The following is a 60,948-nucleotide window of genomic DNA, read 5'->3' as shown; positions in this document are numbered from 1 at the left end:
CCCAGCAGGTCCAAGCCCCAGCCTCCCCGTCTGCAGAACGGAAGTCATGACCAACGATGGCTGCTCCCAGCTGGGCGGGGAGTGGGCAGTGAGCCCTGGGCTGCGGGGGCCACCGTCACCCCAGAGGGGCCTGGCCCCCACCCCCACCCCAGGCCCAGCGTGGAGCGGCCATCAGCGGGGTCCCCATCTGGAAACAATTGCGCCCGTGGCCCTCAAAGATATAATTAAAATATATTGGGTTTTTCTGCTCCTTCCTTGGCTGGGGAGGAATCCAGGCTGGTTATGAAACCAGATTGCTCTGACGTGGGGCCGGGGCATCACACGCACGGATGGCAGCTCTGAGCCCGCTGGGTCGCGGCTGCCCGAGGCCAGAGGGGCCCTGTCCTCCCTGAGGAGGGTGGCCTGCTGAGCGGTGGACGTGAGGCCCCAACTTCATCCTCCCCAGGAGCACCCCTTCCCTTCTGCTTCTTCATCCTCCAGGCCTCATTCCCCCACCCCGGGGAGCCTCCCTGGCGGGATGGGGCCCTTCTTCCCCAAGTAGCCCACCTGGGAGGTTCTAGGGGCATCTTGGCCCCCAGGGAGGGTGTGTGGCCCAGGGTGGGTCTGGGGTGCATGGTGCCAGCCCCACCTGCAGCCCAGGTGCCTCCGCAAACCACAGGTTCCAGGCGTCCAGGGCCTGAGACCTGCCCAACGAAGCCCCCAGAGACGGCGGCCCCTGCTGGTGGAGCCCATGGGGCAGGTGTGCGCTGGGCAGGCCCTGGGGGCCCTTCCTTCTCCAAGGAGCCTCTCTGACCCTCCCTCTGCTGTTCCCCTCGGTGCTGCAAGGGAGCCACAGGCCCCTGCCCCCACTCCCCATCACAGCCCCTCAAGGAGGGGAAGGGGCAGCAGGCTGGCCCCCCAGACCCGACCCAGGACCCCAGCACAGGCCCCAGGCTGGGTGGGCCCCAGAGTGCACCACAGGCTTTGGCCCAAGGGGGCCCCTGCCTGCCCTCCCTGAGGCTGCTCTTCCGTCGGGAGGAGCCCTTGTCCCAGTGGGGCAGGCTGGATGCGGGCGGGACAGACGGTCTGTCCGGGTCTGGCGGGGCCGTGTCACCCCGCTCCTAACCCAGGGCCGTGGGGGTCAGGGGCCCCGGCCCCTCGTATCCACCTTGCGGCCGCCACCCCTCCCCGCCCGGCGCGGGCACCCGGGGCCTCCCCGCAGGGTCCCCGCAGCCCTGTCCTCATCTTGTGTGGCCCGGCCTGGGGGTCAGCGTCCTGACCAACACCTACTAAGGAGCCTCTGCTTGCCCCCACCCCGAGGCTCCCCAGAAAGTGCAGCTGTGGGGGCAGCACTCGGGGGCAGGCTCCCCTGAGAACCACAGCCCTGCGGCAGCGAGGCCTCTGAGCGCTGGGGTCCAGGTTTGAGGGGGTCCACGGCCTGCGTGGCGGAGGGGCCGGCTGGGGAAGCCCTGCCCTGGGCCCTGGCACCCTGCCCCCCGCTCCTGCCCCAGCGCAGCCCCAGCGTGGCCCCAGCTCGGCCCTAGCGCGGCCCCCAGCGTGTCCTGGCCCCAGGCCTCCCCCCGGTCTGGCTACCGGCAAGGCCCAAGACAGCTTCCTCCAGGAAGCTGCTTCCCCAGGCCATCCCTGGCCGGGGAGGGTGTGTCAGGCCTCCGGTGGGGCACCGGGGGGCCAGACAAGCCTGGGCCAGGGCGAGGGTGCATTCCTGCTCCTTGAGCCTGCGGGGAGGGGGTTCCCAGAAGCGCAGGGAGGCCTGGCCAGCAGCCTGCGGGGAGAGCCCCCGGCACTTCCTGCTTGGCAAGAGGGCGCAAGGCAGCAACAACTGTGTGTGCCCGCCCTCCTGGGCACCCCCCTCCTGGGCACCCCCCGACTCCCCGTCCTGGCTCCCCCTCCTGGCCTCCCTCCGCCCAGGCCCCGCGGCCTCCCCTCCGGGATGCAGACTGGACAAGACCGGTTCCCCGACTCGCCGGCCCTGGCACCACTGGGTGCCCCATCTCTGCTGCCCGCTATGTCCACCCTGGGCTCCCCCGTCGGGCCGGCCTGGTGGTCGCCGTCTGTGTGAGGACACGTGGGCTCGGAGCCCACCCACCAGGAAGCGGAGGAGGGCGTGTGACCAGCGCGGGTTGGGGCGTGACCGTGAGCGAGTCTCCTCGCCGTGGGGTGGGCCCTGTGCAGCCCGCCCTGCAGGGTGGGTGGGGGGGTGAGATCATGCTCCCTGCAGGCGGCTGCGCCAGCACCTGGAGTGGGGAGTGCGGTGGGCACGTTGGGACAGGTACCCGGCCTCACCCGCCCGGCCCCGCGGCCCTCGGGCTGGGCTTGGCTGCCCCAGGGCACGCCGAGACCCTCCTGGCAGGGGCAGGTGGGGCTTCAGGTGCCGCCTTCAGGCGAGAGGCCCCCTCCTGGCACACCCGCTCCTCTAGGAAGCCTGGACCCCCAGGCCGGCCCACGGCGGGGCCCTCACGGAGCGGAGGGGAGAGCAGCCCAAGGATTGGATGCAGGACATAGGAGCACGGGGACACTGAGTTGGCCAGACGTGTGTTTCTGGTTCCTTGATGCCTGCCCAGCGTGGAGCTCGTGTGAGAGGCGTGCCCTTCCTCGGGGCAGGAGGACCCACTTGGTGGTCCCGGCCCATGGCGTGGGGCTGGATTCTGGTGGGACGCTGTCTGCCAGGCTCAGAGGAGCCTGTGGGTCATTGGCCTGGGACCTCCCATGGCTGGGAGAGGCTGAGGGGCCTGCCTGTGCTTCAAGAAGGGGCAGAGCCTGGCCAGGGTATGGGGCACTAAGGACCCTCTACCCAGCAGGCCTGCATGGACAGTGGGCACCCCAGGCCAGGAAGCCTGGTGGGTGGGGAGCCAGCATGGTGTGCAGGGGTGGGCAGGGTGCTGGGAGGACGTGGCTGGACCTCGCTGGCTGGAGGGGCCCCGGGAGCCCCCACAGGCAGCTGCAGCCCTGCCTCCCTGCCCACCCCCTGCCGCAGTCACCCCCACCGACGAGCTCTGCGTTTGCCCATTCATTCCTTCATTCTCTGCTCCCCTACCTGACCCCCAGCCAGAAGGCTGACTCCACCAGGGCAGTGACGAGACGGGTCTGTCCCTGCTGAGCCCAGGGCCAGGAAGAGCGTGTGGCGCCGGGAAGGTGCTCGTGAACTGAAGAACCAACGGCTGAGCGTGTGGCGCCGTCACCGGACCTCAGGGTCGCCCGCCTGCTGACAGCTGGGGGCCACCGGCTGAGCGGCGGCGGGTGGGGGTCTGGACGGGGGTCTACCCAGAGTTCACGGCCCCACCACGGCCTCTGGCGCCACTGCTGCCCGCTGGAGCTGTCGGGGACCCAGCCCTGGGCCCTGGGAGGGGGCGGGCGCGGACAGACAGGAGCCCCGGGGCCCCACCCCGTCTGGGGATCACCCCCGGGCCAGGCACACGGGGAGGGGCACCCCGTCTGGGGGGACCCCTCGGGCCCACTCGCTGTGACTCGGGTGCTCTGGGGACCCTCCCCCTCCCCGCCCCTCCCACCCCCCAGCTTCTGCCCACACCGTGGCTCCTGCCAGGATGGGCCCTCACTGATGCCCTCTCTTGGCAAAGACCCAGCGGGCACACAGCATGTGAGGTCGGTGTCCCGCCCTGCGCTCATGGTGGCCAGTCTGCCAGGCCTGGCCGGGCTCTGGGTCTCAGGCTCCTGCTCCCTTCATGACCCAGCTGCCCTGCCCCCGTCCCAGCACTGCAGCCGGGGGCCTGCCAGTGGCCCCGCTCGGGAGTGGGCACATGGCGGGTAGACAGGCAGGAAGCAGGGCATGAGGAAGAAGGACAGGAGGGGGCACCCCCTGTGGGGACTGGGCCACCACACGGGGTGCAGCCTCACCCACCCACTCACGGAAACGGGAGAGGAGGGCCAGGCCACTGATCAGAAACAAATAGGTCCAAGATGGCAGAAAAGCGGACTCCCACTAGACCTGAGCCTCAGAATATCAGCAAGCTAAGTGTGACATGGCCGCAGGCGCCACGAAGGTCAAAAAGTGGGCAGTGGCCCAATTCCTGGAAATCCCCACCACTTCCCCAAACTGGCCGGAGTACTCCTCCCACTCATTAGCCTGTGAAACGCATGCGTGCATCCTCAGTGTGTCTGACTCTCTGCGACCCCACAGACTGTGGCCCGCCAGGCTCCGCTGTCCGTGGAATTCAGGTGCCTTTACCACTGCAGCGCCTGAAATAACCCACCCCTATAAACACTGATAGCTGAGGTGGTAAAGAATCCACCTGCGTTGCAGGAGACCCCGGTTTGATTCCTGGGTTGGGAAGATCCCCTGGAGAAGGGAAAGGCAGCCCACTCCAGCATTCTGGCCTGGAGAATTCGATGGACTGGATAGTCCATGGGGTCGCAAAGAGTCAGACGTGACTGAGCGACTTTCACCTTTACTATAAGCACGGACAAGCCCCGCACCCTAAGGCTGCTCTGCCCTCTGAGATGACTCGGAGGCTGCAGGGTTTGTTTCTCTCTGAATAAATCCACTTCTTAGTTGTCATCACTGTGGAGCTCACTGAATTCTTTCTGCCGTGACACATCCTGAGCTTCATTAAGGCCTGAGACCAGGTGTGTGATCTTAGTTAAAAGGGGGACTTCTCTGGGGTCTGGTGGCTAAGACTCCGAGCTCCTAATGCAGGGGCCCAGATTCGAACCCCGGTTGGCAAGCTCGATCCCACGTGCTATGGCAGACACTAGCTGAGGCGCCCCGCTGCACCAGCCCTGATCCATCCTGTTCTCTCCACCCGTTTTACCCGCAAATATTTGTCCTCCGACTTTCTTGCTTAACTGCACTCTGAAAAGGAGTGCCCTCTAGCTACACCTGGCGTTTACCCTTCTAAGACAATGCTCCCTAACTCTCCTTTCCTCTGCGAGCAGCCTTCGTCACAGAAAGAATGTCACAGGAATGGTGACCCCAAGGACCCACAAACCTGTCCTGGAATCACCCGATGCCAGCCCTAATGACCTCAGTGCTGCCTGGAGGAGGAGATGCATGACCACACCAGCAGTACTCCTTGTCTCCAGCCTGTTTGCCATCCTAAACCGTAAGACCTCCTCCAGCTTCCCAGGAACAGGGGCGTGGTCCTGGAAGCGTCAGCTTGCTGTGGTCCCCTCTGCCTGGCCAAGCAACAAAGGCACTCCTTTCTGTGAGGTCGATAAGTCGTGTCCCACTCTCTGCAATCCCGGGGACTGTAGCCCACCAGGCTCCCCTGTCCACAGGAGTCTCCAGGCAAGAACATTGGGGTGGGTTGCCATTTCCTCCTCTCTACTCCTCCAGATCTCAGTCTCCATATTTATATTTAGCATCAGAGAACAGAGGTCACTTTTTCAGCAACACACACACTAAAGCTAAGCGTTCCCATGCTGCACTAAAGATCCCATGTGCCACAGTGGAAATCAAGATCCCGCAGGTCGCAGCGAAGACGGCACCCAGCCAAGAGAGAGAACGGGCGGGGGGGCGAGGGGCACGCGGGGCGAGCCCCAGGCTGATCCTCGAGGCTCCACTCCTCCCCATCCCCGGACTCGCTCACTCGCTCACTCACTTTCATTCACTCGCGCTCTTATTCACCTGCTCACTCACTCGCTCACGCGGCAGGTCATCCAAGTCACTGTCCATAGGAGCCAGGACTCATTCTCTCTCCCTGCTCTGGATCCAGGTAGGCTGCAGGAGGTCTCTGGGTACCTGCCCACCCATCCATTTGTTCCCCCTATCAACACCCTTGAACTGTCCAGTTGGTGCCCAGCACCAGGTCTGGGACAAGGGCTGTATCTCCACCTAAGCCTGGCCCACTGCTGGGTCACTGGACGTGAGGGCCGTGAGTCTAGCACTTCCTGTGCCCATGTGTCGGGCTGGGGGGCAGCACCCACCCCACTGAGAGGGGGCTCAGAAAAGTCACTGGACAAGGATGGGGCTGGGGAGGAAGGCGGGGGGGTCCTGCTGCAGATGGGTCCCATGGCCCCGCCCCGGGCTTGCTCAGTGGTGATGGTGCCCGTCAGCTCCCCACCTGCCCTGGGCCTGGGCCTGCCAGCTGGCCCCTGTGTAGTGGGTGGGCCTGCCCTCCACAAACAAGGGGCTGGGCCAGTCACAGGGGTCTGAAGAACAGAGGGGAGTGTGGGAGGGCAGGACCATGCCCCAGACAGCTGGGCAGGGCACCAGGGAGGTGGCCCCTTGACTCCCTGTGGTGAGGGTCCCAGAGACCCCGGGGGGCAGGGGCCGGGCTGGACCCTGGATGCAGTGCGGACTGCCCACAGGGTCTCAGGCTGGCCCCACAGTGCCCCCTGCAGGTCGCCTGAGTCCCGACTCCCAAGTGGCCACAGCAACCCTGGCGGTGCATGGGCGGCTGGGCACCTGGGGGTCAGGAGAGCTGCGGCCAGAGGGGCACACGGGGGCCCCAGACCCGGGACCGGGTGCCAGGGCGAGGAAGGGCATGCCTGTCCCGACACGGAGGGCCCCGCGGGTGTGCCTTCTGCCTGCAGCCCCGGGACACACCCCCACACAGCCCCCGAAGACACACACCCACGCAGCACCGAGGACATGCCCCACACAGCCCCGGAGACACCCCATGCAGCCCTGGGGACACACCCCACAACCCCAGGCAGCCCCCAGACAAGCCCCCACTGAGTCAGGAGGGCCCTGCTCTGGCCCTGCCCAGGCGATGGCTCCGGCTGCTCCCCACCAGCTCCTGTCTCCCCGTGACCGGGGTGCCGCTGGGCCGTCCCCTCTGGGCCCCCCCACCCCAGACACAGGAACGCGAGCCCTGCGCCTGCGGCAGCCCAGGGCAGAGCGGGAACTCTGGGTGGCACACCTGAGTCACACGGGCACAGCAGATGCCCCAGAGGGTTCTCCCCGGGCCGGCGGCGTGGAGGGCTGGCCAGCCCCGGGGCGCGCGCCTGCCTGGCTGCGCAGCGCTCGCCACGTGCGTGGACTGTGAGGGGCTGAGGGAGTTCGGGCTTTGGCCTCGGCTGGGGGTCGCTATGCATGGAGGCAGCGCTTGACTTCTGGGGGAGCCCATGGCAGGAGAGCGCTGGGGGGAGCCCCGGGAGTGGGTGGCAGGGTGGGGACGCAGCGGCTCAGCGGGAGCCCTGTGGTCAGCCTATTCTGGCCAGCCCCCCAAGTTCCCGTCCCCCTCGAGGACTCAGCTGCATGGGTGGAGCCCAGTGAGAGGGCTGAGACTGCCTCGGGTGGCCCAGGCAGACCCTCTTGGGGGGCAGGGGCAGGCGATGATGCCCACAGACCTGGGCGTCTCCATGAGGCGGGCGCCAGCTCGGGGTGGGCGTGGCCACAGCTGCCCGGAGGACAGGCAGCAGCGGGGGGGTGGGGGTGGGGGCCTTGGGTGAGACAGCGCCCCGCGTGGTGGGGTCGTGAACTGCTCCGGCCTCCCCTGCAGTGGACACTGAGGCTGGAGGCTGGAGGGTCACGATCGGGTGGCCATCACTTGGCTTTGGGATGCGGGGCTGCACCCTGCCGGCCTGCAAATGCTGCCTTCTGGCCGCGTCCTCGAGGTGGAGGTGGAGAGGCCTCGACGTGAGGACGCCAGTACGTCCCATGACGGGAACCACCCCTCAGCTTCCCCCAGAGGGCCCACCACCTCCTGATTGCATCGCCTTGGCCTTCGGGCTCCTTAGGGCTCCCCCTGAATCTGAGGGGCACGAATGTCCACTCTCTATTGGGTTCCAGGTCCCGTCCCACCACTGGGAGGGGCTCACTGGCTACATCTGGAGGCGGCTGCCAGGGCTGGGCCCACGCGGCCTCCGTGGCCTCCTTGCTGGCCGACCGCTCCCGCCCAGCAGAGGCCCCCGGCCGTGGTGACGGCGTGCCAGGCGCAGGGATGCGGAAGCCGGGGCTGCGGCGGCGTGCCCAGCTCGGGTCATGTTTACCCTCAGGAGCCCGGTGCCAGGCCCCCGCCCGGCCTCTCGGCCCTGAGCTGACTCGGGCCCCAGGATAAACACCCATTCAGCTGCACAAGGCCCCTTTGTCCAGGGCGAGGCTGCCGGCCTAGGACGCTGTCCGGCGGCCCGTGTCCTCAGCGTGGCCAGCCGCCCCTCGTGGCCTTGTCTGGGCAGACGCTGGCTCAGAGGCCCCAGCTGGGGACAGGGCCCTGAGCGGCTCGTGGAGTGGCAAGCAGCAGGGGGCAAACATGCGGGCCCTCTCGGAGTGAGCCACGTCGCTGCAGCTTCGGACCCCCCGCCCTCGCCAGGCACGCGTGGGAGGCGTGGGGCGGGGGGTCCAGGTGCTGCAGGCGTCTCTTGCTCACCCTGACCCCTGCAGGTGGGCCCACAGACCTCTGGACAAGGCGCGGCCAGCGAGGGCAGGGCCTGGTGTCGGGAGGTCCCGCTTGGGCCTTGAGGGCTCAGTTTTGGGGCCGGCCACGGTGACTCTGGATGGAGCCCCAGGACCCCGCAGCCCTGCACCTGGCTGGGTTCGGATGCCGAGGACACCCCTCCAGGAGTTAAGCGGAAAGCAGCCGGCCTGGGCCAGGGTCCTGCAGGCCCAACCCAGCCGCTTGGCCCTGATGTGGGAGCCGAGACAGCTTCTTGAGCGCAGGAGGGCTGTGTGTGACTCAGGTCAGGAGAGGCCTGCTGGCAGTGTTAGTGAGGATGGGGGAATTGGGGGACCCACAGGGGTCCCTGCAGGCTGGACAGGAAGGACTCAGGTACAGGCCCCAGGGAGCCTGAGGCTGGAAGGAGCGGCCCCCCAGTCCCCGCCCCCGTTGCTCTGAGAGTGCTGAGAAGAGACATGCTGTGCAACTGTGGGGGCCACAGGGGTGCCCGGGGCGGTGGGGGGCACGGGCATCACCATGTTCCCATCCTCCTGCAGCGTGTGGCCAGCAGCGACCCCTGGTGGCGGCCAGCGTGCCACTGCGGGCCCCCCAGAGGCCTGCCCTCCTGAGGGTGTTGGGGGGCCTGCTGCCTCTCTGTGGGGACCCCTGCTCCCTGTGCTGGCGGCCCCGCCCTCAGGACAGCACCCTGGGCTCGGGGTGGACGTGCAGGCCCTGGGGGTGCGCGCTGGTGGTTCCCAGGTCATGTCATGAGGAGTAACCACTCCAGAGCTCGAGCTTCCATGACTGGTGTCCAGCCAGCGGTCCGCCTACCCCCTCCACGGTCCCGCTGTCCTGCAGGCTGGGCCTGCTCAGTTCAGAAGTCCCCCAGGGGCCGCCTGGCCCTCACCACCCCCAGGCCAGGGACCCCTGGCCCCGCCCCCGACCCATGGAAGGGGCCCAGGAGAAAGACGCACTCAGCCTCTCCTGGGGAGCAGGCCCCTGGCCCTGGGGGTGCAGACTTTGAACCCCCACTGAGACTTGACTTCTGAGCCTTTCATCTGTCAGGAGCGTCGGATGTCTGTCTGTCTGGCAGGGCTCTGCAGGGAGACCCCCTGCCCGTGTTTCCACCCACGGCGTCTTCCTGGGTCTCAGGAGACTGGGGGCTTCCAGCCAGGAAGGCAGCAGCTAGGAACTGCTGGTAACCCCCGTGAGCGTCCCACCGCGGGGCCTGCAGCCCTCCCCGGGACAAGAGCCAACCCCTGCCGCGGCTGCTGTGGTCTCCTTTCTTCCACGAAGGCGCTGGTCTGCGAGATCCGTGGTTGATGCAGATGGCGTCCACCCCAGCACCACATGGCTGACCAGGTGGACCGGGGGGACTGGGGCTCACTCAGCCGACTCCCAGGAGGTGCTGGTGGCCGGCCGGGCAGCTGCAAGGAGCGGGGCAGGGACAGGCTGAAGGCATCGAAGGGAACAGTGGCTGTGGTCAGATCAGCCAGAAACTGCCCTTTTAATGAAGACCAGGACAGGTCTACTGCTTAAATTTAAGAGAAACTTTATTTAATTTTTTCCTAAAGCAACCTAGTTTAAAAACAAATTGAAAAAAGATGTCAATAGAGAAGAAAAACCTAGACAGACAGACAGACAGACACACACACACACAGGGAAGACGGCAAGGCCAGGGCTGTCGCGTCAGATTCTCTTCATCTTGGAAATGAGGTCGTCACAGATCCTGGTCAGCTCATCATTCTCTTTAGTCTGAGGAGGAGAGCCACACCCCTGGATTTCTCACAGTGCTTAGAGCCTGGAGCCCCCGAGGCTTCCCGAGCTGCGAGGGCTGCCCGCCCCCGCCCCCCCCACCTCCGGCCTAGGGACCCTGCGCCCACCTTCTGCTCCACCACCTTCTCCAGGGAGTGGACACGCATCTGCTCCTTCCTCAGGACCGCCTGCAGCGCCAGAGCGTCCGTCTGGGCCTTGCTGCGGACCTGGGCGATCTCCTCGCTTGCCCTGGAGCAGCAGAGGGCCCGGCTGAGCCACGGGCGGGGCCAGACCCCCCCCAGGCTCCTGCCCCCCAAGCCCCGCCCCCATCCTGACCCCCCCCCCCCCCCCCCCCCCCGAGCCCCGCCTGCCCACGCACTGCCGGAGCTTCTCCTCCGCCTGGGCCTTCAGCGCCTGGTACTTCCGGGCCTCCTTCTCCGCCCTCTCTATGTGACCCTCGGCACACTTCTTCAGTGACTCTTCGTTCTGGGAGGAAGATGGACGCTGAGCCCCGAGCCGAGGCCCAGCTCCTTGGGGGTTCGTGGAGCAGCTCGCCTGTTTCCCTGCGGACAGCCCAGGCCTGCCCGCCCCTCAGGGCCCTGCCACGGGGGTTCTGTCCAGGCACTGTAGGGGAACCTAGGTCAGGCACCAGGCCCACGGAACAGCCTGTCCTGTTCCCTGAGCCCCGGGCTCTGGCGGCCGGGTGCCCTGCCGCCTGGCAGTGGGGAACAGCGCAGCGGCCAGCACAGACCCACAGTCTCCATGCAGGCCCACACGGACGCCTCGCGGGCACCCGCGTCCAGTTGCAGGTGACAAGCCAAGAGCCCAGGGTGCAGGCACAGGCAGGGCTGAGGCTGGCCCCACCTGCGGGCCTGCCTCTCCCTCTTGCCAGGCTCCATACCAGGGCTGTGCTCAGCCCCTCCTCCTGCAGGGCCCCCGCCCCTCCCCGGGCCCCAGGCTGGCCCAGCACCCACCGTGCGGTAGCCTTCGATCACCTCCTTCTGTTTCTCAAACCGCTTGAAGAGGTCGGAGAACGACTTTTCCATGGAGTGCAGGTCGGCCGTCAGCTGTGCTTTCTCCTTCAGGACCTTCTGCATTTCGGCCTTGGTGAGCTCCTTCTGTTTCTGAGACTCCTCTGGAGGAGAGACCAGCACCTCGGATCAGTGGGCGGCAGGGCGTCTGCCTCTCTCGGGACCTTCGAGGGCGGACCCTCGGGGCTCCAGACGCCCAGAAAACAGCTGTCTCCTCAATACCAGCTCCGCCCAGAAACCGAGGCAGCTGGCAGTAAGCCCAGACCTGTCCCATACTCGGGGCTTCCAGCCTGGACACGGCTAGTGCCCAACATCCACAGAGGCCGCCGGGGGACGCAGAGCCTCCAGGGCAGGGTGGACACTGCAGCATCAGGAAGGGACCCAACCTGCCCGCTGCCGGGGCGGGGACTGGCACTCACCCATCACCTGGTAGACAGTCCCCTCAAAGCTGTCCATGATCTTCCTGCGGGAGGAGAGCAGATGCATGAGCCGAGTGTCCTGCGCGCATGCGCGCACGGCGGGGCGGCTGCACTCACCCCATCTCCAGGAGCCTCTCCTGCAGCGCCGCGCACTTGCCCCGCAGCACCTCGTTCTCCTTCTGTGTGGCCTCCACCTGCATGGTCACACGCCTGCGTTGGCCCAGGGTCGCCCCCCGCGCTGACATCTCCCACCCCACTTGGTGGACGTCCAGCGCGGGGGACGCCTCCCAACATGGGCGGGGCAGCTTAAGGGGGGTGGGCGGTGCTGGGCACTGCAGGGTCCAGCCCAGGCCTCCACCCCCTTAGACATCGCCCCAGCCTCGTCCTCACCCAGTGAGGAGGCTGGGGGGCGCTCCTCGGGGACGGTGCAGACCCTCCCCCGTGGGTTCTGTGACACACGTGGGGGCGGGAACAGGACACCCGGCTGCCGGACGCCCGGGCACAGCAAGTGCAGCCTGTGATGCCGACCACCCCAGCCCCGCCTGCGCGCTCACCGCCGAGTCCAGGTCCTTCTGGCTGTACTGCAGCACGTCCACGATCCGCTCCACAGGCAGCGGTGCAGCCCCGGGCCCGAGGTCACACGGAGCCGGGCCAGGCATCTGCGGGAGAGACCGGCGGGGCCGTGAGCTCCCCCGCGTGGCCCTCCGCCCTACCGGCTCCTCACAGCACAGCCAGAGGCAGCGCCTCGGCCCCCACCCGCCCCGTGAAGCCTGCAGATCCGCAGCATGAGAAAGCCGGGCCCTGAGAACAAGCGCGTCTCTAAAGCAGAGGGGACGAAGCACTTACAGGAATGCCCGGGGCTCCAGGGAAGTCCAGGTCAAGCAGCTGGGCCTCCGGGGGGCTTCCAGAGGAAGGCCCGTCCACACTGCGAGCACGGAGACCGAGAGAGAAGCCACCTGCTGTCTGCATGAGCCTGGGGCTCTCCTCGGAGGCCAGAGGGCCCGCGCTCGGGACAGGTAGGCCCCGGGGCCTGCCGCTGCTGTGGGCACACAGGAGCATGCCCGCTCACTAACTGGGCCCCCAGGCGAGCCCAGCCCCCGCCCTCGCCCCTGCCGGTCCCTGCTGCCAGCCGGGCGTACCTGCTGGGTGCCAGCCCCCGGGGACTGTCCTGCAGGAGCGGGTCGAAGTTGAGGTACAGCGACTGCTTCCTCAGGGCTGACTCTTTAAACTGCGGGGGGGAGGGGGGGAGCAGGGTCAGCAGGGTCCACAGCGTGCCTGCCGCATCCCTCGGGGGAGCCCAGCCCGCAGGAGACGCCTCTGGGGCCTGAGCCAAGTGGTCTGGGGGCCGGGGGCAGGACTGCCCTGGGAAGAGTGGCTGCAGCAACGGGCCTGGGGTGACGCCGCCTCCAGGGACACAGAGCCTGCTCCCGGGCAGCGGGGCCCCGACAATGCTGGGTACTCACCGAGGACGCCCCGAACTGCTCCAGGTAGTCCAGCGCTGCCCCTGCGCCTAGGACTGAGAGGGGGTCAGCAGCCGCCCCTGCCCGCCACGGGCTGCCCGCCCCCCATGGCCTCAGGTGAGACAAGGCCAGGGCAGCCGTGTACCCCCCAGCCTGGCGCTTGGCTGTGCCCAGCACAGCGCCCCTCCCCAGGCTCCTGGACCAAGCGCTCTTTGCTGTAGAGCAGGGTTGCTCAGGGTGCCTGGGGCCAGAGGGTTCGGGGGTGTCACAGAAATGTTCCCTGGGGGCCAGGTCGCCCTGGATGAGAACCACCACGGAGAGAGTTCTTTACTATCTGATAATCTGAACTCTGCTTAAAAAAACCCAAAGGTGACTGATGCCACAAAAATTCTAAATTGACACCAAAAGCCCAAGAGCCATAGAACCAATTGGGTTTGAAAGTAGACATCTGTGCTTCTGAAGACAGCATCAAGGAAGTGAAAACAGTTTTTGCAAATCATGTGCCTGACGAGCAATTCTTATCTGGATTATATTAGAAATCGGTACAGTATAATAAAGAAAACAGTTCGAGTAAAACCAGGCAAAGAACCTGAGCAGATGAAGGTCAGGAGCGTGTGCGCTGCTTAACATCAGGGAGCAAACCCACCACGCGGCCACTCCCTGGACCTCAGACCCTGCGGAGCCAGGCTGGGCCCCCAGGAGCCTCCGCCCGGAGACAGACAGCAGTGCACGCGCTCCGGGCAGCCCGCTCCCGGCCAGAGCAGCCGTGGGAGGAGACGAGGCACCATCCATGGCAGGGACGCTGCTCAGCCAGGAGAGAAGCCCCGCCTCACCCTGACCCGAGGCAGAGCGCCGCGACACAAAGTGACCCGTGAGGCCAGGGCCCCTGGGGCAGAGGGAGGCTCCTCCCGGCTCCTAGCCCCACTGGCGCAGTGAGGACCCCACAGAGAGCCCCCCAGAGACCCTCGGCCCATGCCCTGCCTGCCTCAGGCCTGGGGTCTTCACGGGATGGAGACCCTCGAGCTCTCCTGGCCCTGAAAGGCCCCGGCCGCACTAGGGCAGCTCAGCCTGTGCCTCTGGGGGCGGGTGGCTCCTTTCCAGGGGCCTCGGTTCACACAGCCCCTCCCGGCTCGGCGGCCCGCTGCCTCCGGTGCCTGCCCTGAGGATGGACGACCACATACCCTCCGCGGGGTCCCGGAACTGCTCCCCATTCAGGTCCAGGGTGGGCTCCGGCCCCCTCTCGGTGGGGGGCGTGGGGTTGGTGGGTGCAGTCGGTGGCTCACTGCTTGGGCTGCTGAGGGGCGCCGACCCCCCCGAAGAGCCTGTGGTCCACCCCTGAAAGGGAGGTGGAGTCACTGCAGGGCTGGCCGAGACGAGGGGTGTGGGGGAGCAGGGGCAGCAGCGTGCCCTCCCCGCCAGCCTCCCTCTGCCCGTGGCGCCCGCAGGCGTGGTGGCTGTGCCCATACCTCGCCCGCCGCTCCCGGGGTCCTCGCTGGGGCCCTCATCCCGGGTGTGTCATCTGAGCACGCCTGCCTGAAGAGACGGGGTCAGCAGGGCCTGAGCCTACCCCCAGCTCCGAGCTGCCGGGGTCCTGCGACCCCTCCCCTAGAAGCCAGGTTCAGGGCCGCATCGGGGGCCCCACAAACCATCTGGCCCAACCTCGCCTGCACAAGAATCGCGCTCCTCAGGAGTGGGCAAAGCGCCCTGAGGTCGTTTCAACTCAAGTAAAAGCAAAAATAAGTGAATGCTATGGTTGCTAGGAAATGGCAACAGAGGCCAGCCCGGGAGGCTGGAGCCCCGCTCAGCACCGAGTGCACCCCGGGAGCGGGCAGCGGGAGGCAGACGAGGCGCCAGGGTATTCCTGGACCTTCCAGAGGCGCAGACGGCCCTCCTGGACTACACGAGCACCCCACCTGTCCCCAGGGCACCCCCGCAGCAGAGGGATGCTTCCCTGCTGGTCCCCAGGGCCCCCACCTGGGGGACACGTGGCACCTCTGGTCTCACGTCTGCCCTGGAGGACCACCAGCCCGTGCTCACCGGCTCAGAGACAAGGCCTCTGTGGCCTGGCCGCTCTGCGGGTGCTCCGGGGGCCGGGCCTCACCACTGTCTGCGGCCGGGTTACAGTCTGGGTTGTCTGGCTTGTCCCAGCTCGGGCCGTCGGACTCATGCAGAGCGAGCTCGCAACCCTTGCCCGCCTCCAGGGTGGCCTTTCCGGGCCTCGCCTCTGGTCTCCTCGAGGGGGGCTTGAGACCCAGGGCCTTCCCTCGCTTCTGCAGTGGGGGCGACCTTTTGCCGGTGGCATCAGAGAAGTCGAACTCCAGCCGGACAGGCCCGCTCCTCAGAGAGCCGGTGGCCTGGCCACAGGCCTCCTCCTCCTGAGCACCGGGGTGTGTGGCCCCTGCAGCCTCTCCAGGGCCGGTCAGGGCCGTGTCCTCGCGGCCGGTGGCATCCATGGAGCCTGCTAGGGCCGCTCCAGGCTGGTCCACGAGGGGTTTTTCTCCAGGGGGGGCACCACAGGGCGAGGCGGGCCTGGCGGGGGGACCAGGGACCCCCTCCGAGTCCCCTCCCGTAGCGCTGAGTGGGTCCTCTGCTGTGTCCTGGGACGCCACCCCAGGGGGCTGTTCTGGAGCTACGGGGCCGAGGGGCATGCTCTCCTCTGAGGGCCAAGGGTGGACATGCTCTTCCCGGGCGCGCTCAGGGCTGCCGGGCGCTGGTCCTCGGGAGGCCTCCGGGTTTTCAACACTCTCTGGTATCTGGGAAGAGCTTGAGGGACCCAGGCTGACCAGAGGAGCTGAGGGGGGCCCACCAGGAGGCTGGTCTTCAGAGACTGGTCTCATGTCCTCTGAGGGGGGCTCGGTGTTGACTGGTACTGGCTTCTGGAGAATTCCATGGGTTGTTTTGGTGTCCGTTTCCTTGGTGAACTGTTGACTTTTCAGAAAACAAACTTAGTTAACACTAAGGAACCAGTTAGGACTTTAGTTAGATTTTAGTCCATGTGAAAACATTAACTAAATACAAAAATAAGAAGCATTCTGTCAATGCTCTCCTTGGGACCAGCTTTCACAAGAATATTCCCACAAGTCAGTGTTGGTGGGCCCTGGAGACGCAGGTGACAAGAGCAGAAACCTCACTGACGACAGTCAGAGTTGAGCTTCCCCACACCAGCCCACTTCCCCCTTCCGGCTGGGGACCACCGCTACGTCATCAGGGAAAGTCAGGCTCCCCACTGGAGCGAGAAAGGCCAGGTGGAGGCCTCGGCCTTCAGGAGAAGCAGGACCCCACTCCCCGCAGCTAGAGTGGCTCAAAGCTGGCGTCTCAGCAGCCTGGCCTCCTTCTCTTTGGGCTCTGACAAAACAACAGTATTTGAGTGCCTCTAATCTCATTCAGCTGAATTTCAAACAGAAAAGTAAAAACCTGAAGCTGAAAAGCAGTGAGGAGACCTGGGTAGAGAGGAGTCAGGTGCGAGGAATTTCCACCCAAGGGGAGGTGGAAATGTGGCCCGGGGATGTCTTATTTGAGAGAGAAGTGAAGGGTATGCTAGAGATATTTTGCTTTTATACCTTTCTCTGCACATCTAAAATCTGTTTAAAAGAAAAAGCAAGCTTTAAACCATGTAAGTCAGCAAAAGTCAGAATGAGGCTGACTTTTATGCCAGCAAGGCCCCTCCCACTCTGGATTCAGTGGATCCCTCGGGGGCACTCGCTGGGTAAATTCAGCCTAATCTGGGGGGAAGAGCCGCCACCAGGTCTCCGTCTCTAGACAGAGGCAGGAAAGCCTGGGCGTTCACTGAGCTGACCGCCACACCCAGCCAAACACCTAATGCCAGGTGAGGCTGCAAAGACGCACCTCTGGTCAAAGTCAAGTGTTTCCAATCTGATTCGTCAAACTGGATCACACAACAGACAGCTCCTGTGCCTTCAGCAGCAAGGCCTGCCTGTAAGCCCTCTCCCAGGCTTGCTGCTGAGCGTAGGAGACTCCTGAAGTGCTAACACAGCAGCAAAGCCACAGAGCACCCCTCTTTGGCGATTCCGCCAGGGCACTTCATGAAGTCAGAGGAACAAAAACCAATGTCAATTTGCTGGCAAGAGCACAACAGAGAAGTAGAATGTAAAGTTTACACTTCCTCTGTTTCATTACTCACTTTTCCAGTAACAAATGGTTTCTGAGGTGCTTTGGGCCACGCAGGACACACTGCAGAGACCAGGAGAAGCCTAACCGGATGTGGCACTCTGCAAACAGCTTTTCTGCTGAGTCCCTGAGGCTACGGACGGCAGTGCATCAAACAATCCCACACTTACTTCTCTTTCTGGGTACAGACTTGATGGCAGTTTTCTAATTCAATGGGGTCACCCAGAACAAAACAGGCTTCGAGCTTGCTGCCCACGCTGGGACTTAAGATCCTGTATGTCTGTGGGTCCCGTAGAGGTGTCTGAAAAGTCACCTGTTGGGGAGAGAGGAGGGCACCTGCTCAATAATTCAAGTCTTTGACACCCCTCTGGCGGCACCATGCCCTGCCTGGGCAGCTCAGTAAGTTGCCAGGAAAGCAGGTGGCAGGGCGACCTCCGTGTGACACACGACAGAGCGAACACAGGGGCCTGACGTGCTTACCTTCACAGTTTTGGCTGTGCTCTTCGGTGGCACATTCTCTTTCTGTGACAGACGGAGAACGGACGATCTTCCGGTAAGTTCCGGTGGTGAAAACAGGAAGTCGCAATTTTCTGTACTTTTGTCACCAGTGACATTTTCGTCACTGAAGATATGCAGACTCATTCTGGAAAAGCAGACAGTTGGGTGTCAGGAGGAGGGCGGTGCCCTCTGCTGTCTGGACGCTCAGAGGCGACAGTGGCAGGGCTGGCCCCGCGGTGCTGCCGGGAGACGCCCCCTTCGGCACAGGCTCAGACTTCAGGCAGCGTGTCCTCTGCCAGGCAGTCCCCATCCTGCTCCGGGGGAGCTGCCACCTCCCTGGAGTAAGAGCCGGAGGAGCCTTCAGCTCACAGGGCAGGAGGGAACGCTCAGGTGATTAAAACAACTTGAACTTTGTCGGTAAAAGTTCAGAGACAGAGAAGGGCTGATCTGTGACGAAACTGAAGCAGCAGAGGAAGCCTGGGCCCCTCCATCAGGTGGAGCAGCTGCCAAGTTTGTGGAGAACAGAAACGCAATAGGGCCCAGCAGCATGGCCAAGGAGGAGCTGGAGAAGGTAACAAGCAGCAGGTGTCGAGTCACCTGTGGGGAGTTGAGTGTCTCCATCAGGGGCCTCCAGTCAGGCCCGGGGGTTCCAGGAGAGTCTCATTCCTCCTTCCCGAGGCCCTCATGATGGTCAGTGCCGTGGCATTCCCAATTTAGGAGTCACCAGAGAACTGGGCATTTGCCTCGTGGGGGCACTACAGGTATTCGCTGGCGGTGGGGACCCTGGGGACTGTGGTTGAGGATGCCAGGTGGCTGGGGCAGCAGGAGAAAGGGTGGTTTTAAAAAGAGGTGAGGTCAGGGTGACAAGCCACCTCAAAGGGCTTTGGGGGTAGGAGCTGCCTGTGGAGGACAAGAGGGGTGGGGTGGGGGGAGTCAGAGGCTCTGGCACTGGGCCAGGGGTGGCCTGGGCAGCCCCTCATGGCACCAGGCTCACACACTGCGTCGGGAGACCGGAACGATGAGCCCGAGCCGGCGGCCACTCACTGTGAGGTTTGGCCTGAACAACGGGGTAAACAGGGGAGGGGCTGGACGGCTGCAGGGCCCAGGACGGAGAGCAGACACAGAGGACGCCTTTCCGGCAGACCCCCTCCTTGCCCTGGGGACGGCGGGAGAACAAAGACGGCAGCCTTCCGGGGTTCGGCTTCTACTAATAATGAGGGCTTCTGCTTAAAAGGAGGGGTCTTTGAGGAGGGCTGGCCGGGGAGGCGGGGAGGGACTGGGGACCTAGGGTGAGCGGGGTCTGCGGAATCAGGTGCGGCAGGAGTCGGCGATGGGTCCGGGCGAGGCTGGACCCAGAGGGGCGGGGATTGGGAGGCCAGCGCTGGGCGCAGGGCAGCGAGCGCGCGTGTACTCAGGCTCGGAATCACCGGGCGTCTCGGGAGGCGGGGGCGGGAGCACATCTGCTCTGCTCCCGGTTGCGGCCGGCCGGGCGGCATGAGGGACGGCGGGAGAACGGCCCAGACCGCGAGGAGGGCGGAGTCGGAGGCGGTATAGGCCCCGGTCTGGGGGGGGGGGGGGGAGGGCCGCCAGCGCGGCAGGCAGACCCAGGCCGGCAAAGCCCCAAGCCCCGGTTACAGGCAGGACCGGAGCCCCGAGCCGGGACCCCGCCGCCGCCGTCGCCGTCGCCCCCTTACCTGTCGACCGCCGCGCGGAGCCCAGGGTGGGAGGTGCCGAGCTCGGGAGCCCCTCTGCCCGCCGCCGATTCAAATACCGACGGTTGGCGAGCGCGGCCAATCAGCGCGCGGCTGGGGCGGGGCGCGAGGCGCCGACAGCCAATGGGAGGCAGAACGCCAGCCCACGGCCACTAGGAGGTTTCGTTTCCGGGGCGAGGGCACGCTGGGCGCGGCGGACGCCGGATTCCTCAGTAAAACCTGCTCGCCTAACGCCCCTAGAGGAGAGGCCGCACGCGGGTGGACGGTGACTGCGGAGCCCGCCGTCGCCCAGGAATCCCGGGCTTTGCTGCGGACGCGCCTGAGCTGCGTGGAAATGAGGGCCCGAGAGCCTCTCCCCCGAGTCTCAGTTTCCCCAGCTGGGCAATGGGATCGAGTGCAGCGCCGCTCCCAAGCGGGTCGTGTGGAAGAGCCAAACCCTCGCGAGAACTGTAGGGGCGGCTCGCGAGGTGGGGCGGGGGGGGGGGGGGGGGGGGGGCGGGGGCGGTCGAACGAGGTGCCCGAGAACTTCATTTCCCAAAATACTCTGCGGGACTCCATTTCCCAGAGCGCCCCGCGAGGGCAGGGACTCCGTTTCCCAGAGCGCCCCGCGAGTGCCTCCAGGGCAGGGACTCAGTTTCCCAGAGCGCCCCGCGCCGCCGGGCGCCTACCGGACCTGGACTCTGTGGCCGGTTCGCTACGCTGGGTGGCAGGCCTCGCCGAGCTAGTTTCCCGGCGGCGACGGCGGCGCGATGGACAGTCCCGAGGTCACCTTCACGCTGGCCTACCTGGTGTTCGCCGTGTGCTTCGTGTTCACCCCCACCGAGTTCCACTCGGCCGGGCTCACGGTGCAGAACCTGCTGTCGGGCTGGCTGGGCAGCGAAGACGCCGCCTTCGTGCCGTATCACCTACGCCGCACGGCCGCCACGCTGCTGTGCCACTCGCTGCTGCCCCTCGGTGAGCCCAGGGCCGACCTCCGGGACTCGGAGTGGGAGGGACGGGGGGCGGGCTCCCGTGTTGGAGAGCCGAGGCTGCGGGCGCAGCGCCCGTGTGCTTGGGGAAGTGCTGCCCCTTGCAGGTACCCGGCGGAGAGGTGGGCTCAGAACCCTAGGGAAGGGGGTGCTCTGCTCAGTGGGGCAGGTGGTGAGCTGGCTCTCGGGGTACAGGTCCCTCGAGTCGAGGTATGAGTTAACTGATGCCCCTAGAGGTGGCCTGTCCCAATCTCCCTGGAAGGTGGGTGCGGGAAAGGCAGGCAGAGAGGGTTGACGGCAGTCGAGTGTCATTTCCGCCTCCAGGGAATCTTCCTGACCCAGGGATCGAACCCGCATCTCCTGCATTGGCAGGCTGGATCTTTGCCACTGAACACTAGGGAAGGCCCCCACCCCCACCCCCACCCTTTTTAAAAAATATAACTTTATTCATGGCTGTGCTGGGTCGTCCTTGTTGCGCGAGGTCTTTCTCTAGTTGTGCAGAATGGGAGATACTCTGTTGCAGGCCTTAAAGCACGCAGATTTCGGTAGTTGTGGCACACGGGCTTAGTTGCTCTGCAGCATGTGGAATCTTCCTGGACCAGAAATCAAATCCATGTCCTCTGCATTAGCAGGCAGATTCTTATCCACTGCACCACCTGGGAGGTCCTAGAGAAGCCCTTTTGAAACTTCAGAGAGGTGTTATTTATTGCCACATGAGTTACTTATTATGTATCAGTTTGATCAATAGCATTTATTACTATTTTTGCAACTTCAAACCTTTTCTGCAGGTCACTGTCTACTTTATTAATTTTGACATGCAAACTGGCCCCCATCTGGCCACCAGGGGCCTGGAGCTGGCTCCTGTGTCCCTGTGACATGCTCTTGTCACCTTTGTTGACTGGTCCACGACGTCCCAGTTCTGGGATGGGCCATACTCTGGTCTGCTTCCTCAGAGTAGGTGGGATCCAGAGGCTGAGATCCAGTCCCAATACGGCCTGTGGGCAGCTCTGCGTTGGGTGACACCAGATCCTTGTGCTTATTTTTGCTTTTCTAGGATTTTCTCATTTTATTTCTTCCACTCATATGTGGTTTGTGCAAAACTAAAGTAGTAAGATGAGAATGTTTTCTGCTCACTGGACAAGTACTCAGTTGAGTCAGCTATGGAGCTGGGCAAGGCCCACCTGCCCTGGGGTACCATGGCCTTGCCCTCGGAGCTGACCATGGCAGAGGGCCAGACCCAAGGCTGGGGATTAAAGGAAGGGGCCTCCCCCAACCCCACCAAGGGACAGGGACAGCACTGGGGAGGCTGGCAGCCTGGCAGTCCCAACCTCTGCTGAAGTTTGCCTGTCCCTTTTAGGCTACTATGTGGGCATGTGCTTCGCAGCCTCAGAAAAGCAGCTCTACTACCCCAGCCAGACCCCGGAGACCTGGCGGGCCTTCCTCCTGCTAGCACTGATGCTGCCCGCCATCGCCTGCACCCTGATCTACTACTGGTCCCGGGAACACTGGGCCCGCCACCCCCTGGCCCGCACCCTGGCCCTCTACGCCCTCCCACGGTCGGGCTGGCGGGCCGTGGCTTCCTCCGTGAACACGGAGTTCCGGCGGATTGACAAGTTTGCCACGGGGGTGCCGGGGGCCCGTGTGATCGTGACGGACACGTGGGTGATGAAGGTGACCACGTACCGCGTGCACGTGGCCCAGCAGCAGGACGTGCACCTGACCGTGATGGAGTCCCAGCAGCACGACCTCTCCCCAGACTCGCACCTGCCCGTGCAGCTCCTCACCATCCGCGTGGCCAGTGCCAACCCCGCCGTGCCGGCCTTCGACATCCGGTAGGCGGGCCTGCAGCTGGGGCCGCTGGGGTGGTGCGCCCGTGGTCTGCTCTTTGTGTGGCTCAGGGGGCGGGGTGGGTGGGAGCTGGTCCCTCCAGAGTGCCCCTCCCTCAGGTCCTCTGCGTTTCCCCTTTCTTCCCAGCCTGCTCTGAGCTGTCTTCCTGGCGTCTCGGGAGGAGCACACGGCGGGTGTTTGGGGGCCACTGTATAGGACGGAGGCTCGGTGGCTCCCTCAGCCCTGAGCCTGGGCCGGGGCCGAGGCTGTCCTGTCTAGTTCAGGCTGTGGCGGGCCTGCCCGCCCCTCCTGGACCCGTCTTGGGCCTGAACCTGCCGAGGGCCAGGCCCTCTGCCGCAGCTGCAGCTCTCCCACCCTCCGTGCCCCTCCGCACGTCCCAAGGAGAGGCCCGTGGGCAGCACTGGACCAATGGGCTCTGGCCCCACGGCCATCTCTAGTGGTCCCTGCCCAGCAGCACCCACCTCCACAGGCTGAACTCCACGGAGTATGGTGAGCTGTGTGAGAAGCTCCGGGCGCCCATCCGCAGCGCGGCCAACGTGGTCATCCACCAGAGCCTGGGCGACCTCTTCCTGGAGACCTTTGCCTCCCTGGTGGAGGTCAACCCGGCCTACTCGGTCCCCAGCAGCCAGGTAGGGGGCTGGGCAGGGGAGGTGGGTTCCCACAGCTGGGCCGCCGTGGACCGCCTCTTCTGGGGTAGGGCAGGACCCCCATCCCCAGGGCGGCCCTACTGGGCTTCCTCTGACCACCTGGCCTGCCTGCAGGACCTGGAGGCATGCATCGGCTGCATGCAGACTCGGGCCGGCGTGAAGCTGGTGAAGACCTGCCAGGCGGCAGCCGTGGGCGAGTGCCAGCAATGCCACTGCCGCCCCATGTGGTGCCTCACCTGCATGGGCAAGTGGTTCGCCAGCCGCCAGGACCCGCAGCGCCCCGACACCTGGCTGGCCAGCCGCGTGCCCTGCCCCACCTGCCGCGCGCGCTTCTGCATCCTGGACGTGTGCGCCGTGCGCTGAGCCCCCTGGGGGGACCCTGTGGCCACCTCCAGGGGAGACGGGCCTCTGGGCCTTCCTCGGTGCTGCTGTGGGCAGCTCTTCGGTGAGGCGGCTCACTGGTGCCCCGAGGCTGTGGAAGGGCCTGGCTGCGGTTTCGGCAGAACCTTCCTGCTGAAGTTCTGTCCCTGGCAGTGGGGTGGTCTTCAGCACCTCTGCCTCCTTCACTCTGTTCTTCCGACTAGGGGTCAGTGCTGGGCACGCAGAACGTGGTGTCGGGTCCATCTCCAGAGCATTCTGGGGCCCCCGAGCTGTGTTCTAGGCGACCCCTTGGTCTGCCCCAGATGACCCTAACCTAGCCATTTGCCTTAAGTGTATGGGGCACAAAAGTCATAACTGCCTCTCAGTTATACGACAGACCTGGATTTGTCTACGACTGCAGTCTGTCATGCTTCCGTTGCCAGGCTGGCCGCTGGCCCTGCAGCATGGCATGGATGCCCTCCCCATGAGGCCGCTCTGAGGACCCGGTGTAGAGCCTGGCGGTGGAGGGCACGAGCATTGCCCAGGGCCTCCTGGTGACCGTGGCCAGCCGAGGGTGCCCTCCTGGGTGGAGTGGCCCCCATCTGCCCCCTACCCAGGGACTCCTCGGGCTTTCCATCGGGTTGTTTTCACCTGCCTTTCCCTTAGCCGAGTGCATGTGGGGCTGCCCACCCCTTTGAGGGGCCTGTGACCACGTGCCTTTTGGTGCTCCCACAAGTCCAGGGAATGGGCTGTCTCAGACTTCTGGTTGCCCGGGAACATCTTGTGTCCAGACAGCAAGATTGTGGGGACCTAGCACGAGGCCCCCCACAGGCCCACCCGCTTCAGAAGGGAAGTGCCCAGCAGTCAAGGCGATGACAGCCGTCTTCCCCAATCTTGGTGGTGAGGTGGGGGGCAGGGAGGAAAGTGCTGGGCTCCTGGGTACAGCTCTGAATGTGGCTGTTAGAGGGGCCCTAAGCCTCCTAAACTTGGTCCTGCTAAGCAGGTTAGATGGAATCAACTCCACCAAGGCTGCACTGAGCCCAGGGATTTGGAAGTGAGCAAGCCCAGATTCGTGGTCTTCCTGGGTCACCCACAGGGGACAGCCATCAGAAGGGCAGCCAGGAGCCATGCCCGGCCTCAGCCTGAAATTTCAAACTCTGGCAAGGGAGAGCCAGGCCTGGGGTTGTCTTTTCTACAAGAGATGGTTACTTAGTTTTATAAAGATACACCTATTGTAGCAAAGTGGTATGCTATTGAATAAAATGTTAGTATGAAGTTATCAGTATTTTGTTTTTCCTGATATTCAAACAGTTGGGGCGAGTCCATCTTAGAAGTGGCCTCTTTAGTGCGCATGTTTTCTTCAGAATAAAGGGAGGCAGACTCTTCAGGAATCTTCCCCTGATATTCTAGCTGGGGTCTCAAAAAGCTCACTTCAGGGAACCTTTGTGGATGGGTCCTGGGGGCTGGGGGTAGGGGGTCAGCATACACGTGCTCCAGATGCAGGGGCCCACGTGAGGGACACTGGTGATCCAAGGTGGTGAGCCCTGCTGGGCGAGGCCTCCAGCCGTGTGCTTGCTGCTGGGTCCCACACGGAGCCTGCTGGCACAGCCACTTGGCTGGGAGAGCTCCTCAGCAGCACAAGCTCCCTGCTCCCTTATGCTGCTGCTGGACCCTGAACATGTTTATAAAGTACACGCAGCCCACTGAAAGCCAGTGGACTGGAATTTACTATATCTTGGAGATACTTGATTTTTTTTTTCACTATAGTCCTTCTCTGATAGTTTAGTCATAAGTCATGTCTGACTCTGTGACCTCATGTGTTACCGAGTCCAAGCTCGCTCTGCTCACTGCACGGTAGGCCAGTGAATCGGGGACAAGGTGTTGAGGCAAGGAATACTTTATTCTGAGGGCCCGCTGACAGAAGACGGCAAACTGTCTCAAAACAACCATGTCATTGGGGTCTGGGTGCCAGATTCTTTCATAGGTCAGAGATGAGGGAGGTAAGGGAACAGTAAAAAGGCCATTAATCTTGCAAATATCTCCTAGAATTGCAAGCCTCAGGCAGGGTATATGTTTCTTCCTGCCTTCTACAGGTGGACAGGGTTCTGAAAAAAGGGCACTTTAGAGTCAGGCAGAGAAGTAGGATTCTCTGAGGCAGGGTTTATGTATGATTGTCAAACAGTCCCAGCACAGAGTCAGAATTGCTTTTCCCTAAAACGTGGACTGTAGCCCGCCAGGCTCCTTTGCCCTGGGATTTCCCAGGCATGAATAGTGGAGTGGGTTGCCATTTCCTTCTCCAGATCTTCCCAACCCTGGGATTGAACCCAAGTCTTTTATCTTCTTTATTTGCACACAAGCATCACCACCTAACGCCTGGAGACTGGCCAAAGGCCCAGCCTGGTGAGGCGGGGAGGGAAGGGAAGGGGTGTGTGTGTGTGTGTGAAGAACGTGGAGTAGGCTCACAGGTGTGTGTGTGTGTGTGTGTGTGTGTGTGTGTGAAGAACGTGACATAGGCTCACGGGTTGTGTGTGTGTGCGTGTGTGTAAACAATATGACATAGTTTCAGGGGTCTGGGCATCTGACGCCGGCAGCGAGTTTTCGGGGCGCGAAGCCTGCAGCCTGAGGCTGCCTCCCCTTCCGGGTTCCGGGTTCCCGCCAGCGCGGACAATGTCCCTGCCTTGCCGACCAATCGGAGAGCGCCCCAAACCTGGGCTAGGCCAATCGGCGGCGCGTCCTTTGCCCCCTGGCGCGCCCGTGTCGCCGGCCTCCGAATCTCCCGCCAATACTCCTACCCCGCCCGCGAAGGCGCGGCCAATCAGCATCGAGCGGCCCGGCGGCCCGGCCGCCTCCATGGCGGAGGGGACGACCTTTTCTGAGGGCCTCGCTCAGTGTCCCCGGCGGAGCCCCTTCGCCGCCCGGGTGGCAGTGCGCGGGGCAGCGGTTTCACGGCGGCCGCCCCGGCCTGGGCCGCCTGCGCGGCGCGCGCTGCCGAGGGGCTCCCCGGCCCCGGCCCGATGGGCTCGCCCGGCGCGGCGCGCGCGGGAGCCTGGGGGCGGGCGGCGCCTATAATTGCGGCTGGGGGCGGGGCGCGCGCCAGTCGGCGCCGCGCGGAGAGGAGCTCGCGTCTGCCTCCCGCGCCGCCGGACCCCCGGAGCCCCGCTCGCCGCGTCGCCATGGCCTACAGGCCGCGAAGCCCCGCCGGCTACGAGAACCGCCGCGACAACGACGCCAGGTGAGGTCGGGCCGCGCGCCGGGTCCTCCCGGGCGGGCGCGCGGCGGGCGGGGTCCGGACGGGGGTCCCGGGCGGGAGCCGCAGGCCACCTCGCTCTGACGCGGTCTCTCGTCGCCAGCCCTCCGCCCCCCGCGCGTTGGAGCCTCGGACGCAAGCGCACGGCCGACGGGAGGCGCCGGAAGCCCGAAGACGCCGAGGGCCTCGCTAGGCCGCCCAGCGGTCACAGACCCGAGAGGTGGGCCTTGCGGCGGCTCCGGGGGCCTGGGCGGAGGTTCCCCGCGCCTGACGGACTGACTGGGGGTCGCCGGTGGGTCCCCGGCAGCACCCGGGGCGCCCCTGGGGCAGCACCCCGGAATAGCCCTGGCCCCTGTGCATCACAGCAGGACTGGGAGGGCCCTGAGGATCCGAGGAGGCGTCTCAGTGACGGGTGTCCACCAAAACTGGCTCAGCCTCAGGCAGCGAGCCCTGCTAGGTTCCAGGGATGGCGTTGAGGGCCGCCACAAACTTCTAGAACGTTCCAGCAAGGCGAGTCAGGCTCTCCCGTGCGAGAGTCGGGAAAGTTGGGTGTTGCAGCGGTCACAGAAGGTGGGCGCCAGGAAGCAAACCAAGACCAGGCTCCAGGACCCTCTGCACCCTGACGCTCCTGAGGCGTGTCCCGGCTGAGGAGCCGTGGCCGTGCCTCTGCAGTTGGCAGTTTACTTGAGTGTTTTCTAGGCTGGGCAGCGTGTTGGGGAGGTCAAGACACCCTGCCAACCATGGTTCCTTTTTTTGTTTTGCTTATACTCTGATACAGGTGGGTCAGCAAGTCAGACAAGGTATTTCAGGGAAGCAGGAGTGGCTGAAGAGTGCACGCGGGGGTGTCCGGTGGTGAAGGCCGGCGTGCTCTTCACATCCGTGCCTCTGTCGGGATGAGCTGGGAGGTGGTCCCTTGAGGATCCACACACTGGGGCCCTCAGGTGGGGATGCATTAGCTAGTATGAGGACTGGCTAGAGGAGGACAAGGGCGGGGGACGGGGGCCGCTGCCAAGTCAGGTGAAAGGGGTGCTGAAGACTGAGCAGTGGAGATGGTGTAAGGAGTGTGTAGCTCAGGGTAGGCTTCTAAGGCAGGACTCTCAATACCTGCTGATGGGTTAAGGGCTGGTGCAGGGAGGAGTCAAAGACGACTCTAGCTTTGAGACCTGGATGAAGAGGATGATATGGACCAGACCTGGTCTGGGAAAAGGAGTCAGTGATTAGGTTTTAAGTTTTTCGCATGACTAAAGAAAAGATAGTGAGAAAGCAGCATCTAACAGTCTGGGTTGGGAGGCACAAATAACAAATTGAGTTATCAGCATACATGTGACTTTTAAAGATTTGAGGTTACTTGGGGAAAGACGTGAGAGGAGAGGCTCTAACAGCCCTGGGGCTAGATGCGAGGAATAGGTTACTATTCAGTTGCTCGTTGTGACCCCATGGACTGCGGCACTCCAGGGTTCCCCGTCCTTCACCATCTTCTGGATTTTGCTCAAACTCATGTCCATTGAGTTGGTGATGCCATCCAACCATCTCATCCTCTGTCGCCCCTTTCTCCTCCTGCCTTCAATCTTTCCCAGGGTTGGAGTCTTTACCAATAAGTTGGCTCCTCACATCAGGTGGCTAAAGTATTGGAGCTTCAGCATCAGTCCTTGAAATGAATATTCAGGTTTGATTTCCTTGTTGTCCAAGGGACTCTTCAAGACTCTTCTCTAGCATCACAATTTGAAAGCATCAGTTCTTTGGTGCTCAGCCTTCTTTATGGTTCAACTCTAACATCTGTGCATGATTATTGGAAAAACCACAGCTTTGACCATATGGACCTTTGTTGGCAAAGTGATGTCTTTGAATTTTAATACATTGTCTAGGTTTGTCATAGCTTTCCTTCCCAGGAGCAAGTGTCTATTAATTTCATGGCTGCAGTAACCATCTTCAGTGATTTGGGAACCCAAGAAAATTGTTTCCCCATCTATTTGCCATAAAGTGTTGGGACCGGTTGCCATGATCTTAGTTTTTTGAATGTTGAGTTTCAAGCCAGCTTTTTCACTCTCCTTTCATCCTCATCAAGAGGCTCTTTAGTTCCTTCCTGTTCACTTTTTGCGATTTAAGTGGTGTCATCTGCATATCTGAGGTTATTGATATTTTCCTGGCAGTTGATTCCAGCTTGTGATTCATCCAGCCCTGCATTTCGCATGATGTACTGTGCATATAAGTTAAATAAGCAGAGTGATGATACACAGCTTTATTGTACTCCTTTCCCAGTTTGGAACCAGTCTGTTGTTCTATATCTGGTTCTAACTGTTGCTTCTTGACCTGCATACAGGTTTCTCAGGAGGCAGGTAAGGTGGTCTGGTATTCCCATCTCTTAAAAATTTTCACACAAGGTCTTTCAGGTAGTCAATGAAGCAGAAGTAGATGTTTTTCTGGAATTCCATGGCTTTCTCCGTGAGCCAGTCAGTGTTGACAATTTGATCTTTGGTTCTTCTGCCTTTTCTAAATTTAGCTTATACATCTGGAAGATCTTGATTTATATACTTTTGAGGCTTAGCTTGAAGGATTTGAGCGTTACCTTGCCAGCATGTGAAGTGAGCACAATTGTACAGTACTTTGAACATTCTTTGGCATTATCACAAAGCTGTCTTTGAGATCAAGCTTTGACCCCTGCAGTGATCTCCCTTTTAACTGAAGACAAAATGTTAAATCCTTAACTGCTTAATTGCTCTGAAATCCCTCTGTACCCTGGGATTCCGCCTGGCTCACAGCCACACAGGCCTGCTTGCTCCTGTGCCAGCAGTGTTCCTGTCCTGGGGGCGTTGCCCCGGGCGTTTGTGCAGTGTGCTTTTATCCCCGCAGTGCCCTGTGGTGGCTGGAGAATGCATGCAGGTTCTTGGAGGGTGGAGCCATCCACATCTCCACGGGTGCAAGAACTGATCCCTTTGGAGGGAGGTTAGCTCAGTGTGTAAATAAAGCTTTATCTCCCATCCCAAGCTAGGGTGAGGTGGTGAACGTAATTTGCCTAATCTAAAACATGAGTTTCAGTTCCACAAAAGGTGGTTTCTGTTGAGCTACCAAAATGTGAGATGGAGTAAAAGGGCATTGTTCAGTTGCCGAGTTGTGTCTGACTTTGCATCCCCACGGACTGCAGCACGCCAGGTTTCCCTGTCCTTCATTATCTCCCTGAGTTTGCTCAGGCTCATGTCCATTGAGTCAGTGATGTCAACCAACCATCTCATCCTCTGTTGCCCCCTTCTCTTGCCCTCAATCTTTCCCAGCATCAGAGTCTTTTCCAATGAATGTTCAGGGTTGATTTCCTTTAGGATTGATGGTTTGATCTCCTTGCTGTCCAAGGGACTCTCAGTCTTTTCAGCACCTTTAAAAAGTTGAGGCTCCTGTTACGGCTTGAAATGCAGACCTGAACCTCTTGACAGACTATTGAGAGTGTTGATGTCTAACCCTGGGCACACCTCCATTTGATTTTCCTCTGTGTCTGTGATACAGTCTTGAGTCATTTTAACTTACTAATTTGATTTCAGACCCTGCCAACCATATTTATACTGTGGAAATTTGTTTTTAGGATTTGAGTTTTTCTGGTTGGGGTAACTAAGGGAAGAAATGATAATTACGTAAGGGGATTATTCTTTGGTTATTGCTGTTGCATTTTCAAAGCATGCCATTGAGTTTTCAGCTAGAATATATAAAACTGCTTATTGTTGCAGTTGAAGTTAGTTTCTCTTTTTGATGTACCAGTAGTGACCAATAGAAAGTTGAGGAAGAAAGATACAAATGTGAGTTTACATCTTATCTGTAAGTAACAGACATACCAACAATTCTAGCTGCCAGAATTCTTGGCATCAAGCCCTGTGCTTTCAAATTGCCTGAACCTGACTGAAGATTTCCTTGAGTTCTAGATAGTCCTGAGCTCCTAGATTAAATGTATCCAACTCTAGGGGTGCCTTATCAGACCACCCCTGATGTGGTGAGAGCACTGAAGGATGTTTTTGTTCCCCACATTTTAATTATGATGTGATATGTTCTGAACCGTTATTACATGCATCTGGAAATAAATAGTAGCCACATTTACTAGGTGTGGGTCACTCTGCTTAGCACTGAAAATGTAGTAGCTGCACTCTTTCTTTAAAATCCTTTTTAAAAAATGAAACTTTTTACAGAAAAGGTTGTATTAGATGAGTGTACTTCTTGGTGCTGATGACGGCTGTTGACGTGGCCTGCCTTTCCCCGCGGGGACCGTGTCCTCATGGTCCAGCTGACGGTGGCGCACAGGGAGTGCACGGTTGTTTAACAGACAGAGCCCAGAGAGGCTTGGAGTGAATTGCTGGAACTCGGTGAACTAGGGAGTTAATGGAGCGGATTACTCTGGAGCCCATTTTGTTGGCACTCTCCAAACAACCTCAGAAAATTTCCTGATGTATGATTTGAAAGGACACTGAAAGTTGTGTCATGGTTCGAATGTGCCTTTTCATTGTTTTGCAGCTTTACCACTCCCGAAGGCCCCAAGCCCCGTTCTAGATGCTCAGACTGGGCGAGTGCAGTGGAAGAAGATGAAATGAGGACCAGAGTCAACAAAGAAATCGCAAGGTACATGCCGTAGACCACTGTGAGGTGTCATCTGTGGTGCTGTGAAGTGTATATGAAACTTGAGGCGTGTCCTGAAGTGGTGGTGGCCTCCCAACCAGCCGCATCTCAGCTCCTGGGGACTTGTGAGAAATACGGGTTTTCAGGCCCCACCCCAGGCCTGCTGGGTGAGAAACTGGGTGGGCTCCAGCCACACCTTAAGCCCGTCAGTTGAGCCTGCCCACTGACATTTGTGGACCAATGTCTTAGGGCTGTCCTGAGGTGGCTGGGGGTGGGCAGTGTCTGGCTGGGCTGCAGACAGCTGTGGCCGTGTGCTCTGACCTGCCACGCTGCCTGTTCCCACTCCACTGGGGCGTGCGCTCTTGACTGCCACCTGTCTCAGGTAACCGCTCAGAAGTGCCAGAGTACAGGGGGTCCCTGACTCGGGGCCTGTGAGCCCTTTGCAGGCTGGCCCTAAGTCGTGTGTGTGCAGGTTCAGTTTCAAACTACTTCCTCTTCCTCAGCTCCTCACAGTTCAGAAGATGATGGCGTTCTCACCCCTGCTTATCTCAGGATTACATTCTCCCTGGTGTTTTGGGGCCTTTCTTCCCTTTGATAGATGCCATCCAATCCACTGAAGGAGCCTTGAGTTAAAATGCTGTGGCTTGAGATTAACTGAAGGATATTGAGCCAAGAATCTGTTGGTTCTTAATTCAGAGGCGAAGGTCTGTCCTCACCGTCAGCAGGGAAGTGGGGCCAGACTTATTCCTCTCTGTCTGCAGTGGTCAGTGGTGTTCAGAGCTGCCTCCATTGGAAAGGACACGGGCACACTTGGGGTTGGTTATGACCACTTAAGGGGCCACTTAATTTCTTGCGGACATTAAGACGTATGTGGGCAGATAATCTGCCTGGGTAAGAGAGTGAACTGGGAGTTGACAGGCTCCAGTATTTTGAATGAGTTGTATTTATATAGATGCTGATTTTTCTCAGCTGTGAAAAGTTTGTGTTTGCTCACAAGGTTTATAACAACTCTGATCATGTGCTTGTGTATTTTTTTTTTTTCCTTTTGACTGCGCTTGGCATGCAGAATCTTGGTTCCCTGACCAGGAATTGAACCCGTGCTTCCTGCATTGGGAGTGTAGAGTCCTAACCACTGGACTGTGGAGCCCCAGTGCTGTGTGTCTTGATACCCACTGTCGCCCCTTGCTGGGGACCGTCTCCAGCACCTGTTTGATGCAGGGAGACACTGTCTGTCTTGACTCTCCTATTGTTGGACTTCTCTTTGTTCTTCTCTGGATCACACCGTTTCTGATGGAAAGCTGCTGCTTTTGAGCAGACTAGGTGATGGAGCTATCATGGTCTGCCTTACTTCCCACCAGGAGGTGAGGGGTGAGCAGTGAGCTCGCTGTATGTCAAGGCAGGTGGCTCACACTACACACCAACAGCCTGAAAATTGGAAAATGGGCTTTAGTTATACCTGAAAGCGAAAGTGAAGTCGCTCAGTCATGTCTGACTGTTTGCGACCCTATGGGCTGCAGCCCACCAGGCTCCTCTGTCCGTGGGATTTTCCAGGCAAGAATACTGGAGTGGGTTGCCATTTTCTCAAGAGGATCTTCCCAACCCAGGGATTGAACTCTGGTCTCTCGCGTTGCAGGCAGACTCTCTACCCTCTGAGCCACCAGGGAATCCCTTAGTCATACCTGAAAGGGTTCTGGAAAGAATGAGATCCTACAGAAAATTATCTCATGGCCTGATGTTCCAGTTCTCACGCGATGGCTCCAGACACACATTGCCTCCTGGTATCCAGACTCACTGGGGCCCCTGCACACCTGGGCCAGGGTGAGGCACCGCAGCATGTGGCCTCTTTTGGACCCTAGCGTGAACGTCTGGCGGGAGGCAGTTTCCAGGTCGGATTGTTCTGTGTTTTTTTGGTTGGTGATGAGGCACCGCAGCATGTGGCGTCCTTTGGACCCTAGCGTGAACGTCTGGCGAGAGGCAGTTTCCAGGTCAGGTTGTTCTGTGTGTTTTGGTTGATGACACACCTTTGCAAAGTTGGGTGTTGGTTGTTGCTGTGCTAGAAAGCAAATTCCCGGTGCATCCACAGGAAGGGGGTGGGCGTGGGAAGGTGTGCAGTCTTCTCAAGGTGAGCGGTGCCCAACAGGCATGTGTCTCATTAATGAGTGATTGTGGTATTAGAAGTAAAGACTTCGTTTCAGCTCACATTGAGTTTTTCCTGAAGGTTTCAGGGTTAAGAGAGATGTAAATTTCCATGGTCTCACTACTTAACTGGCAGCAGTAGTTTGCTTTCAGAACTGGTTGCTTTAAGTATTCTGTATGGTCTTGGCAAGTAGCCTTATCTTCTCACCAGAGAATGGTGATTGAGGGAGGTTGAAAATAAAAGAAGCCACCTTACTGTGACTGTTGCTTAATCCACTTACCAGACCACATCCTCAGAGAGGCTTTGTGGCCCTAGAAGCATTGTGTTGATTTCTGTACCTTTGTAAAAACAGCAACATTTATTTACTTTGCTCTCAGATATAAAAGGAAACTCCTCATCAATGACTTTGGAAGAGAGAGAAAGTCATCATCAGGAAGGTAAATGCTATGTAATCATTTCTTTTCTAATTAATAACCCTGTGACTTACTCATGAAAAATAATGTGAACGTGTGAACGTGAAATGCTGACTCTCAATAGTATTTTCTATTTTTTTTGTTCTTCACTGATTTTGAAATACGTATGCTGTACTAAATCTCCATATATTCAGAGATTCTAGACTGTTCTGGAGATAATACAGTTTGGAAACCCAGCGTGCGAGCGCTCTGTTACTGTGCTTACACATTTTCTTATGGAATGATCTTACTTGTGAGGTTTGCTGTGTGAATTTCATTTTGTTTAGTTCGGATTCGAAGGAGTCTGTGTCCGCCTTACCAGCCGACTTGGAGACGGATGAAAGTGTTCTGATGCGGAGACAGAAGCAGATCAACTATGGGAAGAACACCATCGCCTACGACCGCTACATTAAAGAAGTCCCCAGGTAGTCCTGCGCCGCCAGCGTGGGCTGGCCAGGTCACGTGTGTAGGTGGTGAACCTGATTCTGGGTGTAGTTCACCTGCTAAGAGCTGCATTATTAATGACCGTCAGGCACTTACATAGAGAAGAACACGTTGGTGACTGCGAGACCAAGGACACGAAGACAAGTAACATTTTCGTAATTTAGAATGTTAGGTAACGTTTGTCAGGAATCACAGCTGTTTTGTAAATGTGAGACTGTTAACGTACATGACGGGGAAAGTTCAGTTCAGGTTGCAGATTGAAAAGCTTTTACTAGAGAAGAACACGAGCCTTACCCAGTCTACGTCAGCAGCATGCTTCCTGCTTCCCGCACAAGGGTGCAACGGGAGCTTTACAGGGCACGGGAGCTGCTGGACTGAATGCAGGTGTCCTTTGCTGGAGCGTGGATTGCGAGCGAAGAGCAGTCAGCGAGATAGTGCTGTTCAGCTTGTGTTCACACGTGGGTCGAGCTGTGCACCAGGATCATCCCTCTCTCCCTGTAGGCACCTTCGACAGCCCGGCGTTCATCCCAAAACCCCCAACAAATTCAAGAAGTACAGTCGGCGGTCGTGGGACCAGCAGATCAGACTCTGGAAGGTGGCTCTGCATTTTTGGGATCCCCCAGCTGAAGAAGGATGCGATTTGCAAGAAATGTACGTGTCTGTGGGCGTCCTGTGCGCCCTCTCTGGTGCTGGCAGCAGCTCCGGGCGTGTGGCCTCGCCTGTGTCCTGCCTGTTCTCTCTCTGCTGCGCCTGAAGCCGGCGGTGTGCGCTCCGGGAGAGGCTGGAGGGAGCGGTGTGCTTCCTGGGTTGGACTTACTGTTTGTAGCTACAACAAACTGATCTTAGTAGAGGTACTTGGGGTTTTGTTTGTTTTTTAAGATAAAACATTTTGAAAAGCTTGAGTAGTTTATGTTGAGCTAGGCAGCTCAGTGAGACTTGGGCTTGATCCCTGGTTTGGGAAGATCCCCTGGAAAAGGCAACCCATTCCAGTATTGCCTGGGAAATCCCACAGACAGAGGAGCCTGGCAGGCTACAGTCCATGGGGCACAAAGAGTTGAAGGTGACTCAGGGACTAAAGGCATGCTGTATAGTTACTTCACTTGGCTACACGGTAGAGACTAACATGAGCTCATAAAGCAGCTACGCTCCAGTGAAAACGGGCGTCCCAGTTGGCTCAGTGGTAAAGAGTCCACCTGCCAGTGCAGGAGATGCGGGTTCAGTTCCTGGGTCGGGAAGGTCCCTGGAGAAGGAAAAACTCCAGTATTCTTGCCTGGAGAACCCATGGACAGAGGAGCCTAGTGTTGAGTCCACAGGGTTGCAAAAGGGTCAGATACGACTTAGTGACTGAACAGCAGTGTAAAAGTGAGAGGCTGTCTCTTTTTTTTTTTTTTTTTTACCTGTGGAAGGTTTTCTTTTTAAATTCTTTGTCCAGTGGAGAAGGCCTTGGGTTGGGCTGCTGCCATGTGGTCGGATGCTGGCTGGGCGGGGGACGGAGGCTGGTCTGTGGTTGTCTCCTCAGCTCCCTCGTCTGAACCTTCTCCCTCCCTCAGAGACCCAGTTAGTCTTCCAGATGTCTGAGTTTCTGCTCTGAGCCAGGGGCATTTACTAGAAACTGTCAGGTTTGAAACGATGTCTAATACGCATCTTTATGAAGTCGGCCTCACCTTCACAGACACGCCCGTTCTCTCTGAGCAGGAAGTTGGAAACATGAGTGGTGATGTTTGGTTGGTCAGCGTGTGTCCCCCCCAAGCTGGGCTTTACTGTCCTCACGTCTGTGTAGAGGGTGCTTGTGGGCGTGTACAGACAGTTGGCCTCGCGCAGCAGTGGGCAGCTTGTTGTGTGCTCTGAGCGCGGTGGGCATTGTGCCCGTGGTGGCTGCTGCCCGCGTTCCTCGGGGAGGAGTGGGGGGCGTCCCCTTCTCAGGGCGGAGGAGGTGCTGGGAGTGCGCGTGCGGCATGGCGCTGGCAGTGTCTCACTGAGCCAGCCTGGCATGCTCGTCTGCACCGCGTGCCTCCTGGTCCCCTCACGTGGTGGCTGACGCGCGTGTGTTCACTGCACAGACATCCTGTGGACCTCGGGGAGATGGAGACTGAGTCCGCAGAAAGCAGCTCTGAGTCCCAGACGAGCTCTCAAGACAACTTCGTAAGTGCCTTTCCCCGGGTGACTCTCCCACAAGTGTTCCAGGTTAATTGTCTATGACACATGCCCCTTGATAAACCGAAGTTTAGAATGAAATTTGATCCTGATGCTTAGAAGAAGGGGCCCTTATTTCTTTCTCTGACTTTATTGAAATGTCAGATTGAATGGATCCTTATTTTAGATTTTGGGTTCAGTCTGACTAATCAATACCACCATCTTCATTTAAAAGTAAAAGGTCTTTTCTGGTCCTGTCATTAGTGTTAATTTCAAGCTGTATAGTTCGTGCTGGTGAATTGCTGTTACAGGATCACCGGCTAGTTGTCATAAGTGGAGAGATGCTTTGGGCCTAGGGGTTTCCCCACATTTGCCAATTTTTTAAAAGTACATGTTTTGGAGTAGGGAAAAAAAAACCTCGAAAGATGAAAAGCAGTGTGCAGAATCCTTCTCTGATTCCGTGGTTACTGATTGAGTGCAAGTTCTTCTGTGCGTGTGTACAAGCCACACACGAAACAGCACTTCACATCAAAGATGCCTTTGTTATCGCAGGGGCCCCCCCCAGAGGCTCAGCAGTGAAGAGCCTGCCTGCACTGCAGGCTGCATCCCTGGGTCGGGCAGATCCCTGGAGGAGGAAATGGCAACACTCGTATTCTCCCCATGGGCAGAGGAGCCTGGTGGGCCTCAGTGTATCGGGTCTCAAAAAGTCAGACGTGACTGAAGTGACTGAGCTCTCACTTGTTACGGAGCCTGCTACAGTACTTGCATGTGTAAATCTCCTGCCCACTGAATGGAAAAACAGGTTAAAAACTAGAAGAACTAAATGTTTTCTTGAAAAATTCAGGCTTTATAGAAGACCAGCTTATACTGTGAAGAGCTGAGGAGCAGGTAAAATCAAAGTGCACGGCTGCCTTCCTGCCTGCCACCTGTCAGCCTGGTAAACAGGCACCTGTCCTTCCAGTCATGGGGCCACCTGCACCCCCCGTCCTCTCTGTGACCACGTGAGATGTTAGAAGTGACACAGACACAGACATAGAAGGAGGACAGAGATCCTGATAGGAACACAGTTACCGCAGACGCTTTTTGAGGACTAGTAACCTGGAAACTTTTCGTACTGTTCATGGGGTTCTCAAGGCAAGAATACTGAAGTGGTTTGCCATTCCCTTCTCCAGTGGACCACGTTCTGTCAGATCTCCACCATGACCCGCCCGTCTTGGGTTGCCCCACGGGCATGGCTTAGTTTCATTAAGTTAGACAAGGCTGTGGTCCTAGTGTGATTAGATTGACTAGTTTTCTGTGAGTATGGTTTCAGTGTGTTTGCCCTCTGATGCCCTGTTGCAACACCTACCGTCTTACTTGGGTTTCTCTTACCTTGGACATGGGGTATCTCTTCACGGCTGCTCCAGCAAAGCGTAGCCATTGCTCCTTACCTTGGACGAGGGGTATCTCCTCACCGCCACCCTTCCAATGTGGGATAGCTCCTCTAGGCCCTCCTGCGCCCGCGCAGCCACGGCTCCTTGGATGTGGGGTTGCTCCTCGCCTCCGCCGCCCTTGGCCTCGGGCTTAGGGGCATGGGGTAGCTCCTCCCGCCCGTCGCCCCTGGCCTCAGGCTTGGGGCGTGGGGTATCTCCTCCTGGCTGCCGCCCCTGACCTCGGACTCGGGGTAGCTCCTCTCGGCCGTTCCTGTGCCGTCGCAGTCTGGTACTCTTGGCCGCTGCCCCTGACCTCGGACGTGGGGTAACTCCTCTTGGCCGCCGCCCTTGGGGCATGGGATCCTCCCGGCTTCTGCCCCTGACCTCGGACGTGCGGTGGCTCCTCTCGGCCGCGCTATGGCTCGCCCATCGCGCGATGTTTATTTAACTTATATGCAGAGTACATCATGAGAAACGCTGGACTGGAAGAAACACAAGCTGGAATCAAGATTGCCGGGAGAAATATCAATAACCTCAGATATGCAGATGACACCACTCTTATGGCAGAAAGTGAAGAGGAACTTAAAGGCCTCTTGATGAAAATGAAAGTGGAGAGTGAGAAAGTTGGCTTAAAGCTCAACATTCAGAAAATGAAGATCATGGCATCTGGTCCCACCCCTTCATGGGAAATAGATGGGGAAACAGTGGAAACGGTGGCAGACTTTATTTTTCTGGGCTCCAAAATCACTACAGATGGTGACTGCAGCCATGAAATTAAAAGGCGCTTACTCCTTGGAAGGAAGGTTATGACCAGCCTAGATAGCATATTCAAAAGCAGAGACATTACTTTGCCAACAAAGGTTCGTCTGGTCAAGGCTATGGTTTTTCCTATGGTCATGTATGGATGTGAGAGTTGGACTGTGAAGAAGGCTGAGCGCCGACCAATTGATGCTTTTGAACTGTGGTGTTCGAGAAGACTCTTGAGAGTCCCTTGGACTGCAAGGAGATCCAACCAAATCCATTCTGAAGGAGATCAGCCCTGGGATTTCTTTGGAAGGAATGATGCTACAGCTGAAACTCCAGTACTTTGGCCACCTCGTGCGAAGAGTTGACTCATTGGAAAAGACTCTGATGCTGGGAGGGATTGGGGGCAGGAGGAGAAGGGGACGACAGAGGATGAGATGGCTGGATGGCATCACTGACTCGATGGACGTGAGTCTGAGTGAACTCCGGGAGTTGGTGATGGACAGGGAGACCTGGCGTGCTGCGATTCATGGGGTCGCAAAGAGTCGGACACGACTGAACGACTGATCTGATCTGAACCTGGAAACTTGTCAAATGAAAACAGGATATTTAACCACAGGAGGATCCCAGTTCAGTGGGTATTCAGATGCAGGCAGGACTACGGAGAAACCCATGCCAGAGGATCTCAGCAAGTGGTGTCCTTGATCTGGATTAAGAGTGACCTTCGTCCCAGCTCAGCAAACAGATTCTGACCAGATTCTGACCATGCGCTTGTGATCAGACAAGTTGGGAGGGGCGGCCATGCAGATAGAGGCAGGAGTCCCGGGGCTCCCAGGGAGAAGTGGAGGTGGGGGATGTGGGAGGCAAGAGAGCAGGCTGGGTGGGAGCAGGTGAGCCGGCAGGTCCCCCTCGGGAGCGGGAGCCGGGGGGAGAGCTGCTCAGCTGAGCACAGACGCCGCCGTGTCACTGCTGTGCACAGAAGGCCAGCTTGCTAGGACGCCACTGCCGTGCAGACAGGCTGTTCTGGCTGCCCATTTGTCCCAGTGATACTCTTTTCACAGGTCTTTTTCTCTTTTGATCTGGAGTTTAATCAGCAATTACATGTTTAATAGCCACATCCCTCTAATTCCCTGTAGTTTAGAGGAGTCTTCCTGCTTTCCCCCACGAGATGACTTCCTAGAGGGGTTCAGGCTCCTCGGTGGGGGGCTGTCATGTTGGCCCCTTAGATTAGGTTCAGGTTGAACACCTTGGCCCCTGTTTTGGGGTGGAGTGAGACCGTGTCAGTCCAGGGCCAGAGCTGAGGGGGAGTCCCTGTCTGGTTTCGGGCGCTTGGTGGTGGTTCTGAGCCATGGCATCGCGGCTCGTCCACATCGGCTCCCATCACCTGGAGCGTCTGCGGCTCAGAGGCCTTAAAGTGTCACTCGGTTTCTCATGGGGGAGGGTTGGGGGTGGTAATTTGAGAGGTCAGCTAAAGTTTGACATACTTCTGGATTCTGTCCCGGGAGTTTCCTGCATTCCCGGGCAGTCCCCAGAGGTTGAGCAGCCCTGCTCAGCGCCCTCCAGCAGCAAGTCCGGTGCCCCAGGGCCTGCTGAGACTGTGCTTCTGTCTTCCAGGACATGTTCTGCGGCACCCCCACTAAAGTCAGGCACGTGGACCACCAGGCGGAGGACGAGTTCGATTTGGAGGCCTGTTTAACCGAGCCCCTGAGAGACCTCTCGGCCATGAGCTAACCGGCGCCACCTGGATGCCGACTGCCCAGCATGCATCCTCGTTTGTAACTGGAGGTTCCTGTTAATAGCTTGCTGTCCTCATGGTGAAGTGTTCTCGCCCCGTTTTCTTAAGAAATGTTAATTTTATGTATAGGGAGTGTACTTTGCATGTTTTAAGTTGTAAATGGAACTAAATTCGAGGAAACTAACTTGAAGCAGTCTTGCCACAACTTTAATCGCTCCATCTCCAGCATCCTTGACGTTAAACCTGGGAAGTGTAGCGTAACTGTTTCCTGCTAAACATTGCAGATGTGAAACTGCTACTCATCAGATGGCTGGTTTGGGTTTAACTGCGTTCTTGGGACCAGTCCAGCATCGACTGTCTTTACTGATTGTGAGAATAAGTGTTCTCATAATCGGCTCCATTACTGTCTCTGTGGAAAGCGTTAGGTTTCTGGCTGTTTGTCAGTATATCAAGATGGGATTTTTCCTCATACAGAGCACTGAATAGTCGAAGATATTGAGCTGATAAGTTAATGGGTTTTATGTAAGTTATACAGTCTTGGTACTTGTAAATAGCACTAAGTGGGCCTTCTATCTATAATACTCCAAAAGTTAAGGCAGCAGAGGAATTAGAATTTTTTTTTATAATCAGTTAATTCACTTTGTAAAATGGCTGTAAATGATAATGTGTACAGATTTTCTGTTCATATATTCAGTTGTAAACTTCTTAAGACTGTTATGTTTCTATTGCTTTTGTATGGAATGACATTGCAAAAATAAAAAGAACCTTCTTTAACTGACTGTCACCAGACAGTCTGGCTGCTGGGTGCTCGCTGTGCTGGGAGGAGCCGCGTCAGTGTTGGTCCTGGGCGCGTGCATGGGGAGGGTGGACACGGGGACAGTGAATGACCTCCTTTTAGTCCGTTTGCAGCTCTGCCCTGGGGTCCTGGTCACCCTGAAGCCGGGTCCAGACCTTGGGTGTGGAGCCAGCCAGGTCTTGTGTGCGCCTCTCTTGGCCCCAGTCTGCTCCTGAAGGGAGTGTGTACCCCGCGGGCACTGGGAGGCCAGGGCTTTTCCATGTCTGGGGACCAGGGCTGTACAGTCCACCCTGCAGCCCAGGGGGCTGCTCGCCACGATGCGTGCCTGCAGCTCTACCCGCAGCTGTGCCCACCTCCTTGGAAGTGACACAGCTCCCTTTAAGCAAGGGGTGGGCTCTCACCACTGTGTTCAAAGTGCTTTGCAGGGGCAGAAGCCCTTCCTGGTCTCGTCACTCGTGCGGACCTCGCGCTGTCCAGCAGCCTCATGGACAGGGCGACACAGACTGGCGCTCTAAGCCTGTGCTCAGGTACTTGGGGACAGAGAGTGAATGTGGCATCAGGTCACAGGGCAGGAGGGCTGCCAGGCAGGGTGGAGGTTGAGAGACGCCTGAGTGCCGTGGGAGCCGGATGTGCCACGGGAGCTGGGAGCATTGGCCCCAGGGTGCGACCAGCACAGAGGCCCAGAGGTGGGAGGGCAGTGACCAGACTGTCCACGCTCCCGAGGGGCTCGGCTTGGGGCACAGGATGGGGGTCCCTCAGTGCCTGGGAGGGGAGGGGGCACTGGGAACGGAAGCAAAGCGGATCCATGCTCCATAGTGACCACTGGCAGCCCTGTGCACGCAGGGGTGGAAGACAGACCTATGGGCTGGACAGGGTTTCTAGGCAGAGCCGCAGAGGTGCCTCTGCTTGCCCGGCTCCTGGGGCGCAGGGGCGCGGTCTATCTGGGGGCGGGTCCTTCCTGGTCCCGGCCCGCCTTCCCCAGAGGTGGCAGAGGGAGGTCCTTTAGTGAAGCAGAGCAGGCTGTCAGCACCGTGGAGCTGGAGAGCCTTCCCATCTGAGACGCACAGGACCCTGTCCCAAGGCAGAGAGGGCTTATTCTGAGGAGTCCTGCGTGCCCCCTCTGGGGTCCCCCAGATGGGAGTGGTCGCAGCAGTGGGCCCGGGCTCAGCCTATCGCATGTCGGGGTGCGTGTGACGGGGCCTGGGGACAGTGCAGGTAAGTTGTCTCTCGTTCAGGTGTCCTCAGACCCTGAGGACCTTCACCTTGGGGCCTCCGTCCATCAGACCCTGTTCCCATGACGGGAACCAGGACTTCGGGCCGGTGCTGACGGAGAGGGAGACTTAGGGGCCTTGGGAGGACTAATCTGCGGCTGTAGGGTGGATTGTGCTGGCCGTAAGTGAGGGGAAGGAGGCAGGCTGGCTGGAGCAGATGGTGAGGGGTATGGTCTGGGGTGGGGGTCTTGGGCGGGAGGCATGATACTTGACTCAGGTTCTAGAAGAGTCACCCCAGCTACCGCTTTGGTGTCACATCTATCTTTTTAGAATGCTCTTAAGCACCAAGGAAATCTGTCTTCAGACTTCAGTTCCTGCCTGTTGGTGCTGTTAACATAATCTGGTCTTTCCATGTGAGTGTAACAAGGAACCAATCGGCTGGGACTGACTGGTCTTTATTCTTGACTCTTGTACTTTGAACCCAGAGGTGTCAGAACTCAATTGCATTTGGCCAGCATGATTAATTCTTCACCGTACCAGGCTGATTGTGATCTTGTCGCCAGCGGAGATTCATTTTCCTGTCTCCCATGTATAGCCGTGGTGGGCTTATCGGGGCTGTCATCCGCAGCCCGTGCCGCTCCTGTGCCAGGACGTCGTCTCCTGCTGGCCCGTTGGGACCCTGCCATCAAATTGCTGACCCTCTGCCTCTCTGGGAGGAAGATGCTGATGGCGCCTCCCGCGTGCGTAGGCAGCCTGCCTGAGCCAAGGGCTGCGCCTCCAGCGTGTGGTGGCTCTTCTGGTTAACGGAGGGGTTACAGGAGCGTTTTTGTCCCAGGCAGGCCGACTCGAAAGTCCTGGGTGAAGTCACAGGATGGCGGTAGGTGGACTGGGAGGACCTTGACATGAGCGGTTTTCTTGGAACCTGGGTCGGGGAGGGGTGTGTGCCTTTTTAATCACCAGTCTGTATATTTTATGTTTAAGAATCTTGAAGGGGGGCTTCCCTGGTGGCTCAGTGGTGAGGAAAGCCGCCTGCCAATGCAGGGCACACTGGTTCCATCTCTGGTGTGGGAAGATCCCACATGCCGGGGAGCAGGCAACCCTGAGAGCCTCGGCTGCTGAAGGCCTGAGAGCCACGGCTGCTGAGCCCGAGCTCTGGAGCCCGGGAGCCACGGCTGCCGAAGCCCGCAAGACCTGGCGCCCGTGCTCAGCAACAGGGGGAGACCCGCAATGAGAAGCCTGTGTACCGCCTGCTCAGTGCGGCTAGAGCAGGGCCTGAGCAGTGAGGAAATAAACACATTCATGAAACATTATTTTTTTAAGAAAAGGAAGAATCTTGGGGACTTCCCCTGGTGGTCCAGTGGTTAAGACTGAGCTCCCAATGCAGGTGGCCTGGGTTCAATCCTTCACTGGGGAACTAGATCCCACATCCCACAACTGAGACCCAGCACAGCCAAATAAATAATTTTTTTTTAAAGAAAGAGTCTTGAAGGGGACTTCCCTGGTGGTTCTGTAGCTAAGACTCTGTACCCACACTACAGGGGACCTGGGTTCAATCCCTGGTCAAAGAACTAGATCCCACATGCTGCAACTGAGACCCAGCACAGTCAAATAAAAAAAAAGTCTTGAGGATTTTTTTGTTTCCGACTTTTGTTGCTTTCTTGTCAATGTTCGCTTTGTAATTACATAATATGTAATTTTTATGTAAAAAAAATATGGTTTTACTGGAGCCTAAGCCACTTTGTAAAACTCACACTTCAGAGATGCCTGTGGAGTCTTCCTGGAAAACCCTCAGTGCAGGGTGCAGGGAGCACAGGCTCCGGCACCGGCACAGCCGCCGACCTCCCAGAAGGCGCTGACTGTGTACGGGGTTCGCAGAGCCCGCCGCCTGGCGCTTGCAGGCACGTCAGCTTGCAGCACGTGGGATGTGGCCCTGCGTCGGTGCCAGCTCCGCCTTCTCTAGCCGTGTGACGGGGCCTCCATGTCCCCGTGGACGAGACCAGGTAGTAGCACCTACCAGCAGGCCAGCCCTGAGGATCACAGGAGAGAGAGCACGCAGGACGGCAGTTGTGGTGGCCGAGGGCCCCGTTTAAGATGTTGACAAAAGCCCCACATCCGTTAACTCTCACCGACGGGTAGGGCGGGGTGGTCCTCGAATGAAAGTAACAATGCAGACCTTTAGGAAGTGGGCGCCCGCCACACGGGCACAAAGCTGCCTCCCGGAGGCTGAGACATGGTCAGTCTGCCTGGGGAGGGGGTGCCCCTGGAGCCCAGGGCTTGCTGCTCCCCTGAGTGAGCACCAAGCCACGTGAGGGGCACACAGGAGGTGCGATTTCCAGGGGTTTCCGGCGTGACGGCCATCGGCGAGCTTGCCGTGCTCTTTAGGAAAAAGCCGGAGAAACCGCCTTCCCTCCTTCGGTGGGAGTGGCGAGCGAGGCCCTGCCACTGACATGGGCCGGCATGTGAGGCCGGGACAGCTGCCTGCTGCCGTGGGACAAGTCGCCACAGGCTAGCTGGCTTAGCAGACGGTCTTAATCGTCCCCGACGTTCGCGGCTTGGTTGGGTCCTTGCCTCTTGGCTGGGATGTCATCCGAAGGCTTGACCCGGAAGGACCCACGCCCACAGCTGTGGTCAGGGGCCTCACAGTCCAGAGGTCGCCCTCGCCCCTCACAGGGTGGACTGGCTTCACCAGAGCGAGTGGATGTGGCGTGGTGGGGGCCCATCGCCGATGGCCTGTCACTTCGGTTGGGCAGGAGCAGGTTGCCGTCCAGCCTGCCCACAAGAAGCGGGGCTGTTGGAACCACAGCCAAACCCCGCTGTGAGAGGCCCTGGCGGGGCAGCGGACACCTGCTGGCACCTCAGCTGCGTGGTACACAGAACTCGGCATGAAACAGGCCCCAGGGCTTCCTTAGTGGTCCACTGCCTATAAGACTCCTCTCTCCCAGTGCAGGGGGTCTGGGTTTGACCCCTGGTCAGGGAACTAAGATCCTGCATGCCCGACACAAATAAACAGTGGGAAAAAAATGGATCTCAGACTTGAGCGTAAAGTGCAAAAGTACAGAACTTGTAGAAAACGTGTTTCTAGGTCCAGGCAGTGCTTAGGCTGGGCACCAAGAGCACGCTCCGTTAAAGGGAAAATTGTTAAACGGGACCCCATGAGGATGAAAACTTGCTCTGGGCAAAACCCTGCTGAGACGCGAAAGGCCCAGACGCAGACTCGGAAAAGATGACTGCCAAGCGCGGACCCGATGGGCTTGCCTCTGGGATGGGCAGAGACTCCCCAAACTCACAGTAAGGAGCAGTCCAGCCTGGAGGACGGGCCGGGGCGTGAGGAGGGAGGCATCGCACTGGACAGGCGCAGGTGGCAGCAGAAGACGCCCAGTGCGGCTGGCTGGCTGCCCATGGCGGGAATCAACCAGCCAACCAGCCGAAGGTGCCTGAGGTCAGCGCGGGGCACGCTCGGAGGGCTGGAGGCGGGGAGACGGTACAGCTGCTCTGGATAGTACTCAGACTCCCCTCAAACCCAACAGCTACCCCTGGAGCCAGCACGGTGCTCCCGGAGAACGCCTGTTCACTAGGACCCCACGTGCAAACACTCCTGGAGGACGGCAGAGGTCCTGCTGCAGGCAGCGCCAGGCCCCAGGGCACCCACAGCACAGACAGATCCCTGGGCACCACCCAGCGCTGGGGTTCTGCAAGACGTTACCCTGGGGCGGTGAGTGCTCATGGCGGTTTTCCTGGAACACGAGAGAGCTGAAACTTCCTGGAAGGGCATGCCATGCTCCCGGGTGTGTTGGCTCAAGAGTGACCGACACGGAGACACCTTTGCTGAAATGACTGGACTTTAAAAGAAAAAAGGGGTCCTTTGGGCATCTTGAAAAAAGCACATTATATCAGAAAGCATATTAGACTATCATACCTTTACATTTTTTAATTGTTTTAGTTTTTTACATATTTTTTGCTTTGACTTTGGAGCAAACCCCCAGGGTGTGGGGACGTGCGGGCCTGCTCCTCCTGCTGGGCTGCTCAGCATTCAGATCAGCACGGCCGCACCCATCACTCCTCCTGTGTCCCGGGATGCACCCGTAGCAGAGGACAAGACGGTGTGCAGGCCAGGAGATCCCCGAACCGCGAGTGCCCCTTTGAAGGCTTCAGGGAGAGGAGGTGAGGCTGCGGGTCTCCCAGGCCAGGCTCTGTGGTCCGGGGCCACCGTCGCTCAGGCAGGCACCCCTCCAGGTGGCAGGCAGCGGGCAGCCCGGCCCTGTGGTCACAGCCTCCGGACGGCTGGCACCGGGTGAGGGTGGGGGTGTCCTCCTTCTTGGTCCTTGATTCAAGGACTCAAACTAGCCTGAGTGCTGGGACTGCTACCCTGGAGGCTGGGTGACCGCGGCTTCCTTGTGAGTCTGCTGGTGGTCAGCCCCATCTAGAATGTGACCCGCTGTCCCTGTCTCGGATGTGGCCTGCTGTTGTCTAGATGCGACCCGCTGTCCCCGTCTAGGACGCGGCCTGCTGTCCCCGTCTACGACATGGCCCGTTGCTCAGCCTTGTCTTTCTCCCCAGGTGACTGAATTTTTAGCTCAGGCCACATTTCCTCAGTAGCTGTGGCCATGTGACTCGGTCCAGCCCAGTGACCTATGACCCACTTCAGGTTCTGCCCTGAAGGGAAGGGGTGCCCTCCATTTCCCTATGGCTGGAATGCAGAGGAGGTGAGGGGAGCTGGGCAGCTGCCTTGTAGCAGGAGGTAGCCTTCCGCTGAACAGGCGCAGCAAGGGGTGGGAGGAGCCTGGTCCTGACAAACCCACTCTGCTGGCCAGGGCTCCCAGACAGACAGTGATCTCAGGGCCAACAGTGCCCTCGGGGGGAGGGGCTGTGCCTGTGTGTGTGGGGTGCGTGTGTCCCCCCGTGCGTGTGTGGGGTGCATGTGCCCCCCCGTGCGTGTGTGGGGTGTGTGTGCGCCCCCGTGTGTGTGGTGCGTGTGCGCCCCCGTGTGTGTGGGGTGTGTGTGCGCCCCCGTGTGTGTGTGGGGTGCGTGTGCCCCCCGTGTGTGTGGGGGGTGCGTGTGCGCCCCCTGTGTGTGTGGGGTGCGTGTGTCCCCCCCGTGTGTGTGTGGGGTGCGTGTGCGCCCCCAGTGCGTGTGGGGTGCGTGTGCCCCCCGTGTGTGTGGGGGGTGCGTGTGCCCCCCCGTGTGTGTGGGGGGGTGCGTGTGCCCCCCGTGTGTGTGGGGGGTGCGTGCGCGCCCCCTGTGTGTGTGGGGTGCGTGTGTCCTCCCGTGCGTGTGTGGGGTGCGTGTGCGCCCCCCGTGTGTGTGGGGTGCGTGTGTCCCCCCCGTGCGTGTGTGGGGTGCGTGTGCGCCCCCCGTGTGTGTGGGGTGCGTGTGCGCCCCCGTGCGTGTGTGCGGTGCGTGTGCGCCCCCGTGCGTGTGTGGGGTGCGTGTGCCCCCCCGTGCGTGTGTGGGGTGCGTGTGCCCCCCCGTGCGTGTGTGGGGTGCGTGTGCGCCCCCCGTGTGTGTGGGGTGCGTGTGCCCCCCGTGCGTGTGTGGGGTGCGTGTGCCCCCCGTGTGTGTGTGGGGTGCGTGTGTGCCCCTGTGTGTGTGTGGGGTGCGTGTGCCCCCCCGTGTGTGTGCGGTGCGTGTGCGCCCCTGTGTGTGTGCATGTGTGCGCTTGCTTGACTGTGCCTAAAGTCCACCCGTTTGAATGTCACTGTCAACTAAAAACACGCTCCCAGCAATCCTAAGGGCACAGTGAACAAATGTCTGGGCACCCAGTGACCCAGCGAGCTGACACGGACAGGCACCTCTACACCAGCCTCGAGCGGTGACAGGGGGGCCTCCCATTTGGGGCGGGTGGGCCGTGTCCTGAGGGGTCCGGGGTGCTGCCCTGGGTTGCTGGGGGGGTGACCAGTGCAGCGTGGCTGAAGCAGCAGAGGCCCCCTCAGACGCTGGCTCCTTGCTCCCCCGGATGCCATGTTAACACACAGGCCAGCCTGAAGCCACCTCCATGAGCCGAGCTCCTCCCAGATGGGAGTCTGCTCCTGCCCAAGGCCTTGGCAGACCTGTCTCTGCGCCCTCACCTGACGGTTCAGCTGGCCGTCGTGGGGCAGGTTCCCCCGGCTGGGCTCCCCGGGGCTCTGCGGCCCCCCTCAGCCGTGACTCTCAGCCCTGCTCCCTGGGCCTCATCGGCCAGAGCAGAGCCCTGCAGGCTGCCCGGTGGGGTCCAGACCAAGTCCAGGCTCCTGCTGTTCCCCGGGTGGTCACCCCCACTGCCAGGCCACTGTGACAGCTCTCACCCACCGGCCTGTGGACCCTCCTGCCCTGGGAGAAGGATCTTTCCCCAAGAGCACTGCCCCACAGCTGTGGTCCCCGAGTTCCCAGGCCCACCCCGCCCCCGGAGCACAGGGCACTTTCTGCCTGGAGCCCTGAGCTCAAAGGGCGGCATGTCCGGGAGGGAGGCCCCAGGTTGCCAGGTGCCCAAGGGCACGAGCGGCACCCGGAACTGACACTGGGCTTGAGCCCAGTGCATCCAGACCTCCGCCCACCTCCCACCTGGCCCCAGAGGCTGTCAAGGCTGGTGCTGGGCCCAAGGAGGACTTGGACCCTGGCTCTGAGTGGCGGGTTTCCAGACCCACCTCCAGCTTGAGTTTCACAACCTCCCCCAGGTGTCTATGCTGTGAAGTGGGACCTTGGTGACTTGAGGTGGTCATTACGGGTCCAGATGGACTAGAAAAAAGACCCAGCTTCCATCCTCTGCACAGGTACCCCCAGGAGTCTGTGTTTTGCTCTGGCCTGGATCACAGAGCTACTCGTCCTGGGGAACCTGGCCAGCACCGTCTGACTCGTGGATTAGAGAATGGCGGTGTGGACAACTGCAGCTTTGCCGGCCTGCCGTGGACAGCCTGGGCACTACATCACAGTGCCTGTCCCCCACCCCCATCAGCCCCTTGGTCCTGTCTAAGAGAGCCTCCACCCCATCTCTGTCATGCATCGTCTGGCCTCAGGGCCCACAGCGGGGCCTGGTCAGCTGGAGCCCCCTCTTCAATTTCTCCCTGCCCCCAGGCTGAGTCAGCACACAGGTGGAAGGGGGCTCTTTCCCATCAGACCCCTTCTCACCACCCTCAGGAAGCTTAGAGCCTGGGAACTCAGATGGGAGGCCTCTGGACCACACCGTCCCTAAGGCCTCTCCAGGCCCAGCGACCCCTCTCCTGGGGAGGAGCCTTCTCCTGTCTGCTCCCTTTAGTGAGCCATTTCATTTGACTTCCCTTGCAGCTCAGCTGGTAAAGAATCTGCCTGCAATGTGGGAGACCCGGGTTTCATCCCTGGGTTGGGAAGACCCCTGGAGAAGGGAAAGGCTACCCACTCCAGTCTTCTGGCCTGGAGAATTCCATGGACTGTATAGAGTCCATGGGGTCACAAAAAGTCCGACACGACTGAGTGACTTTCACTTTCATGAAGAGGCCTGGCCTCAGCTGCTCCTGAGCTGGGGTGCCAGGGCCCTGTCTGCTGCTGGGTCCAGGGGGCCTGTGGGCCTGGGTCAGTACCCAGCCACGCCCCCCCACCCCCCCCATCCCCACCCCACCCCCCCGTTTGGAAGGCTAGAGGTGGAACAGGGCCCCTTCTAAGGGCAGGACGCTGACCGCCAGCCTCATCCGGAGACCCCTCCAAGGTCCGACCATAGCTGCCTCTGGGTTCAGATGGACGAGTGCCCAGCCTTCTCTCTGGCCAGGAGCCTGGGGGCCTCCGCTGCTCTACCGATCGCACAGGGCGGAGCTGCAGAGAGACCCGAGAGAGCAGGAGGCCTGCCCAAGGCCACGCAGCCAGCCCCAGGCAGGGCAGCAAGAGTGGCGATGGCGGGCCAGCGCTCCGGGCCAGTGGGGACCCCGAACGGCCGGCCGGGCCGCCAGCGAGACCGGGCCCTTCGCTCTGGACAGATCGCCGACCCCGAGCCAAGCGGGCCCCGCGCCGCCTCAGGTCGCCGTCACTGGCGGGCCTCGCGGTCCGGGCGGGGGACCGACACCCACCGCTCGCAGCCGCGTAGGCCGGTGGGGCTCCGACTCTGCAGACGGGGCCAGGGCTGCGCGAGCGCCGTTCGCCGGCTGGCTGCGGAAACGCTCCGGGGCTGCTCAGGCCCCGCCCATCGGCACAAACCCCGCCCACCAAACACGCCCCTCAGGTCTGCAAGTCCCGCCCATCCAGCAACCCTTCCTCCCCCACGAGCCCCGCCCGCCCGCAGACGGAGGTCCCGCCCCCAACACAAACCCCGCCCCCCCGAGCTTGTAGCAGCGCGGCCGCTGGTCGACCGTCCCGTGGGCGCTGGGGCGCCACATCCTTGGAGGGAAGAGCGCGGTCTGAGGGCCGGAGCCTCCCGCCCTTCTCCCGCCCGGCCGCGCTCAGGTGCCGGGCTCGGCGTGGCCCGGGAGCGCCGGCGCAGGGCCGCGCGTGAGCCTGGGCCGGATGGTGTCCGTTCCTTCAGCGCGCGGAGCCCGGCCCGGTGCGTGTCCGCCCGCGTCGGTGCCGGGCGTTTTCCGCGGATGTTCCCTGGGGGCGCCGGGACTGGGGGCTCGCGGCCCGGGGTTGGGACTCCCGCTGCGCGCACTAACCCTAACCGCCCCCGAATCAGTCCGGACCCCGGGACCCCCCAAGCCCCAGGCCCCCTGCACCCCAAGACCTCGCTCACCCTGGAGCCCCCCGCGCGCCCCACAAGTCTTGTGACACTTGTGCCCCGAGAGCTCTGTGCACCCCGGGATCCCTGCGTGCCCCAGGAGTCCCTGGCCTTGGGGATCCTGAGCCCCAGGACCCCCCACCAAGCCCCAGGTGCCCTGCACCCCAAGACCTCGCTCACCCTGGGTCCCCTTGCGCCCCACAAATATCGGGACCCTTGTACCCCGAGAGGTCTGCGCACCCTGGTATCTCTGCGCGCCCCGGGACCCCTGCTGCCCAGGAGTCTGGCGCCCCGAGAGCCTGTGGGCCCCGTGCAGTCCACCCGACCTTCAGCTGCAAAGGGCCCCGCCTGGGGCGCCCTGCCACTCGCCAAAGCGACTTTGGGTGCCGCCCTTGTGAGCTGCCTCTTCCCAGCGCCCACACTCACAGCCTGAGCGGCTCCCAGGGCCCCTCCCGCGCCTGTCCTCTGGCTCCGAGAGAAGCAGGAAGTTGGACGCGTCCTCGACTGTGCCTTATGGGAGCCCAAAGGTGGGCCCGCTGGCTGGACCTGGGAGGCCAGACCTTCCCGGGGACCTGTGGAAGGCGACTGACTGGAGGTGGATTCCCATGCCGCTTTCTCTGCCAAGAACGAGGGTTCTAAGTCTCTTTAGGACTTTTCCTGGGAGTGCAGACGTGTGTTAGGGGGATGGAGTTTTTCCTCATTTCTACTTCATTTCCCCCTTGCTCTAAGTGCGCTCGCACTTAGTGTGTGTCTGAAGTGTGTGTCTGTTCAGTTGAGCAGTCGTTTGCCTTTGATCGTGGGCTACCTCTTCTTGACTCTTAAGTGCCCACAATTTTACTTTTCTCTTTTACTGTGTTACTCAGTACTTGGTTGAGTTGATGATGATCTCTCAGTGTTGAGAGCTTTGCAAGAGAAGTTAGTTTGACTTCAAGAATGGCTTCGGCTTCACACTATTTAAGAAATTTTGTTGAGCTTTAGATGTGGCTTCTTCCTCTGACCGTCTGGAGTGTGTCCTCACTGAAGCAGGTCTGGGCAGAGAAGCGCTGACTTGCCCACTGGTAGTAGAAGGCAGGCAAACAGCTTGATTTTGAAGTTCTAGAATATTCCCCCCCCCAATTGAAATTGAAATACACTTGTTTAGGAACAGTGGCCTTTCTTTAAGCCGGTCTCCCTCCCTTGGTTCAACTGCCCGGTGAACTGAGACCTCGGTTCTGGCGCTGTGGCCCCCTGCCCTGCTCTGCAGTGCCCTTCTCAGGATCTCCGTGGGGTGGGGCAGCCACGTGTGGTGTGAATGGTTTGCCCTATGGATGGATCCCTACGTTGTCTTGTCTTACTTTGGATTTGGGGACCACGGAGAGGAGGCTGTTACCGGAGCCCCTGGGAATGTGTAACTGGGAGGCAGCCATCATTAATGTTTTTTTTTTTTTTTTTCTTTTTTAAGTGGGTGCATCAGGACCTGGCATTTGCTCATACGCACCTGTGTACACAGGGAGCGGGCTCATAGGAGACCTATTTGTTTGCTGGTGGATAAAGGAATCGGTGCAACTGGCAGCTTTTTTTTTTTTTTTTAACAGGTGGATTGCAAACATTCAAAATTGGCTTTTTCTTTTTTTATAAAAAGCAAATTAAAAATTTTACATACACCTTTTTTCTGCTGTAATATTTTTCAAAGGCACGTGGACTTGCACAATCTTTGGAGTATTTGTTATAAGTGGTCATAATGCCTGTGCCGCAGGCCCAGCTTTTTCCTGCCGGTTCCTTAACTGGATCCCTTGCAGCCTCGTGATGTGGCTGGTTCTTCCCCAGAGTGAAGTCACGGGGCTGGGAGAGCCCAGCTCTGAGTGGGCCAGCGGGTCTGACCCTGGATCTTCTGTCCAGCTGAGCAGAGTCCACCTCATATCCTTTCCCAGAGCCAGCTTCCTGGGTGTGGTCCTTCTTCAGCCTGTGTGCTCTGCACGCTCTAGCAGAGAGCTAACGACCACAGTCTTCTTTTTAAGATGTGAGTTTTTTCTTGTTTTCTTGCAAAGGTCACAGTTCAAACATGGTTTCAGGGCAACTTTAAAGCTCCCGTTGTCTAAGCTCTCCAGTGGTGGGTTTTAATATTGGCAAGATGTTGGTTAGTTAGGGCAGGTGATTTTTGTCTTTTTTGGTTGTCATGAGCATGGCACCGAAAGTGCCCTGTTAAGGAAGGCGCCAAAACATCAACGTCAGGCAATCGTGGCGGCCGTAGCAGCTTCTCTGCATGGCTCGTAGGGAGCACGTGGACGCTCCCCTTTCCTTCCCAGCCCCCGGGTGACGCAGGAGCCGCGACGGACTGGCTCCTGCAGTGCGAGGGGTGCGCTTGGCTCTGTTCACGTCACTGAGTGTCACTGCTTTGGTTTCTATGGCAGCACAACGAATTCATCCCACAACTGGTGGGTTCAAGCAGCAGCATCTGTTACCACTCAGGGTTTCAGGGCCCAGAATTGGGAGCAGCGTGCTGGTTCTCCTTGGGCAGCTTGGCCGCCTGGGGGCAGGGCTGAGCGCCCCCTCAGGGACCTCCCGGCTCCAGGGCTGGGGAGACGTGGACAGCAGGGCTGCTGGCCTCTCTGTGGCTGTGGCCGCCCCCCGCGTGACGCCCCCGGGGGTGTTCCTAAAGGAACCAGGCCTCTGGGGCTCCTGGAAGTCGCCGTGCTCCCCTCCAGTCCGGGGGCCTTCGGCTCCATCTCTTCTGGGGAGGCAAGGAGAGCAGCTCAAGAACGGGGAGCTTCCCTGCTCGTCCAGTGGTGAAGAATCTGCCTTCCAACGCAGGGGACGTGGGTTTGATCCCAGGTCGGAGAGTGGGGATCTCACGTGTGGAGGGATGACTAAGCCACAGGTACTGAGCCTGCACTCTGGAGCCCGTGCGCCCCAATGAGGAGAGCCCACGCACTGCGGTGAAGACACATCACAGCCAGCAGACCATAAACAAATACAACCTTTAGGAAAAAAGAGACTCAGCCGGGTCCCGAGTTTCACCTGAGCACTCCTGGAGAGAAAGCAAAGTAGGAGCTGAGACGCTGGAGGAGGTGCCGGCTGCTGGCCGCGGGCTGGCGACTGCTTGGGGGCAGGTACTGCGGTGCGCTGCTGGGTCTGGGGCACCGGGGCCTTAGTGCTGTCTCTTCCGTGAAAACCCCGGGACCAACACTTTAGGGTCCAATGCGGTCGGGCTCTGGCCTCCCGGCTCCGACTGATACAACGGCCCAAGCAGGTCCTGGACATTTTCCTCCCTGTTTAGGGCTTCAGGAGCCGGCTGGGGAGCTGGAGCAACCTGTCTGGAGCCCAGCCTCGGGCCTAGCATCTGGGTCGCAGCCCAGGCCAGGGTCCTGCTTAAGGGCTGGAGGGGCTGCATGTCCGGTGCCCGTCCCCCTTGCCCCCGTCTGTAGCCTGCTGACCCACCCGTTGCTGACCTCCCCGAACACCGGGCAGCCCTGCACTGGAGACACCGTGCACGCTCCTCCCGGTGTGAATGGGGAGCCAGGGCACCAGGCACAGGGGACCCCTCTGGCCGGAAGCTGAGCAGAGGAGGCCAAGGGAAGCAGACAGGACAGCAGGGACTGGACGAGAGTGGTGAGGGGAGTGCTGTGCCTGGCAGATGGAGGCTCGCGCTGCTCAGTTGGGTGGGGCCCTGGTGGTTAGACCAGGAGCAGGAATAGACATGTCATCGGAAGGCGTGGAAGACGAGGTCGTTGGACAATTGTGGAAACAGATGGCAGCAGCAAAAAGGGAGGCAGAGACGGACAGGCAGGGAGGCCCAGGCCAGGCCCGGCCAGGCACCCAACCCCGAGCACTGGCTGTTCCAGGAACGGGGGTAGGGAGTGCAGGAAGGGCTCAGCAGTGACCCCGGGCAGACCTCAGAGGCCCTGACGGCTCGGGTTCCTGGTTGAGAAGACCCTGCTCAAGGCTCGTGCACATCTCCTGACCCTGGGAGATGCGGAAAGCTGGCAGGCATCCAGGGAGGAGAGGAGAGGCGCTGGGCACCCTGTCCGGGAAGCACCGAGGTGTGGGGGGCCCAGGGCCCAGCTGGACAGAGCCCCTTGGACCTGAGCTGAGGCCGCAGGTCAAGGAGTATGAGGGCTAACGACCATCCTGGTGTCTGACCAAATGACGCCTTTTTTTTTAAATGCCAACGTTTTGACTACGCCCTGTGGCACTGGAATCTTAGCGCCTGACTACAGTTTGAACCTTGTGTTGGAAGCATAGGGTCTTAACCACCGGGCCACCAGGGAAGTCCCAAGCTTACTTGTTGAGTTTATAATTCTTTGGGGGAGTTTGGGGGAAGAGTTTGCCTTGTGTGGAAACTTTGCATAGGAGGAAAAGGAGGCAGTTATAAACGTTGGGGAACAGACTCCCCGTGCGGCTCCACTGGGACACGATTTATAGTGACGGAATGATGTCGTGATGACTTAGCGAGGATTTGGTAGAGCTTGGAGACAGGGAGGCGGGGTGGGGGCCCATGGTGGCAAGACCTCAGCCCTGATGCTCCCCAAGTCAGAAACAGCCAGGAAGAGCCATGCTTGGGGCTGTTCGCTGTGGACACAGCAGAGGCCGTGGCGGAGCTTCGGGCCAGGTGCCCAGCCTCTTGTCACAGGAACGGGGCAGTGCCGGTCTTTGAAACGATGCATGGAGTGATACGACGGGCTTGACTTGTCGTCGGCTGAGTTGTGCTGAAATCCTAAACCCAGTGCCTTAGGAATAGACTTGTGTGCGGAATGCATTAAGATGCCTTCACACTGGAGGAGGGTGGCCCTAATCCAGGATGACCGGTGCCCTTATTAAAGTGGGGGGGTTTGGACACACACGAGCCAAGGAGCTGCCGGGAGCTGCACAGCCCGGAGCAGGCTCTCCTCGGTGCCTTTGGGAAGCCTGGCCTCCGGAGAGGGAGACAGTAAGAGTCTGTCGTTTAAGCCCCCAGTATGTGGCACCTTGTCACGGCCGCCCCAGACACTCATATGTTGTCGATCGGTCGCCCAGTCGTGTCCAGCTCTTTGCGACCCCATGGACTGCAGCACGGTGGCCTCCCTGTCCCTCAGCTCCTGGAGTTCGCCACAGTCCATGTTCACTGCATCAGTGATGCTGTCCAGACACTCCCATGTGTGCTTAGCCGCTCAGTCGTGTCCGGCTCTCTGTGACCCCGTGGACCGTAGCCCACCAGGCGCCTCTGTCCATGGAATTCTCCAGGCAAGAGTGCTGGAGTGAGGTGCTGTCCCCTCCTCCACAGACACTTCCATGGCATTCTGCAAACACTGTCTGACTCTCTGTATCAGCTGAGATGGAAACAGACCAGAGCCCACTCTGGCCCCTGTGGGGCAGGATCCGGAGGCCGAGGGGCCAGAGTGGCCGCGAGAGGGCCTCCCGGCCAGCTAGGGCGGTCTGTGGAGCCCCCGCTGTGTGCGTGCCATCCCTGGGCCTGGAGCATGCCAGCATCGCCAGGATGCGAGTGGGGACAGGGTGGGCAGGGAGGGCAAGCCTGAGGGTTTTGGCCTCTGTCCTGCGGCCACGCGGGGTGCTCTGGGGTTGGAGCCTTGTGGCTGCTTCTGGTTGAGGCCGGCTGGGGGCTGCTGATGGACAGGAAGGGTTTGCTTAGGGGCTGCAGCCGCCCAGGCTCACTGGGGTGGCGGGTGGGGAGAGGGGAGTCGGGAGGTGGGCCACTGAGTCCCTGGTTTGGTTGCAAGGATGGACCAGGGCCTTTGGCGGTGGGGACGTGAGATTGGGTTTCTCACTGTAGGAGAAGTGGAGACTGTCCTTGAGGGTGCGTCCTCTCCCATGGGTGTGCCTGGCGTGGGGAGAGGGTGCCCTGGTTAAGGGGGTGCTCTGGGATCTCTGGGCTTCCTGACCCTCCCGTCTCCATGTCTGCCATCAGCTGGCCTGTCCCCAACGAGAGCACACGTCCCCCAGGGCCAGGGCTCTGAGCTGCTGCAGCCCCGCTCAGCACGCTGACCACGGGCAGGGGTGAGCAGGGCATCATGCGCTGTGATGGTGATGCTCCATCCCACTTGCTGGGTTTCTTGTGAGGGGAACTGGCTCGGCCTCATGGGCCAAACTATGTCCCCACAAAAAGTTACTCAGGTGAGCCCTGACCTCTGACCCCTGAGGCCCCGCCCCCCAGCACCTGTGCACGCACCTCATTTGGAAACGGGGTCCTTTCAGGTGTAACTGAGATGTGAACTAAGAGGCAGTCACGCTGGATCAGGGTGGACCTCAGACCGGTCCCTGGGGTGGAGAGATGCAGAGATACAGGACCGGGGGAGGCCGTGGGAGGAGGGGGTGGAGGTGGGCGTGATGCAGGCCCAGCCGGGGCCACACGGACCACCGGCCTCCTCCAGCGGGAGCCAACCCTGCGGACGGCTGGGTCTCTGGCTCTGCGCCTCAGAACCGTCCTAACCCCACCTTGTCGTGGTGCTTCATGGGGGTGGCCCTGGGAGCGGGGATTTGAGTCTGCATGTTGGTAACCTGGGGGGCACGAGTTCCTTCCCAACAGGACAATGAGAGCGTCATCAGGATGGCCGTGCTCTTCACCCAGTGTTGAGCTGTACCCCGACGCCCAGCGTGCCGCTCAGCGTCCCCACCAGGCATCCCTGGCTTTGCCTGTGGCTGCTGCACCCTGGGTGATGCCCGACTGCCCCAGGAGACATGTTTGCCTGGACACGCCGAGGGGCTGCCTTTCCCTGCATGTCTGTGGTGGCGGAGGACCCGTCCACATGTGCCCCCTTTGGGCTGCGTGGCTCCCAGCGTCCATGTCCCGTGTGGCTCCTGCGTCCACGTCCCGCGTGGCTGCCGCATCCATGTCCCATGCGGCTCCCACGTCCATGTCCTGTGTGGCTCCTGGAGTCCACATCCTGCTTGTCTCCCAGCATCCATGTCCCGCGTGGCTCCCGCGTCCACGTCCCATGCGGCTCCCACGTCCATGTCCCATGAGGCTCCCACATCCATGTCCTGCATGGCTCCTGGAGTCCACGTCCTGCTTGTCTCCCAGCATCCATGTCCCGCGTGGCTCCCGCGTCCATGTCCCATGCGGCTCCCACGTCCATGTCCCGCGTGGCTCCCGCGTCCATGTCCCATGCGGCTCCCACGTCCATGTACTGTGTGGCTCCTGGAGTCCACGTCCTGCTTGTCTCCCAGCATCCACGTCCCACGTGGATCCCACGTCCACGTCCTGTGTGGCTCCCGCATTCACGTCCCATGCAGCTCCCACGTCCACATCCCGTGTGGCTTCCGTGTCCATGTCCCATGTGGCTCCCACATCCATGTCCCGTGTGGCTCCTGCGTCCATGTCCCATGCGGCTCCCACGTCCATGTCCCGCATGGCTCCCGTGTCCATGTCCCATGCGGCTCCCACGTCCACGTCCCGCGTGGCTCCTGCGTCCACGTCCCGCGTGGCTGCCGCATCCATGTCCCATGCGGCTACCACGTCCATGTCCTGTGTGGCTCCTAGAGTCCACGTCCTGCTTGTCTCCCAGCATCCATGTCCCGCGTGGCTCCCGCGTCCACGTCCCATGCGGCTCCCACGTCCATGTCCCGCGTGGCTCCCGCGTCCATGTCCCATGCGGCTCCCACGTCCATGTCCTGTGTGGCTCCTGGAGTCCACGTCCTGCTTGTCTCCCAGCATCCACGTCCCACGTGGATCCCACGTCCACGTCCTGTGTGGCTCCCGCGTTCATGTCCCATGCAGCTCCCACGTCCACATCCCGCGTGGTTCCCGTGTCCATGTCCCATGCGGCTCCCACGTCCACGTCCCGCGTGGCTCCTGCGTCCACGTCCCGCATGGCTCCCGTGTCCATGTCCCATGCGGCTCCCATGTCCACGTCCTGCGTGGCTCCCGGAGTCCACGTCCTGCTTGTCTCTCAGTACCCATGTCCAGTGTGGCTCCCACATCCATGTCCAGTGTGGCTCCCGGCGTTCACGCCCCGTGTGGCTCCCGTGTCCACGTCCGGTGTGGCTCCTGCGTCCACATCCTGTGTGGCTCCCAGTGTCCACGCCCCGTGTGGCTCAAGCGCCCACATCCCGTGTGGCTCCCACGTCCATGTCTGGCACAGCACAAGGTTGGATCGGGACCCGAAGTGTGGGCTCTGACTGCTGTCTGACACACAAGTTGGACGTTGTCCCCGGAGCCCTCTTTCTGGCCCAGGGCTGGAGTACCCCCAGGGTGGGCTGTGGGGCGGGCCCCTCGCATCCATCTTTCACAGCTCTGATGCTGATCACTGCCCGTCCCTTTGCACAGTTCACCTCATCAGGTTTGTCTGATTTTTCTAACCAGTAAATCCAGGTCCTACTTTCTGGCAGGAACCCCGTGTCCCACGCTGTCATTTGTCCTGTGACCGGCCACGCGTGCCTTGCAGCTGGCTTCCATGGTGGTGTCCAGGCTTCTCCGCTGTGTGCTTTCTGGTGAGGAAGTGCCTTGCGGGGGAGCCTCTGGGGCAGTGTGACACCCTGTTCTCCTCATGCTCCCACTGACCGCTTTTTGTTGTTCAGTCGCTCAGTCGCATCTGACTCTTTGCAACCTCATGGACTGTACTGCACCAGGCTTCCCTGGCCATCACCAACTCCAGGAGCTTGCTCACACTCATGTCCATGGAGTCAGTGATGCCATCCAACCATATTATCCTCTGTCATTCCCTTTTCCTGCCTTCAATCTTTCCCAGCATCAGGGTCTTTTCCAGTGAACCAGCGCTTCGCATCAAGTGGCCAAAGTATTGGAGCTTCAGCTTCAGAAACAGTCCTTCCAATGAATATTCAGGACTGATTTCCTTTAGGATTGACTAGTTTGATCTCCTTGCAGTCCAAAGGGACTCTTAAGAGTCTTCTCCAGCTTCCCTCATAACTTAGTTGGTAAAAATTCTGCCTGGAATGCAGGAGACCTAGGTTCGATCCCTGGGTTGGGAAGATCCCCTAGAGAAGGAAATGACAACCCACTCCAGAATTCTTGCCTGGAGAATCCCATGGACAGAGGATCCTGGCAGGGTACCATCCATGGGGTTGCAAGAGTCGGACACAACTTAGCAATTAAACCGCCATATCCAAGGGACTCTCGAGCCTTCTCCAACACCACAGTTTTAAAACATCAATTCTTTGGTGCTCAGGCTTCTTTATGGTCCAATTCTCACATCCATACATGACTACTGGTAAAACCATAGCTTTGACTAGACAGACATTTGTCAGCAAAGTAATGTCTCTGCTTTTTAATATGCTGTCTAGGTTGGTCATAGTTTTCCTTCCAAGGAGTAAGCATCTTTTAATTTCATGGCTATAGTCACCATCTGCTGTGATTTTCAAGCCCAAGAAAATAAAGTCACTGTTTCCACTGTTTCCCCATCTATTTCCCATGAAGTGATGGGACCGGATGCCATGATCTTAGTTTTCTGAATGTTGAGCTTTAAGCCAGCTTTTTCACTCTCCTCTTTCACTTTCATCAACAGGCTCTTTAGTTCTTCACTTTCTGCCATAAGGGTGGTGTCATCTGTATATCTGAGGTTATTGATATTTCTCCCGGCAATCTTGATTCCAGCTTGTGCTTCTTCCAGGCCAGCGTTTCTCATGATGTACTCTGCAAATATGTTAAATAAACAGGGTGACAATATACAGCCTTGACGTACTCCTTTTCCTATTTGGAACCAGTCTGTTGTTCCATGTCCAGTTCTAACTGTTGCTTCTTGACCTGCATTCAGGTTTCTCCGGAGGCAGGTCAGGTGGTCTGGTACTCCCGTCTCTTGAAGAATTTTCTAGTGTTGTGATCCACACAGTCAAAGGCTTTAGTGTAGTCAATGAAGCAGAAGCAGATATTTTTCTGGAATTGCCTTGCTTTTTTATGATACAGCGGGTGTTGGCGATTTGATCCCTGGTTCCTCTGCCTTTTCTAAACCAGCTTGTTCTTGCCTGAAGCTTTACGGGACATTTGTCAGGTGGTGACTTAAAAAATTCCGTCCTTCCGTCTGTGTTTCTTAGTTGGCATTTTCCCACCTCCTCCTCCTCCCCCCCATTTCCTCTTTTCTCAGTTTTCCCTCAGTCTGGGTTCGTGGACCATATGTCCTCTGTGGCGTACGCTCTGCTTGCCTCGTTCTCTCGGCGCCTGCCGGGGGCCCTGTTCCGCCCTCTCACCTGACCTGACGGTTGGGCCCTCCGGAGCAGCCCCGTCCAGCCCTGCACACCCAGCCTCTCCCAGGACTGTGGGCCCGCTTTTCAAACACTAGTAGTTTTGCTGTTTATTTCACATCTTGTCATCGCTGCTGTTCCCTTTCCAGCGCTGTGCGTGCTGTGAGCTGCCGGGAGGGTTTGACAGAAG

General features: G+C 59.8%; 4 protein-coding genes across 10 annotated transcripts in view; 3 read left to right on the top strand and 1 right to left on the bottom strand.

Annotated features, from left to right (window-relative positions):
* Nucleotides 1–9,802: 9,802 nt before the first annotated feature.
* On the bottom strand, nucleotides 9,803–19,392 carry TACC3 (transforming acidic coiled-coil containing protein 3). Of its 3 annotated transcripts, none has more exons than XM_025290503.3 (16): nucleotides 19,259–19,392; nucleotides 17,547–17,709; nucleotides 17,237–17,379; nucleotides 14,976–15,866; nucleotides 14,405–14,471; nucleotides 14,120–14,273; nucleotides 12,942–12,994; nucleotides 12,618–12,706; nucleotides 12,325–12,517; nucleotides 12,033–12,137; nucleotides 11,596–11,672; nucleotides 11,479–11,522; nucleotides 11,003–11,163; nucleotides 10,408–10,514; nucleotides 10,157–10,277; nucleotides 9,803–10,028 (listed from the first exon to the last, which is right to left on the bottom strand). In XM_025290503.3, the coding sequence occupies exons 2-16, from the start codon at nucleotides 17,706–17,708 to the stop codon at nucleotides 9,963–9,965; spliced, it is 2,433 nt and encodes an 810-aa protein (XP_025146288.3). In that variant the 5' UTR covers nucleotide 17,709; nucleotides 19,259–19,392; the 3' UTR covers nucleotides 9,803–9,962. The 3 variants fall into 3 exon arrangements, with proteins under 3 accessions (XP_025146288.3, XP_044802228.2, XP_025146289.3); XM_044946293.2 differs by having other exon boundaries at nucleotides 11,024–11,163; XM_025290504.3 differs by lacking the exon at nucleotides 19,259–19,392 and adding an exon at nucleotides 18,162–18,314.
* A 621-nt stretch (nucleotides 19,393–20,013) lies between these two features.
* On the top strand, nucleotides 20,014–24,378 carry TMEM129 (transmembrane protein 129, E3 ubiquitin ligase). 3 transcript variants are annotated; one of them, XM_006044970.4, is made up of 4 exons: nucleotides 20,014–20,230; nucleotides 21,602–22,076; nucleotides 22,562–22,721; nucleotides 22,854–24,378. In XM_006044970.4, exons 1-4 carry the CDS (start codon nucleotides 20,026–20,028, stop codon nucleotides 23,100–23,102), a joined length of 1,089 nt encoding a protein of 362 aa, XP_006045032.1. In that variant the 5' UTR covers nucleotides 20,014–20,025; the 3' UTR covers nucleotides 23,103–24,378. The 3 variants fall into 3 exon arrangements, with proteins under 3 accessions (XP_006045032.1, XP_006045033.1, XP_044802229.1); XM_006044971.4 differs by lacking the exon at nucleotides 22,854–24,378 and having other exon boundaries at nucleotides 22,219–22,705; XM_044946294.2 differs by lacking the exon at nucleotides 22,854–24,378 and having other exon boundaries at nucleotides 22,191–22,705.
* A 1,791-nt stretch (nucleotides 24,379–26,169) lies between these two features.
* On the top strand, nucleotides 26,170–40,767 carry LOC102397664 (stem-loop binding protein). Of its 2 annotated transcripts, XM_025290506.3 has the most exons (8): nucleotides 26,173–26,331; nucleotides 26,450–26,566; nucleotides 30,835–30,939; nucleotides 33,451–33,510; nucleotides 33,813–33,950; nucleotides 34,471–34,620; nucleotides 36,030–36,111; nucleotides 39,873–40,767. In XM_025290506.3, exons 1-8 carry the CDS (start codon nucleotides 26,273–26,275, stop codon nucleotides 39,987–39,989), a joined length of 828 nt encoding a protein of 275 aa, XP_025146291.3. In that variant the 5' UTR covers nucleotides 26,173–26,272; the 3' UTR covers nucleotides 39,990–40,767. The 2 variants fall into 2 exon arrangements, with proteins under 2 accessions (XP_025146292.3, XP_025146291.3); XM_025290507.3 differs by lacking the exon at nucleotides 26,450–26,566 and having other exon boundaries at nucleotides 26,170–26,331.
* Nucleotides 40,768–50,258: 9,491 nt separating this feature from the next.
* FAM53A (family with sequence similarity 53 member A) overlaps nucleotides 50,259–60,948 on the top strand; it is a 25,347-nt gene continuing 14,657 nt past the window's right edge. Inside the window, exon 1 of one of the 2 annotated variants that reach the window (XM_044946292.2) lies at nucleotides 50,259–50,480. Coding sequence is in view for 1 of the 2 variants with exons in the window: in XM_044946291.2 (XP_044802226.2) it covers nucleotides 57,651–58,742 (1,092 nt within the window). In the remaining variant the exon portion in view is untranslated. Of the gene's footprint in view, nucleotides 50,481–53,749; nucleotides 59,055–60,948 lie in introns of those variants that run through there. The other variant, XM_044946291.2, reaches the window with a different exon arrangement.

Source organism: Bubalus bubalis, chromosome 7 (genome assembly GCF_019923935.1).
Source record: "Bubalus bubalis isolate 160015118507 breed Murrah chromosome 7, NDDB_SH_1, whole genome shotgun sequence".
Lineage (NCBI taxonomy): Eukaryota > Metazoa > Chordata > Mammalia > Artiodactyla > Bovidae > Bubalus > Bubalus bubalis.
The sequence above is the reverse complement of the archived record's forward strand: the minus strand, read 5'-3'. Positions and strand labels throughout refer to the sequence as shown.

What these genes read in the sequence shown, in the direction of transcription:
- LOC102397664 (XM_025290506.3), top strand. Translation starts at nt 26,273, where the DNA reads ATGGCCTACAGGCCGCGAAGCCCCGCCGGCTACGAGAACCGCCGCGAC. An exon ending in GTCAACAAAGAAATCGCAAG is followed by an intron (nt 30,940 to 33,450) that starts GTACATGCCGTA and finishes CTTTGCTCTCAG; the next exon opens with ATATAAAAGGAAACTCCTCA. An exon ending in AGAAAGTCATCATCAGGAAG is followed by an intron (nt 33,511 to 33,812) that starts GTAAATGCTATG and finishes CATTTTGTTTAG; the next exon opens with TTCGGATTCGAAGGAGTCTG.
- TMEM129 (XM_006044970.4), top strand. Translation starts at nt 20,026, where the DNA reads ATGGACAGTCCCGAGGTCACCTTCACGCTGGCCTACCTGGTGTTCGCC. An exon ending in CCACTCGCTGCTGCCCCTCG is followed by an intron (nt 20,231 to 21,601) that starts GTGAGCCCAGGG and finishes TGTCCCTTTTAG; the next exon opens with GCTACTATGTGGGCATGTGC. An exon ending in GTGCCGGCCTTCGACATCCG is followed by an intron (nt 22,077 to 22,561) that starts GTAGGCGGGCCT and finishes CCACCTCCACAG; the next exon opens with GCTGAACTCCACGGAGTATG.
- TACC3 (XM_025290503.3), bottom strand. Translation starts at nt 17,708, where the DNA reads ATGAGTCTGCATATCTTCAGTGACGAAAATGTCACTGGTGACAAAAGT. An exon ending in GTCTGTACCCAGAAAGAGAA is followed by an intron (nt 15,867 to 17,236) that starts GTAAGTGTGGGA and finishes TTTTCTGAAAAG; the next exon opens with TCAACAGTTCACCAAGGAAA. An exon ending in GAGGCCTTGTCTCTGAGCCG is followed by an intron (nt 14,472 to 14,975) that starts GTGAGCACGGGC and finishes CCGTCTCTTCAG; the next exon opens with GCAGGCGTGCTCAGATGACA.